Source organism: Cajanus cajan, chromosome 9, assembly GCF_000230855.2.
Source record: "Cajanus cajan strain Asha chromosome 9, NIPB_CcT2T_4, whole genome shotgun sequence".
NCBI lineage: Eukaryota > Viridiplantae > Streptophyta > Magnoliopsida > Fabales > Fabaceae > Cajanus > Cajanus cajan.
In genome coordinates this window covers 56,923,179-56,995,267 of record NC_138525.1, presented here as the reverse complement: position 1 = coordinate 56,995,267, position 72,089 = coordinate 56,923,179, and the positions used below count along the sequence as shown (strand labels likewise).

The 72,089-nt window shown below is 32.7% G+C and overlaps 5 protein-coding genes across 15 annotated transcripts in view; 4 read left to right on the top strand and 1 right to left on the bottom strand.

The window, feature by feature from the left end:
• Positions 1-4,950: 4,950 nt before the first annotated feature.
• On the bottom strand, positions 4,951-7,148 carry LOC109787876 (gibberellin 2-beta-dioxygenase 6). Its single transcript, XM_020346464.2, has 3 exons — positions 6,477-7,148; positions 5,833-6,157; positions 4,951-5,647 (listed from the first exon to the last, which is right to left on the bottom strand). The coding sequence occupies exons 1-3, from the start codon at positions 6,932-6,934 to the stop codon at positions 5,426-5,428; spliced, it is 1,005 nt and encodes a 334-aa protein (XP_020202053.2). The 5' UTR covers positions 6,935-7,148; the 3' UTR covers positions 4,951-5,425.
• A 12,590-nt stretch (positions 7,149-19,738) lies between these two features.
• On the top strand, positions 19,739-23,840 carry LOC145951854 (uncharacterized). The gene is made up of 4 exons (XM_083063990.1): positions 19,739-22,754; positions 22,846-22,982; positions 23,070-23,145; positions 23,230-23,840. The coding sequence occupies exons 1-4, from the start codon at positions 21,125-21,127 to the stop codon at positions 23,769-23,771; spliced, it is 2,385 nt and encodes a 794-aa protein (XP_082920116.1). The 5' UTR covers positions 19,739-21,124; the 3' UTR covers positions 23,772-23,840.
• An 8,609-nt stretch (positions 23,841-32,449) lies between these two features.
• On the top strand, positions 32,450-50,984 carry LOC145951628 (disease resistance protein RGA2-like). Of its 8 annotated transcripts, none has more exons than XR_014429435.1 (12): positions 33,604-33,907; positions 34,287-34,375; positions 35,191-36,890; positions 36,978-37,232; positions 37,319-37,522; positions 42,761-42,857; positions 42,977-43,931; positions 45,169-45,276; positions 45,698-46,475; positions 46,573-49,301; positions 49,397-49,464; positions 49,567-50,984. XR_014429435.1 is itself a non-coding variant. In XM_083063129.1 (4 exons), the coding sequence occupies exons 1-3, from the start codon at positions 33,449-33,451 to the stop codon at positions 42,831-42,833; spliced, it is 405 nt and encodes a 134-aa protein (XP_082919255.1). In that variant the 5' UTR covers positions 32,450-33,448; the 3' UTR covers positions 42,834-42,857; positions 42,977-43,330. The 8 variants fall into 8 exon arrangements, 2 of the variants coding, with proteins under 2 accessions (XP_082919255.1, XP_082919254.1); XR_014429437.1 differs by lacking the exon at positions 45,169-45,276 and having other exon boundaries at positions 42,977-43,407; positions 43,753-43,931; positions 49,567-50,983; XR_014429436.1 differs by lacking the exon at positions 45,169-45,276 and having other exon boundaries at positions 45,698-46,257; positions 46,349-46,475; positions 49,567-50,983.
• On the top strand, positions 32,515-33,368 carry LOC145952200 (putative disease resistance protein RGA1). The gene is made up of 2 exons (XM_083064424.1): positions 32,515-32,799; positions 32,862-33,368. Exons 1-2 carry the CDS (start codon positions 32,515-32,517, stop codon positions 33,366-33,368), a joined length of 792 nt encoding a protein of 263 aa, XP_082920550.1.
• Positions 50,985-65,697: 14,713 nt separating the features above from the next.
• LOC109787864 (uncharacterized) overlaps positions 65,698-72,089 on the top strand; it is a 7,943-nt gene continuing 1,551 nt past the window's right edge. Inside the window, exons 1-7 of one of the 4 annotated variants that reach the window (XM_083063118.1) lie at positions 65,698-66,111; positions 66,189-66,650; positions 69,219-69,368; positions 69,877-69,966; positions 71,096-71,137; positions 71,339-71,380; positions 71,500-71,798. In XM_083063118.1, the coding sequence (XP_082919244.1) occupies positions 65,949-66,111; positions 66,189-66,650; positions 69,219-69,368; positions 69,877-69,966; positions 71,096-71,137; positions 71,339-71,380; positions 71,500-71,798 (1,248 nt within the window). In that variant the 5' untranslated portion in view covers positions 65,698-65,948. Of the gene's footprint in view, positions 66,112-66,188; positions 66,651-69,218; positions 69,369-69,876; positions 69,967-71,095; positions 71,138-71,338; positions 71,381-71,499; positions 71,931-72,089 lie in introns of all 4 variants that reach the window. The other 3 variants (XM_083063116.1, XM_083063119.1, XM_083063117.1) reach the window with 3 other exon arrangements.

Here is a 72,089-nt window from a genome sequence, read left to right as displayed (position 1 = left end):
AGTAATATATCAAGATAGGACAGTTGGATTTAGGCCTACCACGATATTAGCTAACTTAACTAAGCCACCTATAGGATTAACCTGCTAACTATGCTCCAAATACTACAACCCTTCGATACTCGGTTAGAAACTACGTTCTCGACTTCGTACTTTACTTGAATTGACCTCTTATAATTTATATAGCTTGACCTGGCCCCTATATCATGGTCGCTTCATACACGTGTGCCTCGACCTTGCTCACACAGGACCAACTAAGTCCTAAAGGAGAACAACACATCATCCACTCCAAGGGACAACTTCTTGAGGAGAAATTTTAATAAATTGGGCTCTTAAAGCACCACAACTGTCTCAATCTGTACAATGAGATGAGCAACTTTGAAAACATCTCCTCTAGTCCTAGTGATCAACAACTCATCATCACAACACAACAACACAATTATCATCTCATCAGTTCAACTATCAACTTATTTCAACTTTAAACAACATAGTCAACTCAACAGTTCAACAACTCAACCATCACAAATAACATCTTTTGCATCATCTCAACACATCTACACACTTCACATCATGCTTCTCACAACTGTCAACTAGATCATCTCATCATATTTCACAACATATAAATATTCAACACATATCTAATAATAACTTTAACAACTTAATTTCAACATGCTTCAATAATATCATCTTTTCGACATGTAATAGATCAACATACAACTCGTAAATAATTTCAACAACATAAAACATATTCAACACATAATACAAATCAAACAACATGTTTAAAATTCATATATCATGCCAACTTACAATAAACAACATAAATCAACCTAAGCACCCAAAACAACTTTCAACTTAACCAAATCACTTATTATGAAATGGAATCCTTCACATAAAACAACATAGATGAAGTTATACTACTCCTATCATGTTCATCCTTATCTTATATGAAAGACAAGAAGATTTCTTACAACTCTCATGAAGACATCAAGTCCTAATTCCATCATCTACCTTGTAAAAAAAATGTAAAAATCGCATTAGATAGCCAAAATCCTGATAGTTTGACTTTTGTTCACTAAAAAAGGTCATAACTAGAGTTCTAGACCTTCTTTTTGAGTGATTCCAGCACCATTGGAAAGCTAACATCCAAGGCTACAACTTTTATAAAGACAACAAAGTCTAATTCGGAAAGCACCAAACCTCTTAGCGCCTCCCAAAGCGCTTAGCGCTTTGCCTCCAAGGATCCCCCTTGTCACACAGCCCCCAAAGGGCTTAGCCCTTTCAAACGGCTCAACCGTTTCAAGAAGCACTCAGTCATTCCCAATGGCTCAAACCTTTGTCTCTAGGAATGTTCCCTTGTCACGCAACCCCCAAAGGACTCAACCCTTTCAAACGGCTCAACCATTTGATGATAGAAGGCGTCATGTTCTTCACCATTTTTGGACCTTCACACCTGAAACTCAGAAAAAGTTAACATGCAATGGAATAAATAACACCCATGCACCAAGAACAACTCAATTCAAGTCACAGAAACAACATGCAACCATACATTTTCCCCAAGATCATCAATTCACCACACATGCAACAAGAACCTCAAAACTCAGTACACGCATGCAAGCAACTCCAATCCATCCTCCAAAACTAAAATTTTCAAAAATCCTACCAAATTTAAGTCCTAAATTTGTTCAAAATCCAACCAATTCAATAAAAACCAAAGTCTCTAGCTTCCTTTATTTCGGAGGACGACGAATCTAGGTCCAAGCTCGAGGAAGAGAAAGATGAAGAAGAAGAATATACGTACTTCCAACTAGCAACTCTCACTTCTACTCAGCACCTTCAGCAACAACAACACAACAAGGGAGCTCAACAATTTGGAACAAAAGAATAGAGTGAGGAGAAAATAAAATGGCTCCAGAAAAAGGGAAGAGAGAAGAATGCACGTGCGGACCTAACAATATATGTGAATATATTCTTATTTATAAGAATTAAAATTTTAAAACACATTTAATGGGGGTAACTGATTCGATTAATATATATTTTTTTATTTCTTTAAATACTTTCTTCAATTCGAATTTTATAATAATATAAAATAAGTATCTATGAGAAAGGTAGACAATATTTTTTTAATTTACAAAAAATCAAATTCAATGCCTTTTCGAGCTAAATTTCTTGGTAGAAAATTAGGCAATATAATCTTATCTTTTGCAGGTGTTTCAACTAAAATATAATTACTTTTCATAAAGATACACGCTGAAGGGCAAAAATTTTCATTTCTTCTTGAATTATAAAAATGAGCATAAACTACTGCTTAATTTAAAAAATAGTAATACTATAAGCTAATTTAGATGATTTCTTAAAGATTACTCATAAGAGAATAAAATAATATCAATTAAAAATTAAAAATTAAATTAAATTCGTACTTAAGTGAAAATTGTTTTTTATAATCATTTTAAAAAGATAAAAGAAAATTAATTATATAGTATACACCTTAAGTCATAATAAAATGGAAAATTATTTTAAAATTTCGGGTGTGTAAGTCAAGTCTAATTTATAAAAAAACTTAATTTTTAATATCTCAATTTTAATGAGTATTTATTAAAAAAGAGTGAAATTAAAGTGTTGAAGTAAGCAATAGAGACCTTGGTGCAGCTGAAGAATGGGCCTTGAAGGCTTATTGGGCTGCATGGCTGCGCTGTCATTATAAATGCGAACCCAGCCCTGACCCCACCCTTGGTAGCTTCTTTTATGGGCTCGTGTTGCGCACATAGCTTTCAGTGTCAGTGGGGGGTACTGCTTTAATTTTAAATCCCCTAAATTCTAACTCAAGCTTTTAAACTCGTAAGGTCGTAATCAATATAAATATAGAATTTGTGTATGATGCATCCTAGCTTCACCTACACAACCCAAAAAAATAAGTTATTATTACGGGTATATTTACATAAGATTTTCCATCAATGTTTCTAGAAGAAAGAAAATAAGAAAGATAAAATAAGTGTGTTAAAAGTTAATTTTTAATAAATTTAAATTTAAATTTTATTGGTTAAGATTTATAAGAAAAAACTATAAATTCACAAATTTTGTGATTTAAATTTTAATTTTTCACATTTTGTCACCAACATTCAAAATCTCACATATTTTATATTTTGTTACATCTAACATTATTAATTGATTGTTGATATTAATGACGGATCTATAAATTTTAATTAGTGAGGATAATATTTAAATACATAAATTTATCAAAATATAAAATAAAATTTCTATAAAGACAAATACATATCATAATTGTTCTATATGAATTTTCATAGTTTGAAAACATTGAATGATTTGTTCATTTTCAATACTATCAAAAACCTCTCTCTCTATAAGTAACTAAACAATCATTTAATCATTCATCTCCCATACAATTTTGCATCCAATTCTTGATGATATTCATAGTAGAAAAAGTTCTTTCAATTGATGCAATTGCCACGGGTAGTATCAAAGCTAGCTCTAAAAGCAAATATATCAATGGATATACAACATGTTTTCTTGTCTCCACAAGCTTCATAGAAAGATACCAATCCCTTCTAATTTTGAAAAAGCACTGTCAAAACATACATTTATGAAATAATTTTCAAGTTGGTTATCTAATATAATGTTCATAACATACGGTGTTTCTTTTAAACATAAAAATATAATGAGTAAATAAAAATTAAAATACTGAATTTCTCATTAAAAATAAAAAAAAATTCAAATAAAGTAATATAAAAATTATAACTTTAAATACACTAATCTCAAATATCACTTTAAATGTATAGTTTAGCTATTCAAACAGGAATGAGTAGAGATGGAAGAAGTTTGTCTACTTTTTTTTTTTTTTTTCAATTTCACTCTTCTACACTTTAAAATATGTTAGAAATAGATGGGAACCTTAAAATATGAAAAGAATTGGAAAAGGTAAAAATAAAATAGAAAAAAGATATAAAATATCCAAAAAGAAGTTAATAACAACTTAATTATGATTTTTTTTACTTAAAATACATACATTATTAATTTATAATTTTTTTTATCTTGATTTACAATTTAAATGTATAATAACTTTTTTTTTTCTTCTAAAACATGTAATTTGTTGTTAATTTTTATAATATATTAAAATATTTTTTTAAAATCTTCTTTCTCACACAAAGATAACTGCAACAAGACTCAAATTCAGATTAAATTTTGAAATTTTTTTTTTCTTTTCTGTTTTTAGATTTTAAATAAAGACAATATAATATTATATATATTATTAATAAAAAACCTGAAAAGTTAGTGGGGGCAATTGCCCCCACAAGCCAATACGTGTATCCATCTTTGGTTGATATCATATTGTGAAACTATTCGCATTGTTACCAATATCAATAAATAGTGACATTTGAACAAAATTAATTAATGAAATACAATTTCATGAACAAGTTTGTAGTTTTAATTCTTTTTGGGATGCAAGTAAAGTCCCACATCGCTCAAATAAGAGGATGAACATGAGTTTATATACACACTTGTCTCTATCGGATGAGAGGCCTTTTGAGTGATGTCCAAAAGCAAAGTCGTGAGGGCTTGAGCCTAAAGCGGACAATATCTCACCAATATCTATGTGTGGTAACCCCTCTGGTGCTCAACAAGTCTTTATACGACTAACATTTTCAAGGATCAAATTTGTATTTTTCATTAAATCTTATCTGATAATTAAAAATATAAACTTAATTATACATTTTGTCACTCAACTTTTAAGAATTTGCAAATTTTGTCATCTAAATTTTCAATTTTCACATTTTGTCACAACATTCAAAATCTCGCACATTTTCACATTTTGTTAGTTAATCATATGACATTATTAGTTGATTGTTGAAGTTATGTTGTGTATTTATTAACATTGTTAGTTACCAATAGATAGTGACGTTTGAATAAAAATAATTACTAAAATACAATTTTCTAGAAAAACTTGTGATTTTAATTCTTTCATAGATTAACTTATTAACACCATATATTTTCCGAGATCAAAATGGTAGTTCCTTCGTAAAAAAAAAACCACCTTATTTATCTTTTATTATTGTGTTGAATGTCATTTATGTACTATTGTGTTGGCCGAGAATTAATTGAATACATTTTCACAATTTAAGAACCAAATAAAATACATCATCAAAATTTTTTATTTTAAATTTTTTTAATAAAATCTCATATGGAATTATTTAAGAGACAAAAGAAGAGAAACCATCTTATACTTTTTTTATTTGATAATCATGTTTATGATAAATTCAATAAGAATGTCTACTTTTGAGAACACAGAAAACTTGAATTAAAAAGAGATATTCACCTATTTAATACTTTTCAAATTTTTTAATGAGATTGTCCAGTAATCAATGAGAAATATTGTAATTAATGAAAGAAAAAAAAAACAATAACAACGACAATCCTATGTTCTCTCAAACCTTGCAAGCCCAACTTTGTGGCCAACATTCTTGATGTCTTGTTGCACTTGTGCTCTAAACTCACTATAAGTGAAGGATCTGTACTTGGAGCTTTCAATTTCAAGGTCTTCATCAGGGAATACAAAGTAGCATATTGAGATCCTTTCTTTGTGATTGTTTAGCTTCACTCTGTGTGTCACGCTTTTGTATTTGTCATCGCTTATTGCCTAAACAAAAACATCATCCGCTATTAGCACCAATTAATAAAGAACTTATACTTGATTATAAAAAAATTATTAATATAAAGTTCAATAAGTTTTTAGTTTGTATAATGTACTTATTTTAAAAAGACAAAATAAAAAATAAGTATATGAATGAAATAAAAATATATTTAAGGCTTAATATATTGGACCTGCATCATGTCACCAAGGTTGACAATTAATGTGTTGGAGATGGGTTTTACAGTCAACCATTGATCATCTTTTAGCACCTCAAGTCCACTTACTTCATTCTCTTGGTTTAATATTGACAAGACTGAGCTATCTGTATGAACCTCCATACCTAAACCAGCATTAGAGTTAGAGGAATTTGGATAACGATAAACACGCACAATCCCAGTGCTTTCTGCCACGTACGACCTAGATGGTTGAATTTTCAGGTCAAGGTTCTTCATCAAAGCTTCGACTAAAGTTGTACCAATTCTGGTTAAATGTTCTCCATATTCCATTAGCGAAAGTCTTGCCAACCATTACATGCATGCAAAACCTTGTTAATTTCTTAAAATTAACAAACAAATAACAAATAATCATACAACCAAAATATTAAACAATACAAAGTTGGAGGATACACATCTTCCAATTTCAAGATATTATTTTTTATTTTAAGACACTTAAAAGTTTGACATTACTTAAAAGTAAAAAAAGTTTGATAGAGTTTTTTTAAAATAAATTTTTCTCTCTTAATTTATCAAATAAAATATTTTTTTAAGGATAAAATTGTGATGATTCAACAAGAAATATCCTTAAAAAAAAGTAGTGGATTTTTTTGCTTGCTTACCTGAAAGACTCAAGAACAAGAAGTTGAGATTGAAATTGAGACAATTGACCCAAAGGCATATTAAAGCCTTCAAGCAAATTGATATTTTCTGGGGCCCTTGTTAGGGCAGTCCCAGATGAAGTGAGGATAGGGGTGCCCGAAAAGTAAGTTAGAGGGGTAGCATTACATGAGGATTGTTTGGACTCATAGGAAAGAGAGAAGAGTTGTTGGGCTTGGTTTTGAAGTTGGGTCAACAAGGTTGATGGAACCCCATGGTTAACCAAACGAAATAGCCCCCAATGCTTGCATGCCTCATCAAGCTTAATATTATTCTTATAATGGGTTAAGCATTCAAGATCTATAACCGGAAGAAGATCCTCTGCCTCGTGGATCCCGTCGCCACCGTCATTAGGGGATAGACTAGGTGGCGCATGGCTGAGTTGGCGGAGAATGGGAGGGAGGGACTCCAAGTTATTCATCTCTCACTTTATGTGTATAATTTGGTGACTCATGTTCACAAACAACAACTGAATATTTATATAATAGGATCATCTGCTTGAAGGTCTAGTATTTTTTTTAAGTTAAATAAATTTTTAGTCTAAAAAATTTGATTTTTAATTATCTTAATTTTTTTTTGTGAACTTTTAATTTTTTTTTGTTATATAAATTAGTTCTTTAAATTAAGTTTATTTTTGTTAACCGAAGATGTGTGTTAATAAATCATGACTAATTAAATTATTGATGTGCACATGACTAATTAGTAGATAACAAATCTTGACATGTGTAATTTTTCTATTAGTTCATGGTCAAATTATTTTTTATTAAAAAATATTATAAAAATAACTTTAATCATTGTGATTATGAAAGAGTAAAAAAATTATACATATTATATGATTTGACATCTACTAAGCAATCATATTAATATTAATAATCAAGTCAACTGTAACTTATTAGAACACATTATCATTTAGTATAAAAAATTACAATCTCAATAACTAATTTATGTGATGAAAAATTAATAAAAGACTAAAAAATTAGAAGAAGAAAAAATTAAGAGCAACTACAAATTAAATTCTTAAAATGTTAAATGATTAAAAACTTATTTAACTATTTTTTTATTAAGTGGTGTGAAAATGTTGAATATATCTTATAAAATATTTAAATTATTTCATAAGATAAACATTAACTGATTTTTTTAACATAACAAACCGTTTATTTTGAATGAGATTTTCTTAATTTCTGACTTTATAGGTGTTAAGTCTCAATTTTACCTCTTTTTGGATGAGACTTATTGAACAAATTCCACTCATCCTTTGAACCATTGCAATATAATTGTTCTCTTTTTGGTTCATTTTGTGTGCAGATATAACTAACCCAAATCCATCTAACAATACCTTAATCCACCTCATTTTTTGTGCAGGTATTGAGGAAGAGTGGAAAGTTGAAGACTCTTAGGATTGGAAACCTAAGAAGCTAAGGAGCAGAGAAGAGGTTCTGCGCCGGGCTCAATATAACCTGCGCTGGGCGTGACAAAAACAGAGTATTTCATCTCTGCCAGTTATATTGCGCCGGGCGCAAAAGGAATTAAGCCGGGCGCAAAAGGAATTAAGTCGGGCGCAAAAAGAATTGCGCCGGGCTTGTGTTGAGACAGAGAGTGCTTGACTTCTCTGGAAGAACTTGCGCCGGGCGCGAAGAATTGTGCGCCGGGCGCGAAACCCTAATCTGATCTCCCAGGCTCGTATTTGAAGCCATTTTCGGGGATCTTTCTCTCCATTCTCACATTGGGCGCCTCCAGGAGCTGCGGAAGGGATTCCCAGGGCTTGGGATCGTCCGTGTGCGGATCTTTCCTTCGGTTCTTCACTTCCTCTTCCATCTCTATTTTGTATTTGCCCTCTTTGTTGAGTGGTTTCACCCATTTTGTGGGGTTAGATGTAACCAACGTACTCTATTGTAATCTTTACGGTTTTAATGATATATATACATGTTGTTTTATTCTTTGTTGTGTTTGTTTCTATTCTTAATGCTTGCTTTGGATTGATCACCCTTTGCATGATTTAAGGTTCCATGGGTATTGGAAAATAACCTTTGAAACTAGTTCTGAAACATATGCCTAGTGGTGATTGTATCTAGGGATAGAGCTTGACCCATTAGTAGTCTTAAACCCTAGCCCGTAATGCGGGTGTAGATATTGGGTACTCAAGGGATTGATATTCAATATCCGCACCTAGGCTCTTTCTCTAAGGGATTAGGTTTGAGTAAACTTATGGGTTGACTAAGCAATGAATTCAACAAGAGATTAAGGATACATTAGCGTTACGTTTGGTGAAATCTGACCCCACAACCTCACAATACCACAATACCATTCCTTACCTTTTCCACTCACAAAACAATATTTATTTACAACTTTCATTCCAATAGTCACAACTTTGAATTCACTGCACAAACTATGAAATTGGAATTATTCTTTAGTCACGAATAGTCAATAAATGCTTATATTACCTTCTAATCCCTGTGGATACGATATTTTTACTACTTGAACGGCCGGTATACTTGCCGTGTTTGAGACCGTTGATAGAAGTAAACGAATTTACAAATATTAACAAAAGTGTTTCAACGGAAATCTCAACAAGTTTTTGGCGTCGTTGCCGGGGATTAGAATGGCGATTTAGTATTTGTAGCTATTTGTGACTTATTCTTTGTTTTTATTGTTATTTTTATTTGTGTGTTGGTAATGAATTGTTGAAGCTAACCTGTGCGCTCTATTTCTCTGCTTTCTCTTGTATGCAAGGAACTGTGAACTAGATTGACCAATTCCTCTGAGCAGTTGCTGAGCAATCCTCAGATTGAGCACAAAGCAAGGAGGAACAAGAGCAACAGGAGGAGAAGGAGAGTAGAGCACTTCAAGTTGGTCACTGTCAGGCTCGGGACAGTAAACAAGCGCTTCCTGGGAGGCAACCCAGAGATCTGAACTGTGTTTTAGATTTTTGTTGCATGTTGTTCTGTGTTATAAGTGTTGTTTTGTATATGTGTTGTGTTTTGTGTTATATGTTTTGTGGTATATGTTGTTTGTGTTATGTGTTAGTTGTTAGAATCATGTTTGAATGGGTAAATATAGGGTACATTTTGTTTGGAATGTGAGGAATGAGGCAATTCTGTGTCTAGGTGGAAATAAGGCCTGATCCTAATTTATAACCTGGGCAAATTGACCTTTTAAAGTGACTACGCGCCGGGCGTGACTCTTTTGCGCCCGGCCTAGTACTCAATTTTTGGTCTCTGGAACCACCACGCCGGGCGCGTTTAATGCATGCCCGGCGCGATATCAGATTTTGGACCTCGTTGAGTTTTACTGATATGAAGCCCGGCGCATCTGTTTTGTGCCCGGCGCAAAAGCATTCCTGATACCTTGTATTTAACTATTTTTCATTCATGTTTCTTTGTATTCTGTTTGTGTTGCATTGTCTTAGTCCATTTCTATGTACATGCATTTTGTGCTTAATTTTGGTCTAAGGATATTCTCCATTGTGTTATAGTCGCTTGGTCATCACTATGTATACATTTTTGTGCTCACCATTCTTTTTCATGCTTATACTCCGCGACCACTCTTGGTTTCTAGGACTTTCAGGCATATACTGGTTGGCCTGGGGACCAGGCTCCTAAGTTTGGGGGAGTGGAGCTGCTGATGCAGACGGAGCCGTTGATGGTGGAGCAGCCCCTAAAGATGATGATGACCAGACCCCATAGATGGAAGCAGATGGAGCTCACCTTAGTTTGCCTTTGTTTCTTGCAATTTATTTTTCTGTCTTTTATTTTCAGTATTTTAACTATTTTTATATCTATCTCTTTTGGTGATTACACTGTTGGTTCTTTTTGTGAATATTCTGCTTTAGCACAGGTTTTAATCTTGTTGATACTTGCGTTGCTTGTGGTCAATTCTGGATTGTAGTTTGCTTGATGTTATGGTGCATGTACCCTAGACATTTTCAAGTCACATTAGATCTTTAGTTCATAACTAGTTGCATACAGGTTTCAATGTTGATCATAGAACTGAGTTGAGTTTGATAGTTGTGCATGCATAGCCGGGTGAGGTGTGAGCCTAAATACCTATGAGTGAACTACACTTAGGTTGCATGATAGACTTTGCTTGAGTTTCCCTGGTGGTTTGCTTATGTTGTGCACTTATATGATCAAGGCATTCACATTTCCATCTTTTGTTAACCATCTAAGCCAAAAAGCCATCTCCACTCTTCACTTGACCCATACCTTTCTAAGCCTAAACACCACACCTTCCACTTGTCCCAAACCATGAAAAATTAACCATAACCCTTGCTTTGGTTAAGAGAGCAAACTGATGACATCAAATAAGTTTGGGGGAGTTGAAGAATGGGAAATTTTGGGAAGAAGAAAGTATGTGGTCAGCCATTACAAAACAAAATAAATAAAAAAAAAAAGAGAAAAACAAAGCAAAACAAAAACAAAAATATTAAGATGCAAAAATGTAAATATGCATCTCATAAAGGCTAATGGCTTGGATCAGGTAAAGGGCATGTGCCAAATTGTTGTAATGGGGTATGGAGAGGGACATCATTGTAAAATCTTATTTGCTCTCTTAAGCTATAGCACCTTCAATCCTTGAAAAACCATAAAACTGCTACCGCTTGACCCTGCTTGACCCAGATTGCCCTAATAAAGACCTTGTGATAAGTGTCTGCATTTGTTTTACCACTGGTTTCATTTGGAAACGAAGAGCAAAGTTGAATTATGTGGCGTGAGTAGTAGACTAGAGAGAAACACTCACCCTGATACACTAGTGTGCATAGAGAGAAACATTTTCCTAGTGAGGATGCTTACACAGATAGTCATTACTCTTCTCAGCTCTTTGATCTCTTTTGAAACCTTTGTTTGCACCTTGTCATGTTCTATTGCAATAATTGTGATTGGAAATTCATCTGAGGTTCATGCTTGCGAAAAGAAGATACAAGTAAACTAGGATGTAGAAATTGACTCACTTGCATTGCTTGTTATCTGCTAGATTAATTACCTTTTGCTTGAGGACAAGCAAGGTTCTAAGTTTGGGGGAGTTGTTAAGTCTCAATTTTACCTCTTTTTGGATGAGACTTATTGAACAAATTCCACTCATCCTTTGAACCATTGCAATATAATTGTTCTCTTTTTGGTTCATTTTGTGTGCAGATATAACTAACCCAAATCCATCTAACAATACCTTAATCCACCTCATTTTTTGTGCAGGTATTGAGGAAGAGTGGAAAGTTGAAGACTCTTAGGATTGGAAACCTAAGAAGCTAAGGAGCAGAGAAGAGGTTCTGCGCCGGGCTCAATATAACCTGCGCTGGGCGTGACAAAAACAGAGTATTTCATCTCTGCCAGTTATATTGCGCCGGGCGCAAAAGGAATTAAGCCGGGCGCAAAAGGAATTAAGTCGGGCGCAAAAAGAATTGCGCCGGGCTTGTGTTGAGACAGAGAGTGCTTGACTTCTCTGGAAGAACTTGCGCCGGGCGCGAAGAATTGTGCGCCGGGCGCGAAACCCTAATCTGATCTCCCAGGCTCGTATTTGAAGCCATTTTCGGGGATCTTTCTCTCCATTCTCACATTGGGCGCCTCCAGGAGCTGCGGAAGGGATTCCCAGGGCTTGGGATCGTCCGTGTGCGGATCTTTCCTTCGGTTCTTCACTTCCTCTTCCATCTCTATTTTGTATTTGCCCTCTTTGTTGAGTGGTTTCACCCATTTTGTGGGGTTAGATGTAACCAACGTACTCTATTGTAATCTTTACGGTTTTAATGATATATATACATGTTGTTTTATTCTTTGTTGTGTTTGTTTCTATTCTTAATGCTTGCTTTGGATTGATCACCCTTTGCATGATTTAAGGTTCCATGGGTATTGGAAAATAACCTTTGAAACTAGTTCTGAAACATATGCCTAGTGGTGATTGTATCTAGGGATAGAGCTTGACCCATTAGTAGTCTTAAACCCTAGCCCGTAATGCGGGTGTAGATATTGGGTACTCAAGGGATTGATATTCAATATCCGCACCTAGGCTCTTTCTCTAAGGGATTAGGTTTGAGTAAACTTATGGGTTGACTAAGCAATGAATTCAACAAGAGATTAAGGATACATTAGCGTTACGTTTGGTGAAATCTGACCCCACAACCTCACAATACCACAATACCATTCCTTACCTTTTCCACTCACAAAACAATATTTATTTACAACTTTCATTCCAATAGTCACAACTTTGAATTCACTGCACAAACTATGAAATTGGAATTATTCTTTAGTCACGAATAGTCAATAAATGCTTATATTACCTTCTAATCCCTGTGGATACGATATTTTTACTACTTGAACGGCCGGTATACTTGCCGTGTTTGAGACCGTTGATAGAAGTAAACGAATTTACAAATATTAACAAAAGTGTTTCAACAGAAATCTCAACAATAGGGACATATCATATATAAACCCTTTGACCAAAAGAGAAGACGTAGATGATTATTTTTAGATCTTTACTGCTACTAATAATAAATAATGGCAAGTGGATTTTTTTTTTAAATAATAAATAACTTTCATTACATGTGTATAGTATAGTTTTAAATGAATGTCCATGAAATATCATTGAATTGAAGAATTTGATGGATATAATATAAAAAAAATTAATAAAAGTTTATCTTTTATTTATAATAGGATTATTTGGTTGGAAGTTTAGTATAATAATTATGTTCTATTACGTGGTGTTAAAATATTGAATATATATTATTAAATATTTAAATTATTTTATGAAGGTAATTATTAAATGATTTTATTTTTTAACATAACAAATCATTTATTTTTTCTCTAAAAAAAAAACCATTTCTTTTCGTATGAGATTTTCTTACTTTTGAATTTTTAATGTTTCTAGGGACATATCATAAATAACCTTGACCAAAAGAAAAAATGTAGATTATTAATTTTATATTTTTACTATTAATGATTTATAAATGGTTATATACATGAATTTTTATAATAAAAAATAGCTTTTATTAAAAAGAAATAAAAATTCTATGAACAACTGACAGAGTAAAATAGATTTATACCATTATCTAATCACAAATTATCATATATGATAAATTTGTTGAGTTTTACAATAATCATCTTAAAAGTCATCAAAATATTGAATGATTTTTTTATTAAATGTTTTTTTCTCTAAAAAAATTCTCATTTTTTTAATGTTGTTTTTTACTTGTTCAGACAAAATTGACTGTTAACACTTTTTATTTAATCTTTTTGGAATGGAAAAAATATTAGTTTTATATGGTTTATTATCTAATTTAGAATATACAAAATAATAGTATTTCATTTTCTTATCATTGCATCCATTTTTTTTATATTTTGTTTGGAGGGATAAAAAAGATATATGTAAGAAAACAATGACTCACTATCATATAATTAAGATTCTTGATAGCAATACTAAAGGGATTATGGGCTTTTGACGAAACAAAGTTGAAACAAGTCTCAGTTTATGAGTCCTTATCAAAAGCATCCAAAAGTTGAATTACTTAGTTCATAATCAAGTTAACTAGGTTAATTTTGATCTTTTTGGCTTATTGATAAAAATTAAAGAGGAAAATTTTCATATGATACTTAATTTGTATTGTCGAGAAAAAGATTTCACCCTTATAAATGGCTTGAAAAGTCAATAAAAGGCTATTACTTATCCAAAGGATATATTTGGTAATAACATGTTTGTTTAGTTTTTATTTTATTTTATTTTTTAATAATTAGAAGTTTGAAATCATTTAAAATATGATTAAAATAAAAATGTATTTGGGATAATTTTCTTAATAAAATTAGTTTTTTTAAAGAAGTGAATTTTATGATTACAAATAAATATAAATTGCTTACTAGAGTCAACTCAGAGAGCAATTCTTGAGTATTTTATATAAACTTAAATTTGAACTTTGTTATCATTGCTATACATACACAAAATATAAATTAGTTTATTTTTTAAAAATCTATAAAAATAATAACTATTTTTTTTTAAAAAAATTCCTAACATATCAAGAAACAATGAATAAAATATTATAATTATTCTATTAATTAAATATTCAATATGATCATTATAAAAGTTATTTACAAGGTAGTTCTAGCTAAATGATACCAAATCAAACTTATAATAAATTATCACGATCGACATATATATAATTTTTCTCATAACTAGAAAAGAGATACTAAGAAAAGAAAGAAAGGTATAAAATATGACGATTAACATAATAAAAAAATATGATAAAAAAAAGAAGATAATTTATCAAAAAAATATTATAAAAATATGCCATTTTTATTTTTCAAAAAGAAGGTCAATATCAAAAGACGAGTGACATAATTTTCTTTAATTCATTTTCTCCTACTGAATGTTGAATGTGATGACTAACTCTACTTTTGTTAAATTAATTAATTAATTTTGTTCATTCAACATTGTTATAAATTCAAATGTAACAAAATTATTAACAAAAAAATTTTCTAATTAATGAATAAGAAAATTTAAACAATATACCATAGAAAAAGATCTACTTAACAAAAGTTTCTTTTATAACTCAAGTGGTTAGAGTCATTGACACCCTCGCACAAAACCTATATGTATTTTACGAACCATGTTATCATATATTTATGATTTAAAATATAAAAATTATAAGCATGTTTTTAGGCATAAAAAAATACATTTTGAATTCATATCAAAGATATGCATATATTTATACATGATTATAAGTTACAGGTGTTGACTCATGGATGGAAAGTCACAAACTTGCCATTGGAAAACAAGCAAGTGGCGACCATAGTGCAAACATTTGGGATGATACCCCATCTATAGGGATGTTATTGCATAATGGACAATAACTTCTTGTCTACTTTTACTGAACAATGGTACATGGGTACCAACTTCTTCTATCATCTAGTTAGGAAGATGATTATCACTAAAGATGTGTTATGTCAATGATCTATAAAGAGTTGTGTTTGTTATTGCCAATACTTGGTGGAAGTAGTCAAGGTCACCATGTTAGAGACACTACTCTTTCTAATGATGAATGTAATAGGAGGTGGCTTAGTTATTATTTGAGTCTCCTTTTTCATTTATCAAGTTATTTTATTTGGTAACCAAAAAAAAATTGCATAATGCATCCAGAATGGACCAACCCCAAAGCCCAATAAGGTTAGTAAAGGGCACAAAGTAGAACAGAAACATGGTAGAAGAATGGTTAACGGGCCAACTCAAAGAATGAGGATACCATCTACTGACACACATACTGCATTTTGAGTTGCTGTAGCCAAACCTTTTAATAGGTCGTTTTGTTATTTATTTTAGCTCTTTAGCCTTACTGTTGACTTCAGAAATGATAACAAATTCATTCTGAACCAAAGAGGGCAAATTCTCATGCACAATTCCAATTAAGGCCTTAGCCATTTTCAGAAATGCAAAAATTGAACAGGAAATGATTAGAGAAAGAATGGTGAAGTAAACCCGGTAAGTGTTCTCAATTTATATATAAACAAATGTTTTATATATATATATATATATATTATTTATTTAAACAAATGTTCTACTTTGTAAGAAGAGTGTATCTCTATATATGTGGAATTGAGTTAGTATTTGATTTGGTGAAAGTATTTAGTGAGAGGAGTAATAATGAGTCTTTCTTTATTCGGGTTGGGCCTACTGAAGAAGGTTGGTCCTATCATTTGGCATCTTTTAATGAGTTGACTCTGTTGCAGCGAAGTCTGTGTTTCCCTTACTGAATCGGTTATGGCAAAGTGTGGTTCGTGGAATGGAATGGTTTCGGAAACCCTTACCCCTGACAACTATGAGGATTGGAGCATTATGGCGAAGAACTATCTGGTGAGCCAAGATCTGTGGAGTAGCGTTATTGAAGATGCTGGAACTGTTGAGAAATTATTTTATAATTTAAAATTTAAGTTAAATATTTAATTTAATTAATCTTTGTTTTATTTAATATTTGTAAACAAAATCAATAACCGTTTCCAGCATGCACGTTTGAATTGCAGCATGCACGTAACCAATTATGTCTTCTTTTTCAAATTGGTTATTAACCACGATACCTTTTGCTTTTAACCGTTGAGTTTTGTTGCTACCGAAGATTGAGGTGCACTCCTTATTATGCATATAACACACTAATATTGGACCATATAGGCTGTTTGGTACATGCGGAAAAAAAGGTTATCGACACACAGAAAAATCACACAGCAAGCTCATTTTATCTTTCTCTCAATATTTTCTACTACAAAAATTATAATTTTGGAGCGGTGTTCTTTGGTTCGGGGATCTTTCGCTGCATTCGAACGGTCTAACGGGTTGACTTATCTTGGGAGAGGAGCGCATTATAAGACTCAAAATTATCAATGCAGTGGGGGCGTTTTCTCTCTAAGGATAGCGCTCTGCGTGCTTCAACCCAGGCTACTCTAAACCTATTATTTAACATTCTAATTTGCTCTTTGTGTTCAATTAGTTGTTACTGATTGCTCTGTTTTAATTTTATAATATTCATTGTGTTGTTGATATTTATTTTTATTGTGCTCTATTAAATTATTTTTCTAACAATCTTAGAGAGAAAAATTCTTTTCCTTTTGTTCAATATCAACATGTCTGCAACTGACATTTTAAATTCTTTGAGTAGTAAGCCAGAAAAATTTACTGGTGAAAATTTTTTATGTTGGCAACAACAGATGAAATTTTGGCTTACAGAGTTGAATTTATTTTCTGTTATTTTAAATGGAAAATCTGAAAATTCTTCTGAATGTGCCTTGGTTGAAGCTGGTTCTTCTAGTGATAAAGATATTTTGTGTCATAGTCGTATTTTGAGTGCTCTATCTGATAATATTTATAAAATATTTTGTCATACAAAAACTACCTTGGAGTTATGGGACGCTCTTGAACTAAATTATGGTTCTGTTGAAAAGGGTTTAAGAAAATACTCTTGTGAAAGAATGATTTATTTTCAAATGGAAGATGGAAAACCTTTCTCTGACCAAGTTCATGAATTTGAAAATATTATTTATGATATGAAAATGAAAGAAATTACTTTGCCTGACATAATGCTTGTTAGTTTTTTAATTTCTAAATTGCCTCCTTCTTGGTCTGAATTTGCAAGAAGCCTTAAACATAAACCCGATAACTTCACTTTATCTGATTTATTGGTTACCTTGCGAATTGAAGATAAACATTGTATTTCACAAAAGGTTTATAATAAAACTCCTTTTCAGGCTAAGGCTCATTTAGTGGAAAATGCTAATAAGCCTAAACAAAAATTTTTCAAAAAATCTGGTTTTACCAATAATAATAAATTTGGTCAGAGCTCTCATTTCTCTAAAAATAAAAACAAAGCTTTTAATAACAACTACAAACCAAAGAGTAAAATTTAAGGAAATGAGTCCTTTTGCTTTGTTTGTGGAAGAAACAATCATTTTGCTAAAGATTGTTTTCATCGTCGTCGCCAACCAAAAGACATTACATCTGATCCCAAATCTTCGTCTCAGCCTCAAGATAATGTTATTACCGCTAATGCTAGCTCGGATTCCCCATCTAACAGGTATCATGTCACTAGCCTAGAGTTAAATTTTATTTATAACTCAAATGATTGGTGGATTGACTCTGGAGCTAATGTTCATGTGTGTGCTGATAAAAAATTATTTTCTTCATATCAGAAATGTGGCACACGTACTGTAAGCATGGGGAATGGGAGTCTAGCGCGCGTCATTGGTCTAGGTCGAGTAGAATTAGAATTATCTTCTGGAAATTGTCTTGTTTTAGATGAAGTTTTTCATGTTTCTGAAATTAGGAAAAATTTGATTAGTGCTGCTTTGTTAGTTCAACAAGGTTTTAAAGTTGTTTTTGAATCCAATAAAGTTGTAATTTCTCGACATGGTTCTTTTGTTGGGAAAAGATATATTTGTGATGGTTTATTTAAACTTAGTATCATGTCTTCCTTTATTAATAAAAATTCTAGCATTTCTTCATCTTCTATTTCAAATGTTGAATGTTGTAATATTTGGCATGGTAGACTTGGACATGTTAACTTGAATTCTATTAAAAGAATGATGACACTTGATCTTATTCCTAAATCTTTTAATGAATTGAAACAAAAATGTGAAGTTTGTGTTCAAGCCAAACAACCTAGAAAATCTTTTCAAAATCCTGTCCAAAAGGAAACTTGTTTGCTTGAACTCATTCATAGTGATATATGTGATAGTAATGGTGTTATTACTCGTGGTGGAAAGAAATACTTTATTACCTTCATTGATGACTTCTCTAAATATTGTTATGTATACTTGATTATTCATAAAAGTGAGTTATTTGAAAAATTTAAGGTTTATAAAGCAGAAGTTGAAAATCAATTAGAAAGGAATATTAAAATTCTTCGTTCTGATAGAGGAGGGGAATATTCTTATAATGAAATGGGTGAATTTTTTGAAACACATGGCATAATTCATGAAGTCACTCCTCCCTATGCTCCTCAATCGAATGGAATTGCTAAAAGAAAAAATCGTACTTTATTAGACATGATAAACGCTATGCTTATAAGTTCTGGTTTGCCTGATAATTTGTGGGGAGAAGCTTTGTTTACTGCATGTCACATTTTGAATAGAATTCCTTATAAAAATTCTGATAAAACCCCTTATGAACTTTGGAAAAATAGAAAACCAAATTTGAAATATCTCAAAGTGTGGGGGTGTCTTGCAAAGGTGAATATTCCTATTAATAAGAAAAGAAAAATTGGTCCTAAGACAGTTGATTGTGTTTTTCTAGGATACTCTTTACATAGTACTACTTATAGATTTTTAGTTATTAATTCTGAAGTTTCTAAAATTTCTAATAATATAATTATGGAATCTAGAGATGCTGTTTTGTTACTAATTTCATAGGTGCATTTGATTTGAGAGAATAGAAATGGTGATATTTGAAGATGCATGTGCAGAATTTCTGTCTTTGGTTAACGATGAAGTTGGAAGCTTTTCTGTTTCTAGAATGAAGGTAGGGAGCGAGAAGCTAGTGCGGGCTATGGATAATGAGAGAGTGTTACCACTCAAGTACCGTCAAATCTAGCCTAAGCAGGGTTTTAAATTGCGGACCGCATCCCGCATTGCGGCCGCAATATTGCGGTTGCGGCCTTGTCCGCAACGGCATCGGACCGCAATTGCGGTGAGACCGTAAATCACGGTTTTTTCCGTAGCGTAACGGTGTTGCGTCCGCAACACCTCCGTTTTGAATCCGCAAACGACAAGGGGAACAGGAAATCGTTTTGAATCCGCAAACGACAAGGTAGAACAGGGAATCGTTTTTAAAAAAGTTAACTTTTTTGGGAATCTTTTCAGAACGCAACAGAGAACACAGAAATTATTCACGAGATCGTTGAAACTTTAACTTAAAAGGTGAAAAACAAACATAGATTCATAGAACTTACACTTTCATTCGGAACTCCCTTCGTATCTCTACCAAGAAGCGGAAGCTTGGTTGTTAATGGTAAGTTTTCTGACCCCTGTTTGTCTTTGTTGTTGTTCGTTGATAGCCTTGCCATTGTTGTTGGCTTGATTTTTGCTTGATTGTTGCTTGATTTTGGCTTCATTTTCGCTTGATTTTGGCTTCATTTTCGCTTGGTTTTTGCTTGAAATGTTGCGGTGAGGTTTGGGGGCTTAATAGCAGCGGCGACGCATTCCAAAAGAAAACCTAAATTTCTTTTAATATTATTTTTTATTTAGTGAGTTGGACAATGGAGACCCAAATTGAATGTTGGACACTTGGACTTGGACTCTATCAGCATTTGTGTTTAGGAATTAACTGAGCATGAAAAAAAGTAGAATGCACGTGGGCTAGCTTTGGGCTTCTATTTGTGGGCTTTAATTAAAATTTGAAATGGCCTTTAGTCATCAAATTAGAATGGACGTGGGCTAGCTTTGGGCTTGTGTTTGTGGCCTTTAATTAAAATTTTAAATGGTCATTAGTCATCAATTAATTTAGTTTTTTTTGTTAACTGAAGCTATTTAATTTCATTAAAAAGCATAATAACTGTAAACTAAGTACACATGCAGCTGTTTTATCACATGGATGAAAATCTTTCTTTTATTATTATTTAGCCAGTAAAATGCAAAAAAAAAAATGCTTTTGTTAGTAAATGTTTTCTACCATGATAATCACCACCGAATATACAAATATTGTAATAGTAAATTAAAAAATATAATTATAATTATTATGTAATTTAAACAAAATGAAATTAGCATATCTTTAAAACTAAACTCAACTTATTTTATTTTTACAGAAAATAATGTAATTTTGTTAGTCAATTAGTCTTAAGTTTTTAAATTTGATAAAAGAAAATATTTTTTTAATTTTTTAAAATAGAAGGGTATAATGGTTAAAAAATGCAAAGACCAAAGTGGTTACCGAAAAGGGTATCCCTTTTATATATTAGTATAGATGTGAAGATTATTAGAATATTTTGCAATATTTTTATATATAATATGCTTAGCCTAATTATATGTATATCAATATTAGGTTGTTTATATTTATTTTTATTATTATGTTAATTTATTAGTCATTGTTCTGAAGTTTGAAATATAATTTAATTAGATTGATATTATATTTTCAAAATTTTATACAGATATAATACATAATGACATCAAATGAAGAATTTCCTATAGGAAGACTGGAAGGTGCTCCAAGCGACGATATTGGATGGCATTTTGGAGTACCTATAGCAGGAAATCGCAACAATGTCCAATGTAAACTTTGTCAAAAGATAATAAGGGGTGGCATTACAAGATTGAAGCAACACATAGCACATGATAAAGGTCAAGTAGCAGGTTGTCCAAGAGTCACGTCATTTGTTAGGGAGAATATGATGAAACTTCTCAAAGATAGAAAAGAAAAGAAAATTGACTTTAGAAAAAGAAAAGAAGAATTTGAATCTCGATTAAGAGAAGATGATGAAGAAGATAGTGACGAGGAGATGATGATAGCTTCGCAACAAAGCATTAGATCACAACGTGAGTGGGAAGATAGACAACGATTCAGACAACAAACAGAGGGATCTAATAACATCTATGAATCAGGTGGAAGCTCTCGCATGAGTGTTAGTCAAACTTCAAGAAAAGAAGATGCTACTTTTGCTTTAAGGTCTACAAATGTGGATCTTGTGAGAAGTAAAAGTACGAAACAACCAAAAATAGGTGGGGGTCTTATGAAAACATTAAAGAAAAAGCTCGGAGAAGCGGTAAGCAAGTTTATAATTTATGAACGCTTACCTATGAATTTATCAAATTCTCCATGGTTGCATAATTTGATTATTGCAGCAGCTGAGGTAGGTCCATCAGTTAAATGCCCTACACCTTATGAAGTTTCTGATGTGTATTTAGAAGCTGAATATAAAAGCATGCAAGAATGGATAAGCAAGTTGAAAACTACATGGAAGGAAAAAGGAGTAACAATAATGTGTGATGGTTGGACAGATAGTGTAAATCATACACATATTATGAATTTTCTAGTGTATTGTAGCAAGGGAACGATTTTCTTGAAATCTATTGATGCTTCTAATGTTGACAGTAGAAATACTGATTACTACTTTCAGTTATTGGATAAGGTTGTGGATGAAGTGGGAGAAGAATTTGTAATTCAAGTTGTTACAGATAATGAAAAAGCACTTAAAGCAGCTGGTCAAAAGTTGATGGAAAAGAGACAACATTTATATTGGACTGCATGTGCAGCACATTGTTTGGATCTTTGTTTGGAGGATATAGGGAAAAAAAAGAATGTGCAAAAGTTATTAAGTGATGCAAACGTAGTAACAACTTTTATCTACAATCACACATGGATTGTAAATCTCATGAAAAAATACACTGGAGGTAGAGAAATTGTTCGTCCTGGTGTTACCCGATTTGCAACACAATTCTTACAACTTCAAGCAATTGTGCAACAAAAGCAAGGCTTGAGGAACATGTTCAACTCAGAAGAATTTAGACGATCTAAATTTGGAAGAGACAAAAATGGATTGGCATTTGAAGCAAGACAAATTGTTATTGGCAATGATTTTTGGAGCAAGGCTAATGATATATTGAAGGTATTTGAGCCTTTAGTAAAAGTTTTGAGGCTAGTTGATGGTGATGAGAAACCAACAATGGGTTTTATATATGAGGCAATTGATCGAGCAAAACAATCAATTCAAAAAAGTTCTCGTTATTATTCTCAATACCAAGAAATAATTGACAAGCGTTGGAGATTCATGCATTCTGATCTTCATTCTGCTGGTATGTCATTGTAATTTTACGTTTATTATATAAAGCAATACATTAATACATACAATTATAGATACATATTGATTAACTATTTATTTTTTAGGGTATTTTCTTAATCCACAATTTCAATATGGAGTTGAACATGGATCTGATGTGTATCGAGAGACATTTGAAGGAACCAAAAAGGTCATTATGAAATTGGAGAGAAACATGGATGATCAAATTAAAGCTTTAAACTCGGTTAGTAATAAATAATTATATTTTGTTTTTTAAAATTATTGTTATATAACTATGTATTGATATATTATACAATATAATGTTATATAGTTGGTATTGTTTAAAGACATGGGTGAAACATTTGCTACACCTCAAGCTCAAAGAGCTTGGTCTAGAATGAATCCAGGTAAATATAGTTTCTTCCTTTCTCAATAAATAAATGTATTTTTTTTATAAATAATAACTTTTTTTTTCTTGATCTCTTAAAAAGCTGAATGGTGGTTGATGTTTGGTTCATGCTCTCCTGAACTTCAACGTGTGGCTATTAAAGTTTTAAGTCAAACAACTTCAGCCACAAATTGTGAAAGAAACTGGAGTACGTTTAGCTATATTCATACAAAGACAAGGAATAGGCTTAAGTACAAAAAGTTGCAAAAACTTGTCTTTACACATTACAACATGAAATTGAAAATGAGGCATCAAATGAGAAAAAGTCAAGAAGAAATTGAATCAAGTTTCAATCCAATTAATCTTGATTATATATTTCGAGAAGATGATCCATTATCTGCATGGATAGAAGAAAGAGAAAATCCACTTTTAGATGGAGTTCAAAATTCAGAGTGGTTGCCTCGAATTGATACAGATGATGAAGATGTGGAAGGTGGAGATAGTGATAATGATGGGGGTGACTTAAGCCCACCAAGTAATAATAGTGGTGATGATGGTGTTGATATTGATGGTGAAGAAAATGATGGTGAGGATGATTGTAACACCCCAAAAAGGATATTTTTATTAGTAATGGCATTTTCGTAATTATTGATGGCATTTTCGTAATTTTATAAAGGTATTAGGGGCATTTGAGTAACTCGGAACGGGCTGTTCCGAAAGTGGAACGGGCCGTTCTGAGCATTTAAAATAAGCTAAAATTTTAGGTTGGGAACGGGCCTAGAACGGGCCGTTCCAACAAGGAGAACGGGTCGTTCCGGAGGGAGAACGGGCCGTTCTGCTGGGTTTGAGAACGGGCCGTTCTGGTTTCAGAACGGACCGTTCTGCTTTTTGAGAACGGGCCGTTCTGATTTTGGAACGGGCCGTTCCAGTTGAGAAATTTGCCCACGTTTGAAGGATCCGGAACGGGCCGTTCCGAAATCAGTACGGCCGTTCCGGTTGCGCCAGGAGGCCTATAAATAGGGGCAGGGGGGGTGAAAATTTGGTACAGAGGAGAAGAAGTAAAAATCTTAGAGAGAGAAAGAGGAGAGAGAGAGAGAGAGAGAAAGAAAGAAAGAAAGAAAGAAAGAGAGGGAAGAAAAAGGGGATCCAGAGGAGGAGACCCTGCCCAAGTTCCAACTCCGCCTATCCAGGTAATGGGGGGAGTGAGAACCTCGCTCAGGGGTGTGGGGATAATTGTTATATAGTTGTTTGTCGGATTGGCCCCCAATCCTTTGTCGTTATTCTGTTTAATTTCTATTTACTCTACTTTGCTTTTTGTTGAAGGTGCCGTTGTTCTGTCTAAATTTCTATTTACTCTACTTTGCTTTTTGTTAAAGGTGCCGTTGTTCTGTCCGATTTTCTATTTATTCTACTTTGTTTTGTTGAAAGTGCCGTTGTTCTGTCTGATTTTCTATTTACTCTACCTTTTTCTTTGTTGAAGTAATAAATGAATATGAAATTAATGTTAATAATACATGAGTTTTAATATGAATAAGAATGCTCTCTGAATCTCTGTGAATACCTATGCGGACCTTATGAGGAGTATTGATGACATGACCATGTGAAATATGGACAAATGACATGAGACCTAAGAATGGACTATTGAGACAAACTATGATTATGATACTATGACAAATAATGATATGATGTACTAAATGAAATTATGTAATAAGTTAAATGTTGAGTTAATGAGATTATAAATGTATGACATGCATCATATGCATATATTACTCCAGGTGTGCCGCTGAGGCCGCATACCCACGACTAACAAGGTGTACCTTATGGTCACCCACGACTAACAAGGTGTACCTTAGGGTCACCCACGATGTAACATGCTAACAAGGTGTACTTTAGGGTCACCAGTGATGTAACCAGGTGTACCTTAGGGTCACCAACGATGAATTGTGAATCTTCCGTATGGCGCCACATGCATGCATTTATGAGTTGAGTCCATGACATCATAAGCATGATAAATGAGTATATATATGTGATATTGATTATTTATGTGTATTATTTACATATGACTTATATTTGTTGTGTGTGTGTGGGTGCTATCTAACCTTTATTCTTCACCTGAAACTGAGTGAGATGTTTCTCACTCCCTTGTTGTTTTTTGTATATGTTTTAAATTGTGTTGCAGATGATCAGCATCATGAGGATGTTGGTGATGAGGCTTAAAGGCTTCAATTGGGCATGCTCTGATAGGATGTGACATCGGGGCATAGTTATTTTTAGTTTAATATGTTATTGTTTTAATAACTTTAGTTTCTCTTCTTTGTAATTTCTAACGAAGAGATATCGTAGATAAAGTTTATAATTCAAGGAAATTCTATGTTAAGATTTGTAATTTGAACGTTCTTGATAAAAGACCAAAACGTACATCTTTGTTATATTTTATTATATGATTTGGGAGTATAAATTAATTCCTAACCAGGAGGCACTGCCACCTTTACTGGAGTTAATTTATATTTCCTTTATTATTATTTGTATATATATGATTTCTTGTTTTACACTAAATTGTATTGAAAATCTTAACTTCTTTTCTTTTATAATTTTTACACTGGAGTTATGATTTATGAGTTACGAATGTGAATCTTCTACCTTGTTATATTTGAAATATTTGTCAACTATGAAAGATTTTATTTACCCAAAAAGAAGAACAGTAATATTTTATTGTTACATTTGTTGTATATTAATAATGGGGTAGAGGGTGTCACATTTAGTGGTATCAGAGCAGGTTGATCTAATCGGCCGTGACTTATCGAGATTCTGTTGTGTACTCTGACATTGTTTTGTTTGTTGTATACTTTGGTGATGCTTTGCTTTGATGATGTTTTGCTTTGATAATGATAATGATGATGTTCTCCTTGTGTTGATATTGTAAAGTTTGATATTGTTAAGTTATTTTTTTTTTAATTAGAGGAATGATAGTCATGATAGTGTCAGCTAATACCATTATGACCTTTCTTCTTCATTCTTATGATTGCTTAATTGTTTGATACTTACGTAAGAAGTGGTGGTTGAGTAATATCGCTTGTGTTGCAAGCATATGTGCGAGTAGTGGTAGACGAAATGTGTTGTTAATATTGTGGGAACTATTGAGGCCTTAGATTTGGGTAAGACATTGATTTATTTTAAAGTGTATTAAGAATTTATGATTGGTGAAATTTTTGAAAGCTATAGTTGTAGCAATTGAATCCAAAGATGAGGTATGTTGAGAATTGGAGTTTTGGTATTCTTAAGGAGAGATTGAAGTGTTGATGATTTTTAGAGTTTGATGGTTGCATGAAAATTTTATTTTCTAAGCCTTTTGTACTGAATAGGTGAGTTATTTGGTTTAGATTTGTAGTGGGAAACTTTGATATGAATTTCAGGTGGAAAGGAGTAAGTTTGGAAGGATTGAGGTATTTTTGTGGTTTTAGATGTTGATACACTATTGTTGTCTGGTGTAGGAGATGTTTTGTTGTGACAGTACAAGTGCTATACTGACAAAATTAGAATTTTTGTTAGTCTTCAGGAAAGTGGTAGCCTTGGATGTTATCTTTCTAATGGAATTGGAATCAGGTAAAACGGAGGTCTAGAACTCCAGTATAGCTGCTTTGGTAATCAGAGGTATAGTTGTAAGCATTGAATATATTTGTTGTGATTTTTGAAGTTTTCTTTAGCTAAGAAGATGATTTGTTTTTTTAAAATCTCATGTCTCACTAAGAGTTGTAGCCTATTCACTTAGTGATAGGTTGATATCACGTGGATGAGTAGAACTCTTTATGTGTTGTTTTCTTTGATAGTTGTTAAAAATAGAAGTTAGTCTGTATAATAATGTTTTCGGGTTAGTAGGCAATGCAAGGATAAGAATTGACATGTTTTGAGGTGTTTTCGTGTAGATTGAGAGGTTGTTTAAGGTTATATGATGCTATGTGGTAAAGGTTGTTCATGTACATGCTTATGGATGATATATATGAAGGTTTAAAGTAGGCATTCTAATATGACTTGATGTGCATGTATGTCGATATGTGAATAGAAGACCTTAGGGATCAAATGGTGAATGTTGTATGGTTAGTGATATTGATCTTAGGATGTGATATGATCATATTGTAGTTGAAGGTGAAGATATATCCAAGACGGTTGTATGTTAAGTTTTCTAGTCCCTGTAAATTTCAGTTAAGGTGAACATGAATCTGTCTTAGGTAGAAGTTATGTTTAAGCAGAGAGATGTCTAAGCAAGTTAGCGAGAATAAAAGTTTTATGAGGCTTACTATAGGAGATTTATTGAAAGAATTTCTAGGATAGCATTGCCCTTGACTACATTCACTATGAGGGGTATTGTCTTTATGTGAGATAGTAAGTATAAGAGTAGTTCTAACTCTTATGGCAAAATTGACTAGTGATAATATTACCTGACTCTAGTAAGTCTTATGTGGGATATAGTGATGACTTTGAAGACAGGTTTGGGTGGATTATTGATGCAAAGGTAGTAACTTATGTTTTTAAGCATATAGGAAATAGAAAATTCATGAGAGAAATTACCTTGAATTAGAAGTTGTAATAGTTACGCTTGAGATTTTTAGTGATTATAAGGATCTTAAATATCTGTTTGATCTGAAGAAATTGAATATGAGATAGAAGAGATAGTTAGAAATTGTAAGGATTAAGATTTTAATCTTAGTTGTTATCTGGGTAAACCTATAGCAGTCGATGCTTTGAATAGGAAATATCTATATTTATCTTTCTTTATGGTCAAAGAGATATATCTTTTGGCTCAAGTTAGGAATTTAAGTTTGATTTGTGAAATTACTCCTAGTAGTAAGGGACTATGTATGACTCGATTAACGAATGGATTATTCAAAGGATATTGAATAAGCATATTAGTCGATTCATTTTGGTGGCCAGGTATGAGATTATAGGACAAGGTAGTGAATAAGAGTTTTCTTGGAGTATAAATAAAGTGGTAAGACTTGAAGACCGAGTATGAGTACATAATGAACTTACAATTAGGTGCCTAATCATTGGAGAAGATTATACAAGTTAAACTAATATGGTGACAAATGTCCTGAGTAGGATGAGCATTTATCTATCATTTTGATGATATAAGGGTTGAGTTTGATTGAGTAGATTAGAAACTTAAGCATGATGTGTGAGCTCACCCTTAGGAACATTGAATTGAATATGTTGAAAAGATTAATAATGAGATTAGAAGACTCAGGAGTTAGATTCTTTCTTAGTGACCCAAGTGAAAAAGATTGGTAGGAATATAAATAGCCTTTTACAAGTGGAAGTTGATGGTGTTTCGGGATACAAGGATATAATCTATGTGCCTAGTAAACCCAAAATTAAGGAAGATGATCTTAGAGAAAGGACATAAGAATATTTTTAGCATTTATTTAAGAGTTACTGAAATGTATCAGAGTGGCGCAGCGGAAACATGATGGTCTAAAGAGAAGTAGAGAAGTTGAATCAAGGTGTAGAAAGTAAGTTTAAATTTGGAGTGGATGGAGTGTTGAGATTTAAGGATGGGTTGTATATTCCAAATGTGCCAGAACTTAAGAGAGCAATCTTGGAAGAAGGTCATAAGAGCAGTCTTAGTATTCATCTAGGAGTTACTAAGATGTATCAATATCTTAAGAAGATGTTTTGGTGGCCTAAGATGACGGAGGAAGTGGAGGAATTTGTGTATGCTTGCTTAGTATGTTAGAAAGCTAAGGTAAAACACCAAAAACTTTCAGATTTAATACAACCTTTAGACGGCCTAATTTGAAAATAAGATTTTGTATCTATGGATTTAGTTGTAGTTATGTATGATATTCTTAAGAAATTTGATCTTATTTGGATTAATGGATAGGCTTACCAGGTCTGCTCACCTTGAACTTATTAACATTAGACATTTTTTGGAGAGATTGATAGAGTTGTACATCAATAAGGAAATTTTGAAGAAAGTGCTACATGGGAATTAGAAAGCAAGATGCGAGAAACTTATCTATTTTTGTTTTCAGGTAAATTTCGGGGACGAAATTTCTAAAAGGAGGGGAGAATTGTAACACCCCAAAAAGGATATTTTTATTAGTAATGGCATTTTCGTAATTATTGATGGCATTTTCGTAATTTTATAAAGGTATTAGGGGCATTTGAGTAACTCGGAACGGGCTGTTCCGAAAGTGGAACGGGCCGTTCTGAGCATTTAAAATAAGCTAAAATTTTAGGTTGGGAACGGGCCTAGAACGGGCCGTTCCAACAAGGAGAACGGGTCGTTCCGGAGGGAGAACGGGCCGTTCTGCTAGGTTTGAGAACGGGCCGTTCTGGTTTCAGAACGGGCCGTTCTGCTTTTTGAGAACGGGCCGTTTCGATTTTGGAACGGGCCGTTCCAGTTGAGAAATTTGCCCACGTTTGAAGGATCCGGAACGGGCCGTTCCGAAATCAGTACGGCCGTTCCGGTTGCGCCAGGAGGCCTATAAATAGGGGCAGGGGGGGTGAAAATTTGGTACAGAGGAGAAGAAGTGAAAATCTTAGAGAGAGAAAGAGGAGAGAGAGAGAGAGAGAGAAAGAAAGAAAGAAAGAAAGAAAGAAAGAGAGGGAAGAAAAAGGGGATCCAGAGGAGGAGACCCTGCCCAAGTTCCAACTCCGCCTATCCAGGTAAGGGGGAAGTGAGAACCTCGCTCAGGGGTGTGGGGATAATTGTTATATAGTTGTTTGTCGGATTGGCCCCCAATCCTTTGTCGTTATTCTGTTTAATTTCTATTTACTCTACTTTGCTTTTTGTTGAAGGTGCTGTTGTTCTGTCTAAATTTCTATTTACTCTACTTTGCTTTTTGTTAAAGGTGCCGTTGTTCTGTCCGATTTTCTATTTATTCTACTTTGTTTTGTTGAAAGTGCCGTTGTTCTGTCTGATTTTCTATTTACTCTACCTTTTTCTTTGTTGAAGTAATAAATGAATATGAAATTAATGTTAATAATACATGAGTTTTAATATGAATAAGAATGCTCTCTGAATCTCTGTGAATACCTATGCGGACCTTATGAGGAGTATTGATGACATGACCATGTGAAATATGGACAAATGACATGAGACCTAAGAATGGACTATTGAGACAAACTATGATTATGATACTATGACAAATAATGATATGATGTACTAAATGAAATTATGTAATAAGTTAAATGTTGAGTTAATGAGATTATAAATGTATGACATGCATCATATGCATATATTACTCCAGGTGTGCCGCTGAGGCCGCATACCCACGACTAACAAGGTGTACCTTAGGGTCACCCACGATGTAACATGCTAACAAGGTGTACTTTAGGGTCACCAGTGATGTAACCAGGTGTACCTTAGGGTCACCAACGATGAATTGTGAATCTTCCGTATGGCGCCACATGCATGCATTTATGAGTTGAGTCCATGACATCATAAGCATGATAAATGAGTATATATATGTGATATTGATTATTTATGTGTATTATTTACATATGACTTATATTTGTTGTGTGTGTGTGGGTGCTATCTAACCTTTATTCTTCACCTGAAACTGAGTGAGATGTTTCTCACTCCCTTGTTGTTTTTTGTATATGTTTTAAATTGTGTTGCAGATGATCAGCATCATGAGGATGTTGGTGATGAGGCTTAAAGGCTTCAATTGGGCATGCTCTGATAGGATGTGACATCGGGGCATAGTTATTTTTAGTTTAATATGTTATTGTTTTAATAACTTTAGTTTCTCTTCTTTGTAATTTCTAACGAAGAGATATCGTAGATAAAGTTTATAATTCAAGGAAATTCTATGTTAAGATTTGTAATTTGAACGTTCTTGATAAAAGACCAAAACGTACATCTTTGTTATATTTTATTATGTGATTTGGGAGTATAAATTAATTCCTAACCAGGAGGCACTGCCACCTTTACTGGAGTTAATTTATATTTCCTTTATTATTATTTGTATATATATGATTTCTTGTTTTACACTAAATTGTATTGAAAATCTTAACTTCTTTTCTTTTATAATTTTTACACTGGAGTTATGATTTATGAGTTACGAATGTGAATCTTCTACCTTGTTATATTTGAAATATTTGTCAACTATGAAAGATTTTATTTACCCAAAAAGAAGAACAGTAATATTTTATTGTTACATTTGTTGTATATTAATAATGGGGTAGAGGGTGTCACAATGATGAGGATGAACAAAGACAAAATGATCCATATCAAGAGACTCCATATAATAGGCGTGACACAAATCTGGTAATTGATTTCACTACTTCTATGCCAGGTATGATTCCTCCTGATCGTTCATTTTCAGGTGATAATAGAAGAGACAATTCACAAGTTAGAAGAGGAAAAAATAAACAAAATGTGTCATGTCAAGATTCTTCATCTTCTCATATTGAACAAAGTTTTAGTGAATTCAATATTGATGATTCTTCAGAAAGTAGTCAAGGGTACTATCCACCATTAGTTTATCAACATCCTTATTTTAATGCATACAATCAATATGGAAGTGACCAAGTTCCCTCATACCACCAACCATCAATGAATTATAATGATCTTTATTATCAACAACAAAGTGGTGGATTTTTTGATTATGTTTTTGGACAAGGAGCCACACAAGGGGATAGCCAAAGCGAGAGTGGAGGCTATGATCATCCTCGTCACTCTACTATGTGGTAATAAGTATCATGTGAGTTATAAATTTATTATATTTATAATTTTTCACTTGTGAAAAAAAGTTCATGCTTTTTATAGTTTTACAATATTAATAAAAATTTCATATTTTTTCCTTGTAGTGAAATGCATCTCTAAAGGGTGGCATTGCTTCTCAGATAATTGATGACAATGAAACTTGTGGGCAATCATATTACTTTATGTCAAGCCATGTCCTTTTTTCTTTCTTGTCTATTTAAAACTTGTCTAAATGTGTGTACCTTTAAGTTTTTTATTTGTGTCAATGAGACAATTTACTTTTGAGATATTATGACAAATATTATGTAAGAATTAATCTAACCACTATTGTGTTTCTCTTACTTTTAAATTAATTTTAAAATAAATTAAATTATTCATTAAAATAATAGACTGTTTTAAAAAAGAAATAAAAATGTATAAATTTTTAAAAATAAAACATATATCAATAATTACAATTTTTTTATATTTAGTGCAAATAATTAATAATTTCACACCGCAACAGTCGCAATCCGCATCGCAATACTCGCAATACCCGCAACCGCAGTAACTGCAACCGCGACCGCAACCGCGACCGCAACCGCAACCGCAATTTAAAACCATGAGCCTAAGCTAAAGCAACTAGTAGAAGATCTCTCTCGTCCACTTGGACCCTTATCCTCTTTCAACCCTCACAAGATCATGTTTCGTCGTAGGCTTCGCCAGAGGTTCAACATGATACGAGAGCAGATCTTTCGTTTCGCTGCAATTGGAAGCACCGTTTCTCATATTCAGGCAAGCCCACTTGAAGGGGTCCAAGCCCAAGCCCAAATATATGGCCGGGATCATGATAAAGAAATGATTGTGGAGTTTCTTTGTAGCCAAGCACAACCACATGCCTCTCACATCCTTTCCATCTATCCCATTGTTGGCATATCTGGGATTGGAAAAACAACACTTGCTCAATTGGTATACAATAATCGAAGGGTAAGTACTCATTTGATGTAAGAATTTGGATTTCTTTTTCTGCCAATTTCTCTGTCAAGAAGTTTCTGTGTTTCATTATAGATTCTGTTGCACAAGAAAAGTATGATCACTACGATTTAGATGTAGTGGAAAGAAAAGTGCGAGACCTTTTGCAATGGAAAAGGTACTTGCTTGTTTTAGATGATCTTCACCTAGTATATGGTGAACTGAACAAGTTGAAATCTATATTGACTCGAGGATCAAAAGGTTCTTGCATTTTGGTAACTACTTGTGTTGAGGAGGTTGCGCAAGTCATGGGAACATTCGGACCTCATCACTTGACTGCTCTATCAATGGACCACTGTTGGTCAATTTTCAAACAATATGCATTTAGACCTGGCGAACAGGAGCCTGAAGTTCTTACAAGGATAGACAAAGAAATGGTAAAAAAGTGTCGGGGATTGCCTCTTGCTGCACAAGCATTAGGAGTTCTAATGCGCTCAATGAATAAGGAACATGAATGGTTTGACGTTGTAGATAAATGGTCATGGCATTTTGAACAGCCTGGTAGTTCTGCTTTGACTTTTTGAGCTTGAGATATTCCAATTTAATCCTAATCTCAAGGCTTTGTTTTACTTTCTGTGCCATATTTCCCCCAAATACAGCAATTATGAAGGATGATTTGATTCATCTATGGATGGCAAATGGGTTTATTTCATTCGAGGGAAACTTGGAGGTTGAACAAGTTGGCGACATAATATGGAATGAATTGTACCACAAATTATTCTTCACAGATGTCAAGACAGATGATTATTCAGGGGACATTTCTTTAAAGATGCTTGGTCCTGTCCAAGAGTTTGTTGAGTCCACTAAGAGCGGAGACTCTGTGATTTTGGATAATTATAACAAGACTTCTTTGTTAGCAACGACACTCCATGTTGGTTTTAGCTCTGATTTGTTATTATTCAGTAAGGGAACCTTACAGAGAGCTGAAAATTTGCAAACATTATCAGTTTGAGTTTGCATTTCATAACACAACCTCTGGTAGTTTTCTAACAAACTGTAATCTTTGGGTTTTAAGAACAAGTTATTTAGAGTTATCATCACTCAGGAACTTAATTCGTTTGAGGTATTTGGAGCTTTATGGTTTTCAAATATATTAATTATGATTGAAATTGGCTTAGAATCAAAATTTATTATAATCTTACATTGAGTTGTGCAAAAGATTAGAGTATAGAATTATATATACCTTTAAATTCAACTTAAATTCTATTTTAACACGTAGTCATGAGTGCACTTTTATCAGTTAGAGTAAAAAATAATTCATAGGTGGTAAGTGTGATGAAGACTCAATATTGTCTTTTAACGTTTTGGTTGTGGTTTAATTAAGCCACAACTGTTTTCACATTTTTTTTTCTTCTAAACATGTATGTCCTTTCCATATTTATTATTAACTTAACTTTCTTATGCAAATATTGTTTATATGATTTCATAAATATTTGTTGTAGCCATACCTAAAACCTATGTGGAGGAAGTTGATTCGATTAACACCAGAATGCATATGAACGACGAAGAGAAAAGAGGGAATATTAAACAGGTGTGTTCAAACTAACTAGTCATTTTTTTTTTAAGTTAGTGCTTTGTTTGAAAGGTTTTAAAAGTAAGTGTTAAAACTAAATTGATTGTTTATAAAATAGGTTTAGATATATTATTTTACTAAATTTAGTAATATAAAAACTAAATGTTATTTAGCATTTGAAAATTTTAAGTAGGTTCTTAAACTAAAAAATAGTTTTTAATTCGGTCCTTGATTATTTAAATTTTTTAGTCAAGTTTGTAAGATTTTAAAACTGTCATAAATTATTATTTTATTACTGCTTCAATCTATAAAAAGTTAAAAACTAATTCCAGGACTTATTTTTCTAGTCTAGAGACCAATTACAAATTTCTGCAGATTAGGAACCTAATTAAAAATTTCTAAATAATTTAGGACCATTATTTAACATTGAATGAATAATTACCTTGAGTTTTCTTGCGCATATCATGTCTTTGTTCTAAAAGTCTTTCCATTGACTAATAATAATAATAAAAAATGCCTTTCCCTTCCTGAATACTAAACTTATAACCTTCATAGCACAAACAAATTTCCTACGAAGTATTGGGCCTTCAGCCTTCTAATTATGTACGATGATTTTGTCCTTCGCTTGTGAAGTAATACTTGCGATTTTCTTGAAATCTTGTTGAAGATGAACAAGGTCCATTCCCACAAAATAATGGCATCATTAATCAACACTTCTTCTTTTAAGATGTTACAAAAATTTCATAGGATAATATTTTTAATAATAAATTAAGAGTTTTGACTTAATGTAAAGAAAAGGTGAGTATTGATTATTGTTAATGTTCTTATTGAAGATCGGTTAGTGGAACGATCTGCTGGGCAAGATTGGTGAGCCTCCTTTGTTGGGTATGTCGGCTGCTCTGAAATGGGGGTGATACCTGCAAAAGAGACTCCGATGCTAAAGTTAGTCTTTGTGGATGTATGAGTCTCGTATATGTAGTGCACGTACCTTAGTATGAATTAGGGTTTATCTGGGCCTGAAGTCGGTTGTGGCCCGTTCAGCTGGTGGGCCTTTGCTTTGGTCGATGTCTAGTAGCACTCATCCGATGTCATGCTGGGCTTAGCGCCAAGTTCGAGCTCGGTGCTTGCGCGCGGATAGTACACTAGCCCCCAGAGCTCTGAAGACCTCGGGTCGAAGAGTTAATTGCCGAGTATGTGGGGGTTTGCGCTTCTTAGGCGAAGCGTCATATGTCATAAAGTGTCGTCTCGTGTCTCGAAACGCACGAGCGACGTATAATGGGGGGTGACGGTTTATAATGATGGGATGTAACCGTCATTATGAGCCCCATTTAATGCCCTGCCTTTTTGTCGTTTTCTGCCCTCGTGTCACTTCCGTTTTCAAATTTTTTTTTAAAACACTTTTCCCCTCTCTCCTTCGCTCACTTTCACCTTCTTCCTCTGGCTTCCTCTTTACGCTTAGTGTTTCTTCTCTGCACCTTTCGCTTTTTCACCTCTCTTCCGTGTTCCCATTTTCCTCCGTCGTCGCCATTTTCGGAAATCAGGTCACCATTTCTCCATCGTTGTCTTATCGTTTGAAGGAGTACCATGTACTTCTCCTCCTCTGTCTTCTCCTTCGTTTTTCCCCCTTTTTTGGTTTTCTCCATTTTCAATGGCTGGTGAGGGAGAGAGTGTCGCACCGTCCGCCTTTGCCAAAGGTAAGGGCAAGGCGCGTGGCAAGGCGGCGACCGTCGAAATGGTCGCTGCTGAGAAGAAAAGGGGAGGAACAATCCTAAGGATTCTCACCCCACCATCTTCGTCCCAGGGTACGAATGGGTCAAGGGGGATGTCGGAGAGTTCGAGAGTTGCATCAGGGCATTTTTGGATGTCAACACCGTGTGGAAATCTCTCAAAATATGTAGTTCAAAGATTTCCAAGCTCATCTGGGTAGATCCTTGCCAGCCCGGTGAGCGTGTTTTCATGGCGAGTACCCCGAATACCCTTTTTTTTTACATGTACGAGTGCTTCTTTAGGGACCTCGATTTTTGCTTGCCATTCACCGAGTTTGAGTGTGCTTTCCTAAAGTTTATCAATGTGGCACCCTACCAATTGCACCCCAATAGTTGGAGTTTTCTTAGGGCTTTTCAGGTTTTATGCTCAGCCCTAGGAATGGGTGTGCCTCTGCCTGTTTTCTTGCACTTTTATCAATTGAAGTTGGGAGAGCCTCCCCTGGGTTGGGTGTCTCTGAGTGGGAGTAAGGCTGGGGGGTTGTTCCAGCATTACTCTCAATCTTACAAAAACTTCAAAAGAGAATTTTTCTGGATTCGACCTATGGTTACCAATCCAAGGGAGGAGGTGGTTTTCCACAGTGAAGGGGAGTCAAGGTTCACTTTCTTTTGGCAGCGAAGACCAATCAAGTTCAATGGGTCGAGCTGTCTTCAATTGTCAGATTCGGACAAGGAAGACATCTTCAAATTGGCCGAGCTTCCACGCCCTCTGGACAACAAACTCGTCCTTTCTCTTGCCAATTTGACTAATAAAGAAAGAGGTTTAGAGAGTGAGTACTTCATTATTTTCCCTTTGTCTCTTCTTTTTTGTTGTTTCTAGTGATGTTCTGATGTGTTATGCTATTTTGTGTTGACAGGTCTGATGGGGAAGAGCAAATAGTGCGAGATAAAGGCAAAATTTGCCACCGAGGGGCTCGAGGTGCCTGAGCCTGATGAGGAGGTCGCCCGTTGGAGACTCGTCGCAAGAAGAAGAGGGTGCCAAAGGAGGTTGACGAGGCCTCGAGGAGGTGACGTCTAAAGCTGCCGATGCAAACCTCATAGATTTAACCGAGATTCCTCGGGCTGAGACTTCTCCAAGGGAGCCTGTGGTGGAGGCTACTCCAGAGGGACAGGTTCTTGCTTTACTCTAGCTCAGTATTATTTTTCTTGTGTTTCTCTTGTGTTTATGACTTAGAAATTTATTTTTATTTTGTTGCAGGCGGGTCCGGTGCCTTCCTCTTTCGAGGTTCGCGAGGAAGGATCAAGTATTGGGCCATTTTGGTGGAGCATAAGAGGGGATTTTCCAAGGCGGCTCGCCAGGCCCGATTAATTGCTCCCGGGGTGGACTTCTCCATGATGCACGTTGACAAAGAAGTGCGAGGTGTTCAACTAGTGAATGAAGATGACCTTCCGGAGAGCTCGAGTGAGAATACTGCTGCTTAAACCTTTATTGCTCTTCTTGTCGTTGCTTGGCTTGATATGAATTGTTCTAAGGCTCGAATTCGACCTTGAATGAATGTGAGTCGCGCTAAAGGTGCAAATTTGACCTTGACTTAATGTGAGTCGTGCTAAAGGTTCGAATTCGACCTTGACTTAATGTGAGTCGTGCTAAAGGTTCAAATTTGACATTGACTTAATGTGAGTGGTGCTAAGGTTCGAATTTGACCTTGGCTTAATATAAATCATGCCAAGGTTCGAATTCGACCTTGGCTTAATATAAATCGTGTCAAGGTTCGAATTCGACCTTGGCTTAATATAAATCGTGTCAAGGTTCGAATTCGACCTTGGCTTCACAGAACTCGTGCCAAGGTTCGAATTCGACCTTGGCTTAATATGAATCGTGCCAAGGTTCGAATTCGACCTTGGCTTAATATAAATTGTGCCAAGGTTCGAATTTGACCTTGGCTTAACAGAACTCGCGCCAAGGTTCGAATTCAATGTTGGCTTAATATGAATCGTGCCAAGGTTCGAATTCGAACTTGGCTTAACATAACTCGTGCCAAGGTTTGAATTTGACCTTGGCTTAATACAAATCGTGCCAAGATTCGAATTCGACCTTGCCTTTATGTAGGTTGTGTCAAGACAGCGTGAAATTGGAGAAATATGAGTAATCGTGAGTCATTTTATTGATATTATGGGTGTGCCTCGTTAAAAACCCTCTCAGCCAAAACCTATTTTTCTGTTTTTTGGGACAAAAGACTAGGTAGGGAAAAGAGTGCAACACCCCATTTGTACAATTCAGCTGAAGTAAAATTTGAGGTGAGTGACATTCCAAGTTCTTGGAATGGCCTTGCCCCTGAGTTCTTCTATTTGATTTCCTATTTTACCCTTGTATTTTGGGGTATTTTAGTCTTAGAATTTATTTTACTTGTATTTCCAATTTTACCCTTGTATTTTAGAGTATCTTAGTCATAGGATTTATTTTCTTTTGTATTTCCCATTTTACCCTTGTATTATGGGGTGCTTTAGATCATAAGATTTTATTTTTGGGCTATGATATTTGATTAGGATGGGAACAAAAACCTAGACATATTTTTGTGGCTATTGGACCTATTTTTTTGGTGTTAGAAAGGCTTAGGCCCAAGTGGAGGGCAAATGTTGCATGGTCTTATCATGCACCTAGATGTAGCCTAACTAAACCCAAAGATTCCATCTTTGGCCATCATGTTTAATCTAGGGTTAATTTGGGTTTCATTTGGTGTGCATTTGGCACCCTAAATGCAACCCTAGATGCCTCCCACTCCTATAAATACCCTAGGCACCACACCTTGTAAATACTTTGGATATTGAATATAAAGAGAGCCTTTTGTGCCTTTATATCTTTCCTTAATCACCTTTGGCTATTTTCAGCCAAACCATAGCATCTCCACCTTGAGAGAAACAACCCTAGAAGTGACCTTCATCATCATGAAGTGAGCCAACCCTAGAGTACCCTTCTCAAGCATTTCCTCAAACACCTTCTACCCAACCTCCATTTTCGTCCAAGATTTAGTGAAGAAGAAGTGGAATTTACTTAGTCCCACTTATTGTACTACTTCCTTGGTGGTGCCCAAGGAAGATAAGCCTTCCTTCTTTAAGACTCTTTCCACTTTAGTTCCCTTCATAAAGCACCCAACTTTTGGTTTGTATGGTTTTTTGGATACATCTCATGGTGTTGTATCTTCTATTTTTGATCTTGAAGGAAGTTCACACTTATTTGAACTTAACTTGGTTACCCTACAAGACAAACTTAGATTATATGAGTTTTCTAGACTCCTCTTAACACCTTTTTATCATATGTATCTAACAAATTATACAATACAAAGCAGTTTAGGTAATTTTTTAGTTAAGTTTTCTTTATTTTCCAATACATACCTAGGTCACTACATTGAGTACCTCCAACAAGACATTTTAGTTTTTAGGACTAATGCATTAGTGTGCTATAGTTTTAGTCTTTTTACCTTTTTAGGTTTTAGTTATACACTTAGACTTCACCATGGGGAGGATCCTATCTTTCGCATTAGAGAGTCTAGTCCTTTTAATTTAGACAATCTTTTTAACATTTTTAAGGGAACTCCTCTTAGGATACACTTCCCATTTCTATCATATACTATTACCTCTAATGCTTATTTTTATGTTTTTGTTGGTCATAATGCCCACCATGAGGAACCTCTTGATTTGAGGTCAAATCCTTTTCAAGAGAGAGGGAATGATGGAATAACACTAAGGCCAAGAAGTCCAAGAGGTGATTTATTGAAGGAGGCAAAAGGAATGAGTTAGTATTGAAAAAAAAAACCATAGGAGGAGTGAGCCCACTTTTGGGCCTTAGCTCCTAAGATTTTCTTAGCATAGCATTTATTCTTATTTTGTCCTTGTATTTGATTTCCTATTTTCCCCTTGTATTTTGGAGAACTTGATCCTTGGAGTAGGCGTCCTCTTCCTTTGCTCATCATCTCATGTTATTCATGCAAGTAAGGATGCCATCACACCCCATTTGTACAATTCAGCTGAAGTAAAATTTGAGGTGAGTGGCGTTCCAAGTTCTTGGAATGGCCTTGCCACTGAGTTCTTCTATTCGGTATGCTCCATTATCCAAGCTATCTGCAATTTAGAACGGACCGTCCCAGTTAGGCGTGAGTTTACAGGCTTATTCTTTGATTCGAGCTTCTTCTCTGATTTTGTCTATTAGGTCAAGGTTGACTGTCATTTCCTGAGTGTTTTGCTCATTGTTGAAGGAATGACACCGATGAGATGTCTCGCTGACCTCGACTGGGATCATGGCATCGGCTTCGTAGGTCAGCCTGTAAGGCTTTTCTTGAGTGGTTGATTGATAGACCATGGGCCAAGGGCCCAGTCACTAGAGCTATGGCTAGAAGAATACAAGAAGAGTTGGACCTCTTGAAGACTAATGGGCTTCTCAAGCCCAAGGTACTCTTCATTTGGTCTACTATATCATGAAGAGAAGGCCTAGTTCTAATTGTGTATATTTTGTACATAGTTCTTTTGTATAGGTTCACTTTTTGCCTTTGTATTTGTGAGGCACTTTACTTGCTTTTAATTAATGATTGTATATTGTTTTTACGATAGGTTACTTGGAGAGTTTAACTCCATTTAACCTCCTTTGTTGATATATTCATTTTATATTTTTTCAGTAGGAAAAAAGGGGTGGCATTTAGTAATGCTTGAGGGTGTCACTAGTAATTGGGCCAAAACTTGGCCTAGGCAAAATTTTGCATATTAGACTCATTTTGCTCCTAATTTTTCATAGATTTGATTTAGCTAGGTCTCATCATCATATGATGAACCTAACTAAACCAAATCAAATATTTTTGAAATAAATCATGGAGTATTTTTGAGCCTTGGCCGCTTAGCTCATTCCTTTTGTTCTTGGCCGAAATTTATAGCTTCTCTTACAAGCTTTGAAGCTTGTCTTCCAAGCTTCTAAACCTTAGTAGGTTTGGCTGACCTTACCATGGTTCTAAAGTGAACCATGGTCAAGGTTAGCTTCTCCTACAAGTTTTAGAAACCATGGATGATTAGCTACACCTTACCATGGTTCCTAGTGAACCATTATTAAGGATAGCTTACACTACAAGCTACCTCTCCCTATATATTTGTAATCTCTTCACTTGTATTCACTTTTGAACATTTTGAGAAATAAAACTTCAGATTTCTCTCACTCAAGAGTCCCTAAAAACTGTAGAGAATTTTCTCTCTAAGGTTTCTATCAAAGTTCTTCAAACTTTGCCTTGGTTCCTCAAGCTTCCTTCACAAGCTAAGAAGTAACCGAATCATCTTCATTGCTTCAACCTCCATTGAAGGTTCCTTCGTGGAGATTCAAGCTTCTATTCAAGGATACTTCAAGGTTTCTTCGGTCCTTTGCATGGAGAACTTGGAAGAACATCATTCCTCTCCAAGTGCTTCCATCATAGGATCATGGCATCGACTTCGTAGGTCAGCCTGTAAGGCGTTTCTTGAGTTGTTGATTGAGGGTGCAATGGTACGCCCAGAGGATGCTGGGGAGTTCGTCGACCCATTGTCCCTTGGCACTCCCTAGTCGCTTTTTAAGTTCTCGGAGTATCACCTTTTTTGCGGCTTCGGCTTGGCCATTGGTTTGGGGGTGTTCTACCGATGTTGGTAGATGTTTGATCCGAGCTCTCGGAGGAAATTCTCGAATCTTTGTGCGATGAATTGCCTTCCGTTATCGGTGACGAGAGAATGCGGGAGATCGAACCAGCAAATGATGCTTTTCCAAGTGAATTTTAATACGTTCTCAGTAGTGATCTTGGTGAGAGGGCAAGCTTCAACCCACTTAGTGAAGTAGTCGACAGCGACGAGGAGGAATTTTAGTTGACCTTTCGCGGGGGGGAATGGTCCGAGGATGTCCATTCCCCACTAGGTAAAGGGCCAAGGTGATGCCATTTGGTGGAGGATTTTCGGTGGTTGCCGGTATGCATTACCGAATTGTTGACATTCTTTGCATCATTGCACATAGTCTTTGCAGTCCGACTTCAGTGTGGGCTAGTAGTACCCAGCTCGGATTACCCTGGTCGCCATTGATCGTGTGCTAGAGTGCATGCAACAGATTCCTTTGGCGCCCTCTTCCTCTTGCGATGAGTCTCCAACGGGGCGCCAAATTTTCTTACCAAAGATCGATCAGGGGGACGATCTGCTGGGCAAGATTGGTGAGCCTCCCTTGCTGGGTACGTTGACTGCTCCAAAGTGGGAGTGGTACCTGTAAAAGAGACTCCGATGCTAAAATTAGTCTATGTGGATGTATGGGTCTCGTATATGTAGTGCACGTACCTTGGTGTGAATTAGGGTTTATCTGGGCCTGAAGTCGATTGTGGCCTGTTCAGATGGTGGGCCTTTGCTTTGGCCGATGTCTAGTAGCGCTCATCCGATGTCATGCAGGGCTTAGCGTCTAGTTCGAGCTCGGTTCTTGCGCGCGGATAGTACAGTTAACAAATCTTAAAATGAAATAATCTATTAATTAATTGGTTAAAGTCCATAAGATTAGTAAATTCTTACAATAAATTGAATGAAAATAATTATATATATATATATATATATAATGGAAAGTATATACATCATACATGCCTTGCATACATTCACACCCAGGAATATGATATTCACTTTGAAGTTTTTTTGCATTGCTAACATCATTCTAATTGTACTGCAGGATTTACATGATCAATTAGATTGTTGCACTTACACATTGTCAAATCCCTTTCCAGGTCTCTTGTTTTGTGTGATTACCAAACTTCTTAATCTTCCTGGTACGAAATGTATATTATTTGTTCTATATGGTTTATTACTCCTGATAAGTATATACATTTTACATGTAGTAGTTTTATTTTCTTATCATTGCATTTATTTCATCATTTTTCTTTTGTAGGGATAAGAAAGGCATAGAAGAAAAGAATGACTCACTATCGTGCAGTTAAGATCCTTGATAACATGGCTAACGGAATCATGGGTTTTGATGAAGCAAAGCTGAAAGAGGCGTCAGTTTATGAGTCCCTATTGGAAACATCCAAAAGTGGAATTGTTGAGTTCATAATCGAGTTGACTCAGGCTAATCCTGATCTTTATTGGGTTATTGATGAAAATCAAAGAGGAATATTTTCATATGCCATTTTGTATCGTCGTGAAAAAATTTTCAACCTCATAAAAGGTTTGAAAGGACAAGGAAAGGTGATTATTTCTCGCACAGATATATTTGGTAACAATATGTTGCATTTGATAGGGACATCAATGCCCATAGCCGAGCTTGATCGCAAATCTGGTCCAGTTGCGTAAATGCAAAGAGAACATCAGTGGTTTAAGGTTATTTATTTATTTTTTTTTTTTTCATATCATATAAGTGGATTGTTAAAGTAAAATTTTAATTCTAATAAGAAAACATCTCGCATGTAACACCCCAGTTTTCAAAAAGGTTATTATTATTATCATCATTATTATTATTATTATATGGTATTTGGTCATAATTATTTTAATAATTATAGAGGAATATTATTTTGTACGTTTTAAGTAATTATTGTTTTGGACAATTATTTTGTACATATTAAATAAGTATTTTTATTAGCGTTTTTAAATAAATATTTATATGTTTTAAGAGAAAGTTGATTTTATATGATATTTTGTTATTGAAATTATATTATTATATTTTAGGTCAGAAATATATTACTATTATAGAAGAAAAATATTTTATAAGAATGGAGTCCGGTATCTGCCTCATTTGCGTTCTGAAGGGTTAGGGAAAAAAAAGAGGAGAAACAAAGAGCTCTGAGGAAGAGTACTCAAGAACGATCTTAGACCACACCAAGACCATTCATCTTCTGCTCATTCAGGTAAGGGGGGAGTGAGAAACTTTACTCTAGGTGTGGGAATGTATGTTGGGTAGTGAAATTGGCCTCCAATCTATTGTTTGTTGCATGCTCATGTATGAGGGATTTTCGCCAATTGTATCTATTTCATCTATTGTTCCTCTTGTATATAATTAATTGTATAAATTGCTTGAATGAATGATTAATTTTAGTTTTAAAATTGTAATTGTATGATTTGAGATTTCTTGTGGATCCCTACGAGAAATCCTATGAGAAAACGGACAAAATATGAATGTTTTCTGTTTTGCCTTCTGATTGTTTTGTTGTGTTCCTTGTTGGATGTGATGCATGAGTATGTGGTTAATTTTGAAAATGAATATGTTTTTATATGAATTAAAGTGCTTTGTGGGTTCTTACGGGAAATCTTATGAGAAAACGGGCAAAATATGAATGTTTTCTGTTTTGCTTTCTGATTGTTTTGTTGTGTTCCTTAATGTTTGCAAAGTGTAAATATGTGTTTAATTTCGTAAATAGATGAGTTTTAATATGGATTAAAGTACTCTGTGAGAATTGTGAATATAATGTGATAATGTGATAATGTGAATATGATGATGGAATATGAGGATGAAATGTGATGATGAGATGTGATGATAATAATGTGATAATGTGATAATGTGAATATGATGATGAAATATGAGGATGAAATGTGATGATGAGATGTGATGATAATAATGTGATATGAGAATGCATAGAGTCTTGATGGACATGCTTCATGTGCATAAATGTTTTTAAGGGTACGATATGGAATACACTGCCAGAAAAGGCCCCCCTAGTGTAAAAGCTTTGGGGATTAGTCCTTGGGAATAGCTCAGTTTGGATGTCCCAGTCTCGCCCATTGTGTGCATGGGATGTATCTTGTGCGGCTCAGCTATCTCGAAGAGACTCTAGTAGTATGTCCTTCTAGTGAGAGTGCACAGAGGGTGTGACCCGGCATGTACTCCTAGACTACTCCTCGTATATTGCTAGTGGCAATATGCCATGTGATGTTTTACTGGCGTCACATGCATGATAAAATGTAGTCCGTGTCCATCCATGTGCATTTTAATGTTATATGATAAATTGATATTTTTATGTCTTGAATGAGTGAGATGTGATATTATTACTAATTTATCTGTGTTATATATGTATTGTTTGTGTTTGGCTATCCAGTGTATATTCCTACACTGTGAGCCAAAATGAGATGTTTCTCACTCTCTTACAGGTGATTATCAGCATGAGACTGAGGATGTTAGTGATGAAACTTATGCTTCTATGTTGGGATTTGCTCTGATAAGACATGTGACATCGGGGCGTAGATAGGATTAGATTAGTACGTTGTTTCTGTTAAATTATTTTGAAAATCTTATCCTTATTTCTTTTGTGATTATGTTATTTGTTTAAGTTATGAATGTGGTGCTCTCTATCTGAACATGTTTGGAATATTAAAAATAAAATGAAAGACTGTGTTATTTAAATTTTATTATTTGTATTATGATATGCAGGGTAGAGGGTGTCACATCACAAATCACTTACATGCTACACTTTCGTTTTCTCCTTTACATTATTAGCTACTAGGGCTAGTTTGCTACTAACCTATGCTATCATTGTCTTAAATTTTATGAAATTCATAATTTTAGAGATTACCGTGAATAATGTATAATTAATATCATCATTGGTGTTTCAAACAACTTTAATGCATAATAGCAACCATTTCTTTTATTTCATATACATATTTGATACAATTGTTGCAGGCGGTGAAAAGAATTTTGCATCCAAAGTTTCAACAAGCTGTAAATGGAGATGACATGAAGCCTAAAGAAGTATTTAGTAAGAAACACGAGGAGCTATTGAAGGATGCAGAAAAATGGGCTAAGGAGACAGAAACATCCTTCACAATAGTGGGGACTCTTATTAGGCATGGCATTCTAACTCGGCCCCGTGGGTACTCGTCTGATCCCGCCCCTATTTAAACGGGAAAAACCTGTGTTGACCGGGTTCGGGTTCGGGTTTGGGTTTTTCCCACTTGGCAAAATCGGGGGCGGGGGCGGGGATGTTAATACCCGCCCCGCCCCCGCACCCATACCCTCCCCCGTCCCCGCCCCCGCTTAATAATATAATTACAAAACTACCCTTATATACATATATAAACCAAAATTAGAAACCCTAGCCTCATTTTTAGTCACGAAGTTCACATCACACGGCAGCAGGCCAACAACTATTGCCTCTTCATCTCTTCATCTTTCTTAGAGTCACAAACGCAAGCCACAACTCTCTCTTTTTCATCTCTTCATCCTGGATCAAGTGGGATTGAGTATGTTTGGATAAATTGCTGCCATTATTGCCATATTTTTGTGATATTAAAGTTATTTTTTTGCTTGATTCTTCTATTTTTTCCTGTTTAGAGAAGTTGAATCTTCTTGACTTGCCATAGATCACTTGCTTTTATTTCAAAGTGATCATCCCACGTGTGAGGGTGAATATGAGGTTGCTTCAATTAATTACATACTTCCTCTTATCTCAAATTTGAAGGTAATAGCAGAATCTGCACTCCCAATTTATTTGTAAGAGGTTGTGTGCGGGATCTTAAAATTACATGATGAATAATATATATTAACTCATGTTGCAGGTTATGAGAACATTTTCGATTGGTGCTGATACTCTCTTGTTGGGTTAGTCAAACAGGCAATGTGAGAGTATCTTGAATTTTGTCCGTTTATGTCCAAAATCTGCATATCAGAATCTTGACTTCAAATCCTTGACATTTTAAAATCTTTACATTGAAAATGATGTTGGTAGTGCATATTTCTTGCACACATGTTATGTTATGTACAAAATTCATATTATGTTAGGCTTGTTGCATGCATGGAAAACACCCCAGTTTTCTTGTTCCATTTTCTTTATTTTAAGATATTTGTTTCCCCCTTTTTGTCTTTGTCATCTTTGATTTCTCATATTTAGTAATTATTTTTTAAAAAATATTCTTAGGAATATATTTTTTTGGGTTATTTTTATTTTATTTTCTCATAAAAAAGGTTCTCTTAGATGGATAAAGACGAACTACTTTTATTATACCTACTGCACCCAATAATAGGAATGTCTCACATACTAGTTAATTGTTGATCTACTAAATAAGTGCTCTAGTAAATAATTTATAATGCAATTAATTTATTTGTATAACTATTATAGTGTAGTTTTATAATGTAGTAAAGTGAATGCATTTTTTTTATACTTTTTGACATATTTTTTTTAAAGAAAGTAATGACAGATATTAATATGACACCAGAAAGTACACCTCAATCAATTTCAAAAGGAAATCGTGATCCTTCAAGTGTTGGTACTACTCCTGCAATTAATGAACATGTTCAAACAATTGAACCTCAACCTCAAGATATAACAGTTAATAATATGGAAGAGACAAGTACACAAACAGGGGCAAGTAGGCTTAAAAGTGAGATTTGGAAGCATTTTACAAAAGTTAAAGTTAATGGAGAAGACAAAGCTCAATGCAATTATTGTAAGAAACATTTGGGTGGAAAATCAAAAAATGGAACAAAGCACTTATGGAATGTTGTGTAACTAAAAAGATCGCGATGAGAGGAAATAAAGGACAAACATTTCTTATGCCCAAGGTCATGCAAGGCAAGCAAGAGTTAGCTACGGGAACTTATGATGCAGAAAATGCAAAAAGAGAACTTGCATATGCAATCATTATGCATGAATATCCACTTGCAATTGTGGATCATCTTGGTTTTAAGAGATATTCAAATGCTCTTCAACCACTGTTTCAAGTTCCTAGTAGAAACACAATGAAGAAAGAGATATTTAAAATCTATGCATTTGAGATATCAATTGCTTTAAAGTTGTTGGATAGCCTTCAAGGAAGAGTGGCTATTACATCAGACATGTGGACTTCAAGTAATCAAAAAAGAGGGTATATGGCAGTCACAACTCATTATATTGATGAGAATTGGAACTTGCAAAGTCGTATTTTGAGGTAACAATTTTCTTTAACTTATTTGCACTACATATTATTTGTCATGTAATTATTTGTATGATAAATTGATTTAATTAAAATTTTTATTGTGTTAGGTTCATTTATGTTCCCGCTCCTCACTCAAGTGATAAACTTTGTAATGTATTAGTTGACTGTTTGATGGATTGGAACATTGACACAAAGTTATCCACTATCACACTAGATAATTGTAGCACAAATGATGCTATGATTGAAAAAATTAAGGATAAGTTACAGTTAAGCACTTTATTGAGGGATGGTTCTTTGTTTCATATGCATTGTTGTGCACATATATTGAATTTGATAGTAAAAGATGGGTTGGAAGTGGTGAAAGATGGGGTAGAAAAGATTCGGGATAGTGTAGCATATTGGACAACAACTCCTAAGAGAAAAGAAAATTTTGAAGAAACAGCAAAACAATTGAGAATCCCTTACAATAAGAGTTTGGTTTTAGATTGTCCAACTAGATGGAATTCGACGTACAAAATGCTTGAAATTGTCATATCATATGAAGATGTGTTTATTCGATTAAAGCAACGGGAGGCTCAATATACATGTTTGCCTACTACTTTACAGTGACAATTTGCAAAAGATGTGTGTGGAAAATTGAAATTGTTCAATGCTATCACTGAATTATTTTCTGCTACTAAGTATCCAACTGCTAATATGTATTTTCCAAAAATTTGTGAGATTAAATTGGCAATAGGTAAATGGATAATTTCTCCCAATGATTTGATTCAAAAAATGGCAGAAAAGATGTTGACTAAATTTGAATAATATTGGGGTGTGATTCATGACATAATGGGAGTTGCAACTGTTTTGGATCCTAGATAAAAAATGGAGTTGCTTGAATACTATTATGAAAAGTTGTATCATCATGAATCTTTTTCTCAAGTTAGGATGATTCGACAACTATGCTATGATTTGGTTTCTGATTATCAACTGAAAATGAGTAAAGATTTAGGTGGTAGTTCTCCAACTATTAATGATAGTAATGTTGGTAATGATGCCTTATCTGAGTATGATATATACATTATGAGGAAAAAAAAGAGCTAGAAGTTCTTTTGTTAAAACAGAGTTGGACCATTATTTAGAGGAGGATGTTTTACCAAGAACTGCTGATTTTGATATTTTGATGTGGTGGAAGTTGAATGGTATCAAGTATCCAACACTCCAAGCAAGTGCAAGGGACATTCTAGCTATTCCTATATCTACAATAGCTTCAGAATCAACATTTAGCACTAGTGGTCAAATTTTAAGTCCTCATCGTAGTCGATTTCATTGGAGCACTTTGGAGGCCTTAATGTGTACTAGAAGTTGGTTATGGAGTGTTGAAACTTCTGGTAATGTTTAAGATAATACATTTAAAAATTTATTAAATGTTTGTATATTTTTATTTTATTAACTAATTTTTTTTTACTATATTTGATATTTATAGGTTATGAGAATTCTAAAGTAATCCATGAATTTCCTATTTTACTTGATAAAATAGGACCGGATGATGAGGTAATGTTTTATATTATTTATTTTAATGAGTTATTTACTTTACTCAACACTTTTATAATTATTTTTTTAATGTATATTAAGTATTTCTTTTGTTTTATGTAGATGAAATGATGGAGGATAGTGACATTACTTTCCATTTGGAAGATGATCAATAAATGAAAGATGTATGATGGAATGATGAATTGGAATTGTTGCTACTTTTTATTTGTATTTAATAAGTTTAAATATTGTATTTTGTCTAGTTGCCTTGGTCCTTTTTTTTATGAAAAAATGGTATTTTGTAATTTTGTTAGATTGAGACAACTTTATGATATTACTATAAACTTTGTTGAATTGGAAAATATTATATTTCTTTATAATTAGAATTTGTAAACAACATCTACGTACAAAATGCATAACAATACTAGCAAAAGTGTTGTGCCATTTATATCAAATTATCAATAATTTTGATGTCATAATTTCATATAATTAGATATAATAACAAAATATATTAAATATTATTAAAACTGTTTGAGAGATATTTTGACCAAAAGGAATGTAAAATTTTGTATTATTTTGCTTTTTCTTTTACTTTTTTAAATTTTTTTTATTATTTATTAAAAATAAAAGAAGGAAAAAATCCAGGAGCGGGGGCGGGACGAGGAAACCCAAACCCGATCAGGGACGAAGATGGGTATCTAGATTTTACCTCCAGCGGGTATCAAAGGCAGGGACGAAGACGGTTTAAACCTGCGAGGACGGGGGCGGGGATCATAAAACTCGCCCACGCCCCGCCCCGTTGCCATGCCTATCTCTTATCATAACCATTGTGTTTGCAGCAGCATTCACTCTTCCTGGAGGAAACGACCAAACTATTGGCATTCCTATCTTTTTACACAAAAGAATGGACACAACTTACATGGTGTCTGATGCTATCTCACTCTTTGCTTCCTCCACTACTGTCATGACTTTTATTGAAATTCTCACATCTCGTTATGCTGAAAGGGACTGAAGTTCATGTTTGGAATTTTCACACTCATATGTTCAATCCTTGCTATGATGGTTGCATTTTGCTCTGCCTTTTCTTTGATGCTGCGGGATTCGAGGCATTTCAAGATAGTGAGATTTGTCATCTCCATTACAAGTTTGTTTGTGGCCATTTTCCTACCTATCCAACTACATCTCCTGCCTGAGATTTTTAATTCTACCTTCAGATCAGAGATACTAAATATCAAGAAAATCTAAGCTTTATACAAGTGTACTAATAGCTAATGTAAGAAGAAATTTGCCTTTACTTTAAAAGGTTATAGATCAATCATACTACTTTGAAATTCAAACACAAGACACTAATGTAAGTCATTAGAGTCAAAACTTTGAAATATTTTATTCTAATGTTTTAAAAAAAAGTAGACTTAAATAAATTATTTTAGTCCATATATTTTCATAAATATTATGTTTTAGTCTCTGTAATTAAAAATATTTTATTTTAATTTTTATATGAATTATTTTAGTTTCCTTTTAATTCTTATAATTTCATAAACTTTATATTTTAGTCTTTATAATAATAGATGAGAAGAACTAAAAAGAAGAAAAAAAAGATGTATTAAAACTAAAATTAAACATTTTTAATTATAAAAACTAAAAGGTAAAGTTTATGAAAATATTCATTTATCTTTTATATAGATTAAATTATACTGGCTCTTTATCTTATTTTTTATATTATTTTGATTTTTTATTTATTAAAATTTTTATTTTAGTCTTTTATTTATTTTTTATTTGAATCAATTTGTTCTTCTTAAAAATAATTTCTTTTTTAAATTTTTGACATGATTTTGAATTAATTAATTGATTAAAGAAGTGAAACTTTTAACATAATATTCACCGAAAACTATGAAATTAAATTAACATTCAAATTCAAAAGAATTATAATTATAGTAAGAATCACGTAAAAAAATACATTTATGCAGTTTTTGTCATGTTTATGGCAGTTTTTAATTTAAATTTTAATTGTCTTGAATAATATTTATAGAAGTGAATTTAATAAGATAATTTAAATATTAAATTAATAAAAAAAACTTTAAATTATATAAAATTAGAAACAATCATTATTTTTAAAAGTTTCAAATTTAGGAGATAAAAGCTTAAAATAAAAAGATAAACGATCAAATAAATATTAAAAATAAAATAATAAATTAAAACTATAATTTAAGCTATATTATATTATTATATTATAAAAATAATAAAACATATTTTGTTACTTTTACCAAGAAAAGTTTTATTAGAAGAGATATGTGTTTGATAATCCACTTGTTCGGTCTAACTTTTGTCGTCTTTAGTTTGGGTTTATCCCATTTTGAAAAAGATAAAGAAAAAAAAAAGTATTCTTTAACAGAGAGGTTTTCAAAGAGATGATTAGAAACACATCCTTTAATTATTTTGGGACGTCAGCTGGATCCAGTGGTCCAAATTTGAATTTATTTATGTTAAAATAATATTTAATTTAACTTGAAAACACTATGGAAATAATTTCTCTTAAAAAAATGTTGATTGAAAATTTGGGATGTTGCCATTTGCAAGCACATGGGTAAATAATAAACATATTTTACATTTAGGAGAGGAATGTTGGTCACGTGAACAAGTTTAACGTATTATTCATTGGTGTATAAGTAAAAAGTAATAATTTTTATTTTTTATGTTTATTTAAATTATTAATTTTTTTAAAACTCAACATCTTCCTCACATTGGTGATCATGAACGTAAGGTTACCATTTCAATTGTGGTGGTGCAAATTTGCATTTGCTCTTGCTAGCAGTTTCAGGGAGTGTTCCGAGTCAAGGGCTGATATCTAGTTTATTTTATTGATGAAACAATTTCATAGGTGCATTTGATTTGAGAGAATGGAAAGGGTGATATTTGAAGATGCATGTGCAGATTTTGTGTCTTTGGTTGACGATGAAGCTGGAAGCTTTTCCGTTTCTAGAATGAGGGTAGGGAGCGAGAAGCTAGTGCGGGCTATGGATAAGATCGTGGAAAACGCCCATAAGGATATGAGAGAGGTAGAACCCGAGTTCCAACTTTTCCAGCGTACTCTAGAGCGAATATTAGAAAAAGTCTCTCCTCTACTCGGACCCGTATCCTCTTCCAACCCTTTCGAGTTCACGTTTCGCCGTACGCTTCGCCAGAATTTGAACAAGATACGAGTGCTGCTGATGTTTCTTGTCGCTAAATTTAAAAGCACTGTTTCTCATATTCAGGCAAGCCCACTTGAAGGGGTCCAAGCCCAGGCCCAAATATATGGCCGGGATCATGATAAAGAAAAGATTGTGGAGTTTCTTTGTAGCCAAGCACAAACACATGCCTCTCACATCCTTTCCATCTATCTCATTGTTGGCATGTCTGGGATTGGAAAAACACTCAACTGGTATACAATCATCAAAGGGTAAGTAGCCATTTTGGTGTAAGAATTTGGATTTCTTTTTCTGCCAATTTCTCTGCCAAGAAGATTCTCTGTTCCATTATAAATTCTGTTGCACAAGAAAAGTATGATCACTACGATTTAGATGTAGTGGAAAGAAAAGTGCGAGACCTTTTGCAATGGAAAAGGTACTTGCTTGTTTTAGATGATCTTCACCTCGTATATGGTGAACTCAACGAGTTGAAATCTATGTTGACTCGAGGATCAAAAGGTTCTTGCATTTTGGTAACTACTCGTGTTGAGGAGGTTGCGCAAGTCATGGGAACATTCGGACCTCATCACTTGATTGCTGTATCAAACGAGAACTGTTGGTCAATTTTCAAACAATATGCATTTATACCTGGCAAACAAGAGCCTGAACTTCTTAAACTAATAGGCATAAAAATAGTAAAAAAAGTGTAAGGGATTGCCTCTTGCTGCAAAGCATTGGGAGTTCTAATGCGCTCATTGAATATGACAGATGAATGGCTTAACGTTGTACATAATTGGTCATGGCATTCTAAACCTGAGCGTGGAAACAGGTGAAAGACTTAAATTTGATATAGGATATGAGTTATTAAATGATGTAAATTTAGATAGACTTATTTTTGGAGTAAATCAGTAAATGATCCCTCCTATATATATATATATATATATATATATATATATATATATATATATATATATATATATATATATATATATATATAAGAGGAGTTATAATTATACTAGTGTAACTTTTACTAAGTATTATACCGCTCAATAATTTTATATTAATTGTGAAAGTTACGAAATTCACAATTAATAGAAAGTTATTGAGCGGTGTAATACTTAGTAAAAGTTACACCGGTGTAATTATAACCCCCCTCTATATATATATATAACCGTTCAATTTAAAAATTTTAATGCATAGATCAAATCTGCAAATTTTTAGACAATTTGAAAATAATTTGATACTTCATTTCATTAATTCAAGTTGACGGATAATCATAAAATCATTTTATACCTTATTCGAATTAATAAAACAAAGTAACAAATGATTTTCAATTTTTCTAAAAATTTGCAGATTTGATCTATGCATTAAGAACTTTAAATTGAACGGTTGGATTGTTGAAATTAGATGTAGAACATGAGTTATTAAACGAAGTAAGTCTAGGTAGAATGAGAAACGTAGAATTAGAATGAGAAAGAAGAACTGAGTTCAAACCCAACAAACAAGAACTAATTAATATAGTAAAATAAAGTTAGAGATAATAAGCATGATACTTCATATAAATGAACACTACTAGAAAAATGTCATTTTCTTGCAAATTTTTCTACAAAAAAATATTCGCAGAAATTTTTTGCGAATTGTTTTACAATAATAATTTCACAAAAAAATTTAATAAATTTATTTACGAAAAATAATTTACATATATTTCTTACAAATTTTTTTATGAAAAATAATCTACAAGAAATTTTTGTAAATTTTGCTATAATTTTAATGATCATAAAAAAAATTTTCCAAGGTAAAAATTTGCAGAAAATATTGTAAGAATTTTATTTTGTTTATTACAGATTTTGATGTAGAGACTTTGGGTTTGAAGATTCATGAGGGTTGAGATTGAGATTGGTATAGCATAATCTAGCTTGGTTTGTTTTTGAGGTTGGTTGGTGTGCTGAGTCGATGACTCCACAACTTGATTTGATTGAGTCAATGACTCTAAAAGTTTGAGAACCGGAGAGGATGGTTCCATAGGTTGTTCCGTTCTAGAAGAGGTCGTCTGTTTTCCTCTGCCTCGACCTCTGGTGGAGGCCAAAATTGCCCTTTTAGGCATTTGTTGTATTCTGTAAATATTCACGAGTTAAATAGTCAGGTAGAGAGTTAGAAGTGCCTTTGAGATATTCAATGTCAAAATCAAAAACACTTAAAATTGCTTGCCATCTGGCAAAGATATGTTTTGATGCAAGATTTTTGACATCTTTTTGTAAAATCTTTTGGCTGATTTGCAGTCAACCCTAATTAAAAATTTTTGTTTCAAAAGATCATATTGAAATTTTGAAACACACAAAACAATTGCCAAAACTTCTTTTTTAACAGTTGAATAATTATGCTGTGCAGGATTCCAATGTTTGGAGGTATAGGCAACTATATGCTCTGTTTTTCCTAATTTTTGTTTAAGAATTCCTCCGTAACCAAGATCAGAAGCATCTGTTTCTACGATTTTGAAGGCTTGAGGAATAGGTAGGGAAAGACAAGGAAGGTTTTTAACCAATTGTTTGACATGTTTGACAGAAGTAGTATGATTGTTACTCCAAGAAGGAGGATTTTTCTTTAATCGATCATGCAGAGGTTTGATAATATTGTTTAAATTGGGAATGAAATCTCCCACTTAATTTAAACATCCTAAAAATCTTTGGAGTTGTGTTTTATCAGCAATTTTGTCAGGGAATTTATCAGCAAATTATATGGATCTACTGATAGGAGTAATTTTTCCCTGATGGATAATGTGACCCAAAAATAGGATCTTTGTTTGGAAAAGACTAATTTTTGAGCTTGAAACTGCTAAGCCATTTTGCCTAATAGTTCGGACAAAGATGTTTACATGTTTGAAATGTTGATCAATGGATTGGGAAAAAATTAAGACATCATCAATATAGACAATAGCATAATTTGTATAAGGATTAAAAATTTATGGTTGGGGTATCACTACTATCAGATGATGAGACTTCATCATCCTGCTGAATATTATGAATATCTTCATCAGAATAGTCATCCGTGGACTCTTCTTCAGAAGTTGCAACTAGAAGACTGCTAATTTGTTCTTCTAATTCTGGTTCTAAATTGAGGTTGCTAATTCTCCTTTTGAGTCTACAGTATTTACTGATATGACCAGGTTTTTTACAATTGTAACAGACTATGGATTTCTTCTTCCCTGGAGGGGGTTTTGATTCTGTTTTAGGTTCCCTAGTGGATGTTTGATTTCTCCTTTTAGGATTCCTAAAATGTCGTTGTTGTTTGTAGTGGGTGTTGCTAGGTTGGTCATGCTTAACAAATTTTCTGGTTTTTTGTTTAGAGCACCCAGGTAAACCAAATTGTTCACAAAAAGTGCCTAATTCCTTTCTATTTTGGGTTTTTTCTTTTGCTAGTTGCCTCTGAAGCTTATCATTTTGATAGATCTCCAAGGCCGTTTTTTGTACAAAAGAAATTAATTGGTCATAACTCAGATGGTCATAAGGAATAATGTTATCAGGTGTTAAAGCCCTAATTTTATCCCTAACCTTGTCGCCTAAAGATCTCAGAAGACCGGCTAAAAATTTTTCTTTCCAGAATGGTTGTTGACTATCTTCTCTGGTAAAAACCCTAGTGAGGAATGTATCCTTATACCACTTGAAATCTCCTAAGGTTTTACACTTGAGATTGGACAAAAGTTCAGTAGATCTATCTTTCCATAAAGATGGATCTCCTATAAAATGTTGGGCTATGGTAAAAATTAAGGTATTGACAGCATCTGGAATGGTATCACCATTATTGAAGATTGGTTCACCATTGTCATCAATCTTAACAGCTAAAAGATCCCTAATTTTTGTGCTCCAGTAAGATAATGATACCACCAACCTTTAAGTTGCCCTGTAAATCCTAATACTATAATATTTGCTATAGCTTCCTCAGAACTCTCATGGGCTGTTTGATAGGCAGTACAAACCATGGTCATATGTTGTAACATATGCATGATATTGTATTCAGATTTACCATCAATATTCCATTCATAAACATTGTTGGCATTAAAACTACTATTATTGAGGTCCTTATCTTTTATGGCCAAGTCTAAGGCTGTAGAGGGATAAGGTTTTGTTAGACCTTTCCATTGGTTTCTGGAGGTGGTCATAATAGGATTAATCTGAATGGATTGAGAATTACTAGAATCAGAATCGTGATCTGGTCCTTGGTTTAAAACACCTATGGTTCTTGCTGGCATCCTTATTTTAGGTCTAGAAGAGGCTTCTTCAGTACCTTGGGGAGACTCCGGAATGGTAGTTGCTTTAAGTAAATTATTAATTTTACTTAATAATTCACTAACATCAGAATCCATATTGGCTTTTGCCTTAGCCTTGTGCAAATTTTGTTTAGCCTTTTGGCTAAGCTTAAAAGGCTGAAATAGAGGTTTTTCTAAATGTTTTGAACTTGGGGCTTGGTTAGCAAGTGATTGGCTTGATTCAGATTTATGGGCAACTAATTTGTCACCTAAGACCTGGAGATACTTGTTTGTATAGTTAACTTGTTCCATAAGACTTTTAATGTCTTTAGGAGTCAAATTTTCATCCACATCCTTGGTTTTGAAAGGTGCAGCAAGCACAGGGTTGTTTTTGTCATCCCTAATTTGTGAAAGTTGGTATTGGGTTTTGGGAGGAAGTTTAGATTGGACTTTCTCTCCATCTTTGAGATGCCAGACAACATTTGTGGAATACTGTCCTATAAGGTCATCTCTGAAAGGATAATGTATGTTGAAAGTGACTAATAAATTAATGGACGAGATTATAGAAGTTAGATCCTTTCTTAGTGAACCAAGTGGAGAGGATTGGTAGGGGTATAGATAGCCCTTTATGAGTGGAAGTTGATGGTGTTTTGGGGTTCAATGCTAGGATCTATGGCCTAGTAATCTTGAATTTAGGAAGATGGTCTTAGAGGGAGAACATAAGAGTACTCTTAGCACCCATTTAGGAGCTACTAAGATGTATCAGAGTGGCGCAGCAGAAGCGTGGTGGCCTAAGGTGAAGAGAGGAGTAGAGGAAGTTTGTGTACTCATGTTTAGTACAGTATAAGTCTTTGACAGAACATCAGAAGCCTTTTAGGACTTTTGTAGCCTTTAGATGTCCCTGTTTGGAGGTGAGATAATGAATCTAGACTTTGTTGTGGGTTTGCCTAGGAATTTTAGGAAGAATCTTGAGTTTAATGAAGGAGTCATAGTCGAACATCTTCATTTCAGAAATTTGAGGACGAATTTCTTAAAAGGGAAAAGTATTGTAACACTCCAATTTTCAAAAAGGTTATTATTATTATTATCATTATTATTATTATTATTATTATTATTATATGGTATTTGGTCATAATTATTTTAATAATTATAGAAGAATATTATTTTGTACGTTTTAAATAATTATTGTTTTGAACAATTATTTTGTACGTATTATAAAAGTATTTTTATTAGCGTTTTAAATAAATATTTATATGTTTTAAGAGAAGGTTGATTTTATATAATATTTTGTTATTGAAATTATATTATTATATTTTAGGTCAGAAATATATTATTATTATATAGGAAAAATATTTTATAATATACATGTATTTATTTTATTTAATTATTTTGAGAAAAAAGAGAAGTGGGTTAAAAGAGAAGGAAAATGGGTTGGGTTGACCCAGTCTAATAGATTAATTTTAAGAAAGAAGTCAGGTAGCGTTAACCTATCTGCCTCATTTGCGTTCTGAAGGGTTAGAAAAAAAAAGAGGAGAAACAAAGAGCTCTAAGGAAGAGTATTCAGGAATGATCTTAGACCACACCAAGACCATTCATCTTCTCTCATCCAGGTAACGGGAGAGTGAGAAACCTTACTCTGGGTGTGGGAATGTATGTTGGGTAGTGTGTTTAAGCTCCAATCCTGTGTTTGTTGTATGCTCATGTATGAGGAGTTTTCCCTAATTGTATCTGTTTCATCTATTATTCCTCTTATATGTAATTAATTGTATAAATTGCTTGAATGAATGATTAATTTCAATTTTAAAATTGTAATTATATGATTTGATATTTCTGTGGGTCCCTACGAGAAATCTTATGAGAAAACGGGCAAAATATGAATTTTTCTGTTTTGCCTTCTGATTGCTTTGTTGTGTTCCTTGTTGTATGTGATGCATGAGTATGTGGTTAATTTTGAAAATGAATATGTTTTTATATGAATTAGAGTGCTATGTGGGTTCCTACGGGAAACTCTATGAAAAAACGGACAAAATATGAATATTTTCTGTTTTGCCTTCTGATTGCTTTGTTGTGTTCCTTAATGTTTGGAGAGTGTAAATATGTGTTTAATTTCGCAAATAGATGAGTTTTAATATGGATTAAAGTACTATGTGAGAATTGTGAATATAATGTGATAATGTGATAATGTGAATATGATGATGAAATATGATGATGGAATATGAGGATGAAATGTCATGATGAGATGTGATAATAATAATGTGATATGAGAATGCATAGAGTCTTGATTGACATGCATCATGTGCGTAAATGTTTTTAAGGGTACGATATGGAATACACCGCCAGAAAATGCCCCCTAGTGTAAAAGTTTTGGGGATTAGTCCTTGGGGATAACTCGATTTGGAAGTCTCAGTCTCGCTCATTGTGTGCATGGGATGTATCTTGTGCGGCTTAACTATCTCGACGAGACTCTAGTAGTATGTCTTTCTAGTGAGAGTGCACAGAGGGTGTGACGCGGCATGTACTCCTAGACTACTCTTCGTGTATTGCTAGCAGCAATATGCCATGTGATGTTTTACTGGCGCCACATGCATGTTAAAATGTAGTCTGTGTCCATCCATGTGCATTTTAATGTTATATGATAAATTGATATTTTTATGTCTTGAATGAGTGAGATGTGATATTATTACTAATTTATCTGTGTTATATATGTTTTGTTTGTGTTTGGTTATCCGGTGTATATTCCTACATTGTGAGCTAGAGTGAGATGTTTCTCACTCCCTTTTCTTGTGTTGTTTTTCCTTGACTGTCTTACAGGTGATTATCAGAATGAGGCTAAGGATGTTGGTGATGAAGCTTATGTTTCTATGTTGGGATTTGCTCTGATAGGACATGTGACATCAGGGCGTAGATAGGGTTAGATTAGTACATTGTTTCTGTTAAATTATTTTGAAAATCTTATCATTATCTCTTTTGTGATTATGTTATTTGTTTAAGTTATGAATGTGGTGCTCTCTATCTGAACATGTTTGGTATATTAAAAATAAAATGAAAGACTGTATTATTTAAATTTTATTATTTGTATTATGATATGCGGGGTAGAGGGTGTCACATCACAAATCACTTACATAGAAGCATTGTCTTGAATTTTCTCCATTACATTATTAGCTACTAGGGCTAGTTTGCTACTAACCTATCCTATCATTGTCTTGAATTTTATGTAATTCATAATTTTAGAGATTACCGTGAATAATGTATAATTAATATCATCATTGGTGTTTCAAACAACTTTAATCAACAATAGCAACCATTTCTTTTATTTCATATACATATTTGATATAGTTGTTGCAGGCGGTGAAAAGAATTTTGCATCCAAAGTTTGAACAAGCTGTAAATGGAGATGGCATGAAGCCTAAAGAAGTATTTACTAAGAAACACGAGGATCTATTGAAGGATGCAAAAAAAAAAATGGGCTAAGGAGACAACAACATCCTTCACAATAGTGGGGACTCTTATTAGGCGTGACATTCTAACCCGGCCCCGTGGGTACCCGTCTGATCCCGCCCCGACTTGAACAAGGAAAACCCGTGTTGACCGGGTTCGGGTTCGGGTTCGAGTTTTCCCCCGCTTGGCAAAATCGGGGACGAGGGCGGCGGTGGGGATGTTAATACCCGCCCCGCACCCATACTCGCCCCCGTCCCCACCCCCGCTTAATAATGTAATTACAAAACTACCCTTATATACATATATAAACCAAAATTAGAAATTCTAGCCTCATTTTTAGTCAGGAAGTTCACCTCACACGGTAGCAGGCCAGCAACTCTTGCCTCTTCATCTTTCTTAGAGTCAGGAACGCAAGCCACAACTCTCCCTTTTTCATCTCTTCATCCTGGCTCAAGTGGTATTGAGTATGTTTGGATAAATTGCTGTCATTATTGTCATATTTTTGTGATATTAAAGTTATTTTATTGCTTGATTCTTCTATTTTCTCCTGTTTAGAGAAGTTGAATCTTCGTGACTTGCCACAGATCACTTGCTTTTACCGTCAATCGTTCACTCTGGGAAGCCCCACGTTGAAGTTATTTCAAAGTGATCATCTCACGTGTGAGGGTGAATATGAGGTTGCTTCAATTAATTACATACTTCCTCTTATCTCAAATTTGAAGGTAATAGCAGAATCTGCACTCCCAATTTATTTGTAAGAGGTTGTGTGCGGGATCTTAAAATTACATGATGAATAATATATATTAACTCATTTTGCAGGTTATGAGAACATTTTCGATTGGTGCTAGTTCTCTGTTGTTGAGTTAGTCAAACAGGCAATGTGAGAGCAGTGACGGATCCAGAAAAATTGTTAAGTGGGGGCAATAAAATATTTTATAATTTTTTATTAAAATATAATAATTTTTAAAAAAGTATATTTTTGTGATAAAAATTTAATATACCTATTTTTTAGAAATTAAAATTTCCTCATAAGTAGAGTGACAATTGTTCATTTTTTTCTCTGTTTGATAATATATTTAAGTGTGATGTTGTAATTTTTAGTGATTTATTTAATTTTAGAGGAACAAAATAGTATAAATTTTTAAGATAAAGATAATATAATTATTATTTATTTTCTTTTGTATCTTTTCTAAATTTTTACGTTCATTTAAAACAAAAGTATTTTATGAGAACAACACCTATTTTTTATTAAATATGTTTAAGTAAAAAATAAATAAAAATTTTGTGTGATAATTACTCTCATTCTTTTTAATTTGGATCCTCTTCTACCAACACATAATGTAAATATACAAAATCAAAAGGATTAAAAATTAAAATTAAAATTAAAAAATAACCTATATTTGTAAATTAAATTATGACATATTTAATGAATAAAGAAGTAATAAATTTTTTAGTAAAAAAATAAAGTATATTATCATAATAATAATAATAATAAAGTTAATAATAGGATTATTTGGTTGGAAGTTTAGTATAATAATTATGTTCTATTACGTGGTGTTAAAATATTGAATATATATTGTTAAATAATTAAATTATTTTATAAAGGTAATTATTAAATGATTTTATTTTTTAACATAACAAATCATTTATTTGTTTCTCTAAAAAAAACCATTTCTTTTCGTATGAGATTTTCTTACTTTTGAATTTTTAATGTGTCTAGGGACATATCATAATTAACCCTGACCAAAAGAAAAAATGTAGATTATTAATTTTATATTTTTACTATTAATGATTTATAAATGGTTATATACATGAATTTTTATAATAAAAAATAGCTTTTATTAAAAAGAAATAAAAATTCTATGAACTGACAGAGTAAAATAGATTTATACCATTATCTAATCATAAATTATCATATATAAATTATCATATATGATAAATTTGTTGATTTTTACAATAATCATCTTAAAAGTCATCAAAATATTAAATGATTTTTCTATTAAATGTTTTTTCTCTCTAAAAAAAATTCTCATTTTTTTAATGTTGTTTTTTACATGTTCAGAAAAAATTGACTGTTAACACTTTTTATTTAATCTTTTTGGAATGGAAAGAATATTAGTTTTATATGGTTTATTATCTAATTTAGAATATACAAAATAATAGTATTTTATTTTCTTATTATTGCATCTATTTTCTTTTTTATTTTGTTTGGAGGGATAAAAAAGATATATATAAGAAAACAATGACTCACTATCATGTAATTAAGATTCTTGATAGCAAGACTAAAGGAATTATGGGCTTTGACGAAGCAAAGTTGAAACAAGTCTCAGTTTATGAGTCTTTATCAATAGTATCCAAAAGTTGAATTACTTAGTTCATAATCAAGTTAACTAGGTTAATTCTGATCTTTTTGGCTTATTGATAAAAATTAAAGAGGAAAATTTTCATATGATACTTAATTTGTATTGTCGAGAAAAAGATTTCACTCTTATAAATGGCTTGAAAAGTCAATAAAAGGTTATTATTTATCCAAAGGATATATTTGGTAATAACATGTTTGTTTAGTTTTTATTTTATTTTATTTTTTTTAATAATTAGAAGTTTGAAATAATTTAAAATATGATTAAAATAAAAACGTATTTGGGATAATTTTTTTTAATAAAATTAGTTTTTTTTAAAGAAGTGAATTTTATGATTACAAATAAATATAAATTGCTTACTAGAGTCAACTCAGAGAGCAATTCTTGAGTATTTTATATAAACTTAAATTTGAATTTTGTTATCATTGCTATACATACACAAAATATAAATTATTTTATTTTTTTAAAATCTCTAAAAATAATAACTATTTAAAAAAAATTCCTAACATATCAAGAAACAATGAATAAAATATTATAATTATTCTATTAATTAAATATTCAATATGATCATTATAGAAGTTATTTACAAGGTAGTTCTAGCTAAATGATACCAAATCAAACTTATAATAAATTATTACGATCGACATATATACGCGAGAAACTCTAATCCTAATATAATTTTTCTCATAACTAGAAAAGAGATACTAAGAAAAGAAAGAAAGGTATAAAATATGACGATTAACATAATAAAAAAATATGATAAAAAAAGAAGATAAATTATCAAAAAATATTATAAAAATATGCCATTTTTATTCTTCAAAAAGAAGGTCAATATCAAAAGACGAGTAACATAATTTTCTTTAATTCATTTCCCCTACCAAATGTTGAATGTGATGACTAACTCTACTTTAGTTAAATTAATTAATTAATTTTGTTCATTCAACATTGTTATAAATTCAAATATAACAAAATTATCAACAAAATAAAATTTCTAATTAATGAATGAGAAACTTTATACAATATATCATAGAAAAAGATCTTGTTAACAAAAGTTTCTTTTATAACTTAAGTAGTTAGAGTCATTGACACCCTCGCATAAAACCTATATGTATTTTACGAACCATGTTATCATATATTTATGGTTTAAAATATAAAAATTATAAGCATGTTTTTAGGCATAAAAAAATACATTTTGAATTCATATCAAAGATATGCTTATATTTATACATGATTATAAGTTACAGGTGTTGACTCATGGATGGAAAGTCACAAACTTGCCATTGAAAAACAAGCAAGTGGCGACCATAGTGCAAACATTTGGGATGACACCCCATCTATAGGCATGTTATTGCATAATGGACAATAACTTCTTGTCTACTTTTACTGAACAATGGTACATGGGTACCAACTTCTTCTATAATCTAGTTAGGAAGATGATTATCACTAAATATATGTTATGTCAATGATCTATAAAGGGTTGTGTTTGTTATTGCCAATACTTGGTGGAAGTAGTCAAGGTCACCATGTTAGAGACACTACTCTTTCTAATGATCAATGTAATAGGAGGTGGCTTAGTTATTATTTGAGTATCCTTTTTCATTTATCAAGAGTTATTTTATTTTGGTAACCAAAAAAAATTGCATAATGCATTCATAATGGACCAATCCCAAAGCCCAATATGGTCAGTAAAGGGCACAAAGTAGAACAGAAACATGGTAGAAGAATGGTTAAGGGGCCAACTCAATAGGCCGATGATATATACACCTGTTTTTCATTTATTTATTTATTATTATTTTATTATTTTATTTTATTTTATTTTATAGTACACTTCTTTTATTTTTTAAAAATTATAAAATATTTATATTTTTTTTAATTTTATACCTCTAACTTTCAATTTTTTTTCATACACTTTTATTTTTCTCTTTTAATTTTCACATGCACTATCTCATCTTCTTTCAAATTTTCACCTATTTTAGTAGGTAGGTTACATTATTCTATTCTTCTCTCACTTCTTTCACTTTTTCATATGTATCCAGACTGTAGAACTCATACGTGACAACATTATAGGTATATGTGACTTTTTCGATGGTTTCTATCGAATTAGACACATATTTTTTTCTTCCAACACTTTCTCTCCTTTTACTCCTCCAAAAACCTTAATATTAAGTTTAGTGTTATGAAAAAAATACTTTCACTATTCCAAAGTACTGTGCGAGATAGTAAAATTAGTGTTATAGAAAGATCTTCTTATTATGTTTTTTTACATAATTCTGAAAAGTACTTTCCAGAACAATATGTAAAAAAAATACAATCAATATTGTCGAGAAAACCACACACCTATAATATTATTGAAAAATAATTCTATGTTTTGCATGTGTGAAAATTAAAGGCGGAGAGAAAGGAGATAATAGTAAGAAAATTGAAAGAGGAGGGGAAGAGAGTAATGTAAAACTATAAGAATTAAAACTACTTAACAAAATAGGTGGGAAAATGAAAAGTAAGGGAATACATGTAAAATTTAAATAAAAAAAAAAGAAGAAGAAAGATAGGTAAAAGAAAACCTAAATTAAATGTTATAGATGTAAAATTAAAAGATTAAAAATATTTTAAAAATTTAATTATTTTTTTAAAAAAGAGGTGTAGTTATAAATAAAATAAAAAAGAGGTGTATATATCGAAGCATGAGGATCTCATCTACTAACACACATACTGCATTTTGAGTTGCTGTAGCCAAACCTTTAATAGGTCGTTTTGTTATTTATTTTAGCTCTTTAGCCTTACGCTTGATTTCAGAAATGGTAACAAATTCATTCTGAACCAAAGAGAGCAAATTCTCACGCACAATTCCAACTAAGGCCTTAGCTATTATTATATGTGTATTTTATATTTAAACAAATGTTATTATATATATATATATATATATATATATATATATATTTATTTATTTATTTAAAGAAATGTTCTACTTTGTAAGAATAGTGTATCTCTATATATGTGGAATTGGTGAGAGGAGTAATAATGAGCCTTTCTTTATTCGGGTTGGGCCTACTGAAGAAGGTTGGTCCTATCCATTTGGTATCTTTTAATGAGTTGACTCTGTTGCAGCAAGGTCTGTGTTCCCCTTACTGAATCGGTTATGGCAAAGTGTGGTTCGTGGAATGGAATGGTTTCGGAAACCCTTACCCCTGACAACTATGAGGATTGGAGCATTATGGCGAAGAACTATCTGGTGAGCCAAGATCTGTGGAGTAGCGTTATTGAAGATGCTGGAACAGCACCCGATTATTCCTCCGAACAATGGAAGAAGAACAAAACGCCAAGGCTTTGCACATTATTCAGATGTCTTGCGGATCCGAAACTTTCTCTCAGATCAAAGAAACCACAACGGCCAAAAGTGCCTGGAATACCTTGGCCTCCTTGTACAAGTCTAGACTTGGAGCTACTGCTGACATAGAGCAAGGTAATTTTAAATCTCTCTCTCTCTTTCTCAATTTAGTCTCAATTACATTTCAATATTTTTGAAAAATTAAATTTCAGGATTGCCTTTACTTCATAGAGGTGTACAAAGAGGCGATTGGGATACTGCAAGCACATTCGTGAACAACAATCGGAAAGCAATGTATGAGGCTTCAAAATTGGGGAAGACGGTTGTTCACGTTGCAGTTCTCACTGGACAAGAGGATATGGTGGAAAAGTTGGTAAACAAAGTGCCAAAACGGCTTCTGTTGGAACGCGATACAAGAGGGTATACGGCGCTGGCTCTTGCTGCAGAGTTGAGTGACACTATTTCTGTGGCCAAATGCATGGTTGATAGGAACAAAGACTTGTTAACAATCAAGACTAACGAGGGGTTGATACCGGTTGTGCTTGCTGCTGTTAAAGGCAACAAAAATATGGCCAAGTATTTGTTTAGTGAAACTCCTGTGAAGGTGTTCAACGAGGACAGCGGCTACACCACTGCTTTACTTCTTACCAGATGCATCACTAGTCAGATATTTGGTAACAACTTAACACAAAAATCTAAACTGCTAAATATGTGCATTTCCAATCAAAGTCTGAATGGGCAAGTGCTTCATATTAGGCTTAATTTGATTTAGGGTTATTAAATTAGGCGTTTTATACATATAATATAATATGACATAATATAATAAATATAAAATGGCCGTTTTATAAATATAAGATTAAAAAAAAAATTTACCAAACTTCAAAAATGAATTATATCTAGTTATTACATCAAGTCCAATTATATGTTTCAAAAATGAATTAAACACGCTTATCTCACTCGATTATTTCATTTCCATAAACAACATATATGTTTTAACATTGATTTTTTTTTTTATAGATGATTATTTTGTCACTTAAATATTATTTTAGTCTATATAAAAAGAATAAGTTTTAATTTTAGTTTCTAATAAATATTTTTTATTAATTTTTATCTCTCTAAAATTTAAAGTTATTATTTTAATCCCTAACAATGTAAATAATCTTTATTTTAATGATATGTAAGTTTTTTTAAAGGTGTTACATAATTATATGAGTTAATCATTTATACACTGCCAGCGTAAAGTTTTTTTACACTGACAACCAATTATATATTTTAATTGTGTCATGTCACTGTTAAAAGTAAATGTGTTTACAGTGACATAGCACAATTAAAAGATATAATTAGTTGTTAGTGTAAAAAAAATTTATACTAACAGTGTATAGGTGATTAACTCTAATTATATACTACCCCCGATAGTTATAGATAACAACTAAACTAATTATGTAACCTTTTAATAAATAGTTATTACTTTCATGCATATTTTGATTAACATGTTTTAGTATTTTCTCTGAGTTTGACCAATAAGATGTGGATAGTTGTCCACTTTTATCACATCAATTATAGAGAGGAATGTTTTTAAATATTACTCTTAACTTTTAGGTGTTTATGTGCAAATTTATATATATATATATATATATATATATGGGGAATGTTAATATATTCCCACCTATTTTTTAGTTGGAGTATGTTAACAATCTATACTAAAATTTTAGGACAAGAAAATCACTCATTTTTTTTATTTGATTAATTTGTATAAATGATATTATAATAATTTAATTTAATTTAATTTTAAAATAAAATAAAATATTTTCTCTCTCTTATTAACTTTATTCTCTCTCCCTCTCTCTCTCTCTATATATATATATACACACACACATTTATATTATAATTCATAAGGGTAACTTTTTTTTTATCACATATTATTTACTTACAAGTTGGGTCAAGATTTTTTTATGGGTTATTAGGTCATTTTTTTTCATGGGTTATCTTTAACCTTCTCCTTTAATCAGCATTTTTTTTTCTCTAATAAAGAAACCTTTATTGAAGAAACTTGGACATGATTCGACAACTTTGAGCAACAATGTGTGCTCTTGCTAGAACTTCTTCACTATCTTCATCGATTCGGAAAAGGCAAAGATTCACTACGACACACAGATTCACTTATTGTTGAAATCCAAAAAAATAGGTGAGTTCATTCTTCTTACTTTGTATTCCATTTTGAACCCCATCTTGATTCACTCAAATAATTTTTCCTTCTTATTTTCATACTAAATTCTTGGTTTCCATGTTTATTATATTGGAATCAAGGAAGTACATAACTTTGGGATTCTTTTGTATCAATTACCATTACAAATGAGGCCAAAAGAGATTCTTCTTGCTTTACATAAACATGGAAGCCTAGATGATTTAGAACCCCATTTGGTCCCATTTGTAATGGTAACAGACACAAAATAATCCCAAAGTCATGTATTTCTTCAATTCAAACATAATAAAGATGAAAACCAAGAATTTAGTATGAAAAAAAGAAGAAAAAATAATTTGGACGAATCAAAATGGGTTCAAAATGGGGCACAAAGAAAAAAAATGAACATCTTATTTTTAGGGTTTTTACAATTAGTGAAGATGTGAGGGGATGTTTGAGTTGTAATGAATCTTTGAGTCCTTTCAAATCATTGAAAATAGTGAAGAAGTTCTAGCATAAACACACCATTACTCAAGATCGTTGACTCTTGTTTTAGTTTTTTTTTTAAGAAAGGTTTCTGCGTTATAGGAGAATGGTTGAAGATGACTCGTGAAAAAAAATAATCCAATAACTCGTGAAAAAAATCACAACCTGACTTGTAAGTAAATAACTCGGAATAATTTTTTATCCTTATGTAATATATATATATATATATATATATATATATATATATATATATATATATAATAGTTGAAAGAAATATTTAAAAAATTATCTTCTATAATTGATGTGACAAGGGTGGATAGATGACCACATCCTATTGGTCCAACTCATAGGAAATACCAAAACATGTTAATCAAAAGTCAAAACATGCATGGAAGTAATAACTTAAATAAACAAATAAGTAATTAAAAATGATCATATAATAGTAGGAATTAAAAATAATACTTCTAAATTTTAGAGAAATAAAAAATGAAGATTTTTTTTTCAGAAATTAAAATCAAAATTTATTCATTTTACATTACTAAAAACATATTTATTCATTTTCACGATTAATCAGATGTTGCATGGAAGCTGCTGAAAAATAATCCAAGAATACCCCTCACCATGAAATTTGATGGTGTTAGTCCTTTATTTGCATTGGCTCAGCAACCATCTGCATTTCCCAGTGTAAATCCACCTAATTTCTGGCTACAATGGCTTTACAATGGTAAGTCACCCTCCTCTCCACGTTTTTTTCCCCTTTCTGGTATATATTCTCTTCGCAAATATCCTTATTTAGACAATCTTTTATAATTATTAAAACAGAATAAAGCAGCTTTTTAAGTAATGAAGTTATAGTTCAAAATTGTAGTTTCAATTTTAATTATATTAATTATGATTGAAATAGGCTTAGAATCAAAATTTATTATAATCTTACATTGAGTTGTGCAAAAGATTAGAGTATAGAATTATATATACTTTTAAATTCAACTTAAATTCTATTTTAACACGTAGTCATGAGTGCACTTTTATCAGTTAGTAAAAAATAATTCATAGGTGGTAAGTGTGATGAAGACTCAATATTGTCTTTTAACGTTTTGGTTGTGGTTTAATTAAGCCACAACTGTTTTTACATTTTTTTTTCTTCTAAACATGTATGTCCTTTTCATATTTATTATTAACTCAATTTTCTTATGCAAATATGATTTATATGATTTCATAAATATTTGTTGTAGCCATACCTGAAACCTATGTGGAGGAAGTTGATTCGATTAACACTAGAATGCATATGAACGACGAAGAGGAAAGAGGGAATACTAAACCAGGTGTGTTCAAACTAACTAGTCATTTTTTTTAAAGTTAGTGCTTTGTTTGAAAGGTTTTAAAAGTAAGTGTTAAAACTAAATTGGTTGTTTATAAAATAGGTTTAGATATGTTATTTTACTAAATTTAGTAATATAAAAACTAAATGTTATATAGCATTTGAAAATTTTAAGCAGGTTCTTAAACTAAAAAATAGTTTTTAATTGGGTCCTTGATTATTTAATTTTTTTAGTCAAGTTCATAAGATTTTAAAACTGTCATAAATCATTATTTTATTACTGTTTCAAGCTATAAAAACTAATTCCAGGACTTACTTTTCTAGTCTAGAGACCAATTACAAATTTCTGCAAATTAGGAACCTAATTAAAATTTTCTAAATAATTTAGGACCATTATTTAACATTGAATGAATAATGACCTTGAGTTTTCTTGCGCATATCATGTCTTCATTCTAAAAGCCTTTCCATTGAATAATAACAATAACAATAACAACTAAAGTCTTTCCCTTGCTGAATAATAAAGTCTTTTCCTTTGCTGAATAATAAAGTCTTTTCTTTGCTGAATACCAAAATTATAAGCTTCATAGCACAAACAAATTTCCTAAGCTTCATAGCACAAACAAATTTCCTACGAAGTATTGGGCCTTCAGCCAATAATAAAGTCTTTCCCTTGCTGAATACCAAAATTTCCTACGAAGTATTGGGCATCTTTAATCAACACTTTTTCTTTTAAGATGTTACAAAAAATTCATAGGATAATATTTTTAATAATAAATTAAGAGTTTTGACTTAATGTAAAGAAAAGGTGAGTATTGATTATTGTTAACAAATCTTAAAATGAAATAATCTATTAATTAATTGGTTACAGTGTAGAAGATTAATAAATTCTTACAATAAATTGAATGAAAATAATTATATATATATATATATATATATATATATATATATATATATATATATATATATATATATATATAATGGAAAGTATATACATGGCTTGCATACATTCACATCCAAGAATATGATATTCATTTTGAAGTTGTTTTGCATTGCTAACATCATTCTAATTGTACTGCAGGATTTACATGATCATTTTGATTGTTGCACTTACACATTGTCAAATCCCTTTTCAGGTCTCTTCTTTTGTGTGATTACCAAACTTCTTAATCTTCCTGGTACGAAGTGTATATTATTAGTTCTATATGGTTTTATTATATATATTGGAAAGTATATACATGCCTTGATTACATTCACACCCAGGAATATGATATTCATTTTGAAGTTGTTTTGCATTGCTAACATCATTCTAATTGTATTGCAAGATTTACATGATCAATTCGATTGTTGCACTTACACATTGTCAAATCCCTTTTCAGGTCTCTTCTTTTGTGTGATTACCAAACTTCTTAATCTTCCTGGTACGGAGTGTATATTATTAGTTCTATATGGTTTATTACTCCGGATTAGTATATACATTTTACATGTAGTAGTTTTATTTTCTTATCATTGAATTTATTTCATCATTTTTCTTTTGCAGGGATAAGAAAGACATACAAGAAAAGAATGACTCACTATCGTGCAGTTAAGATCCTTGATAACATGGCTAAAGGAATCATGGGTTTTGATGAAGCAAAGCTGAAAGAGGCGTCAGTTTATGAGTCCCTATTGGAAGCATCCAAAAGTGGAATTGCTGAGTTCATAATCAAGTTGACTCAGGCTAATCCTGATCTTTATTGGGTTATTGATGAAAATCAAAGAGGAATATTTTCATATGCCATTTTGTATCGTCGTGAAAAAATTTTCAACCTCATAAAAGGTTTGAAAGGACAAGGAAAGGTGATCATTTCTCGCACAGATATATTTGGTAACAATATGTTGCATTTGATAGGGACATCAGTGCCTATAGCCGAGCTTGATCGCAAATCTGGTCCAGCTTTGCAAATGCAAAGAGAACTTCAATGGTTTAAGGTTATTGTTTTTTTTAATTTTTTTTTCTTCATATCATATAAGTGGATTGCTAAAGTAAAATTTCAATTATGATAAGAAAACACCTCGCAAATCACTTACATGCTACACTTTAGTTTTCTCCTTTACATTATTAGCTACTAGGGCTAGTGTGCTACTAAC

Coding starts and splice junctions, on each gene's coding strand:
- LOC145952200 (XM_083064424.1), top strand. CDS start 32,515: ATGTTTCGTCGTAGGCTTCGCCAGAGGTTCAACATGATACGAGAGCAG. Junction 32,800..32,861: donor TGGTATACAATAATCGAAGG/GTAAGTACTCAT, acceptor TCTGTCAAGAAG/TTTCTGTGTTTCATTATAGA.
- LOC109787876 (XM_020346464.2), bottom strand. CDS start 6,934: ATGAATAACTTGGAGTCCCTCCCTCCCATTCTCCGCCAACTCAGCCAT. Junction 6,158..6,476: donor CTTGTTCTTGAGTCTTTCAG/GTAAGCAAGCAA, acceptor ATGGTTGGCAAG/ACTTTCGCTAATGGAATATG. Junction 5,648..5,832: donor ACCTTGGTGACATGATGCAG/GTCCAATATATT, acceptor GTTTTTGTTTAG/GCAATAAGCGATGACAAATA.
- LOC145951628 (XM_083063128.1), top strand. CDS start 33,449: ATGAAGGATGATTTGATTCATCTATGGATGGCAAATGGGTTTATTTCA. Junction 33,747..34,286: donor CTCTGATTTGTTATTATTCA/GTAAGGGAACCT, acceptor TATTTGTTGTAG/CCATACCTAAAACCTATGTG. Junction 34,376..42,760: donor AAAGAGGGAATATTAAACAG/GTGTGTTCAAAC, acceptor ATTGTACTGCAG/GATTTACATGATCAATTAGA.
- LOC145951854 (XM_083063990.1), top strand. CDS start 21,125: ATGACATCAAATGAAGAATTTCCTATAGGAAGACTGGAAGGTGCTCCA. Junction 22,755..22,845: donor TTCTGATCTTCATTCTGCTG/GTATGTCATTGT, acceptor TTTATTTTTTAG/GGTATTTTCTTAATCCACAA. Junction 23,146..23,229: donor TTGGTCTAGAATGAATCCAG/GTAAATATAGTT, acceptor TCTCTTAAAAAG/CTGAATGGTGGTTGATGTTT.